The following is a 72,089-nucleotide window of genomic DNA, read 5'->3' as shown; positions in this document are numbered from 1 at the left end:
TTAATAGTCATCTTTATAAACTATTAAATAATGTATAAATTAATACCTTAGTTAACATGAACACCATTAGTAAATTACACATTAGTTAACTGTTAATTAAGGGTTATTTAATGCTTATTAAGCATTAACTAACCCTTAACTTAGTGACCCTTATTGCAAAGTGTTACCCATACAGCTATACAAATTGGTTACCTCCTCAACATAACACACCACGTCCATCTTTATTTGAATAAACTGAACAGAGGAATAAAGAATATTTTACACACAGGTTATGTTTCAAACTTTGCTTCTTGAAGTTGTGTCGGCACAGACACAGCGACACTTGTATTAGCAACTGTTTCACCGAAAGCGACCAATATGATGCATTGCATCATAGGTGCAGTTAGCTATGGTCGTTGTAGTTGTTGTAGCAGAAGATGCTTTCTGCACTTGACAGCATTAAAGGAATAGTTCACCCAAAAATGAAAATTCAGTCATTATCTACTCACCCCCATGCCAGTAGAAAATCCGGTAAAGTTTTTTAGTCGATACAAGCTTCCCTTGGGTTTCCAGATGAAGTAAGTTGCAGAGATCTCCAAAACAACTGACGTTGCTGGCGACCGTTTCAGACTTCCTGATATCAGACAGAACTGTCAACTCGTTCCACTCCATTTCCATCTTCAGTCTGACATTGCCTCCACTCTAACTGATTTCCGTGGGGGAGGGGGATTCGATTTTCCCTAACGAATCACTTGAGACCGACGTATCCGCCTGAATCTAACGTCATTTTAAGTCGACACTGATGCGAAAAACACATCTCCCCTTTGAATAAATGCCTTCAAAGCAGAGTGCTGTTCGGATTTCAAAGTAATTGGTACTTTTAATGTATTTAGAACAGCCTGGATAGCAGCGTCTATCTTGTCTATAGCGGTCGCCATTGTTGTTATGACTCCTCCTTGGTTTCGGCGCACAGCTTGACAACAGCTTGACGACTGCGTTAGTCCCGCCCGTGGCTCTGATTGGCTAATCGTTAGTCCCCCCCGGCGCTCATTGGACCGATCGTTTTTCAACCGAGAAACCGCTGTTTCATGTCACGATGCCAGACCAGAATCAGTCAACTGGTGGAGCGGGCGGATTCAAGTCTGGACCCAGGCAAAGGCTTCAGGTCTTCAGGCTTAAAAAAATAACGGAAAATAACCATAAAATGGCTCCATACCGCCAGTCCAGCATAATGCAAGTCTCCAGAGTGCTGTGATGCACTAAGCTAGTGTTCCAACCTGGCATTTCTCATTGATGTCATTTACAAAACAAAGATTTAAAGGAATAGTTCACCCAAAAATGAGAATTCAGTCATTATCTACTCACCCCCATGCCAGTAGAAAATCCGGTAAAGTTTTTTAGTTTTTTAGCCTCAGGAGAGTCAGCTTGTCCCTTCTCAGACAGAGACCTTTGGGGGCATGCACATCTACTTGCTCATAATGCAAGCTTGTCTTATGATGGATGGGGTACGGATGGTGGTGTGTCACTTCAAGCAGCCTCACTCTTGACCCCATTGGGTCTACCGAATTTGAGGCCAGATCAAAGGTGGTTCAATGCCCAAAGGTTGCCCCTCAAGAAATACGGGCATCATTGATTGATGATGACTGATTACCTCTAGGGATATGGGGTTACTCAGCTTTCCAGCTCAATATGGCCTAACAAAGCAACCCTGATAAGGGAAACTTCAGACTTTAACGTACCCTTGACACCGCATGTTATGTTAGTCATACCCAAATCACTTATGGCCTATGGGGACTTTTTCTAATTCTTAAGGATTAACAGGCTTGTTGAAATGACATTTTAAGCCTTTCTTCAACTAAGCAGATCAAAGAACACAACAGTTGAACAAATAAGTCTTTATTTACTGTGATGACATACCGAACACAAAAGCCAAAGGAGACCAGAAGGCAGTTGGAGCACCAGCTGCTGAGCATCCCCTTCCCTTTCAGTTCTAATGAACTGCACTGAGTCACTTCATAAAGATCAGCAGTTGCTACATTGCTGCTTTGCCTCAGGCTCCAGAACAGCGTGTATGTGTGTGTGTGTGTGTATGCGTGTGTGCGTATGTGTGTGCATATGTGTGTACGTGTGGTTGTGCTGTGTGTGTGTACCCACTCACTACCCACACACATTCACTCACTTTCTTTCTCAGATTCTCATTTGTAAGCCACATTGCCCACAATGGATCCAGGCTATGAAAATGCATGTTTAAATACTCTTTGATTGCCCATAACAGGCACACAGCTCGTCAACATGAGCTGTTGCAGAGATTCATGTTGGAAATCAATACTGCATATTTTTTTAATACTACTGAACAGCAACAGCCTTTACTTTACATTAGAGTTGCACTCTTTTCTTCGGCGTGAGTGTCAGACAGCTACATTGAGTGTGTCCTGCTCAATGCTGCATCTCATACTGGAAAGTATTGTCAAGTGCTGACTAGGCACTGATGTGCTTTAGGAGCACCAAGTGGCATTTCATGTAATGATTAAAGTGGTAATCCTTGAGATCTTTGATTTTTTTTAATTTTGGCAACATCTTTGGTGTTAAGTGGGCAGATTGAAGTTTTAATTCTACAAAAATTTCTCGGAGGAAGAGCTGCTCTGGAGGAAGAAATAATCACATTGGTTGAGTCAAAGATGCCTATACACACAAGATGACGGATTACAAGCTGCGCCAATGGTATGAAATGGTAAACACTTCCTGTCTCCTAAGTGGGCGTGGTTGCTTCCCCCCCCCCATCCCCCCACCTCGTTTGGAAGTGTTGTGAACGTTGTGTGGATGGATGAAAGCAGATTGGGTTGTGCGTCGCATGATGTTATCGGTAGGGGTAAGTGGGTTTACAAGTAAATGTCAGAATTTATATGTATCTAGGTTATATTTGTGTAATGTATTTATATTTTATTTTGCTAACATTAGATATTTACACAGCTAACAGCCATATTTAGCGTTACGAAAATTAGTTAGCTAGGGCATTCATGAACGTTAGTTGACGTTAGCTTAAAATTTAAAACAGTTTAAAATTTTAACACGTCGGCAGCACTGCAGTGAAACCAGACCGACGGGATATATGATGATTGCCAGATCTGGCGAGAGTGTGTTGCTGAGACAGAGACAGCTCTTGAACAAAGTTAATTTTCTCCTGATTTGTCTGTCTGAAAAATGCCATTTTAGTGTCAGAATGTTCAGAAGATATGTGGCTTGTGAAAAATGGGTCCAGTATTTACTTAAGTGACTATGGGGCGAAAGAATCTGTGCTCACGTTCACTTCTCCCATTGGAGTGAATAGACTCAGGACCTGCCGCTAGTCTCCTAAAGGGGCGGGGCAGTGGCGAAACTCACGTGACAAAGATACAGGAAATGACCTGCAGTTGCGCCGTCTCGTTTCTAAACCGTCTCTGGTTGAGTCAAACCTCAGTGGGCAGGGCCACTGCAAGTTAGCTAACTGGCAACTAGCTAGTGAAAAGGCAAGAGGTAAGAGAGGAGGTAGCTAATATTATGAAGCTTAGCGCTCTTGCTACTAACTGAAAAAATACTAACAATACCAACTTATCAGGGCGCCCCAGTGGCTAAACCAGTGCGTACCATTAAGGCTAAGTCCCAATCGCAGTGGCACGGGTTCAAATCTGGCCGCTGAGCCCTTCGCTGCATGTCATCCCCTCTCTCTTTCCTGTCTCTCTCTACTGTACACTGTCCAATCAAGCAAAAATAGCCACCCCCGCCCCCAAAAAACCCCACAATACTGAGTTCTCTAGGTTAGCTAGTTAGTCTTGCTGACCTACCAAAATCAGCCATGCTAGCCTATTTAGTTAAGCTAGTTAGCTAGCCTGCTGACAAGATCATGAATGCCATGGTCATGAATAATTGCAAAAGGAAGTCATTGCCATTTATATTATTATTATTTTCTTTTATATTTAGCTACACTTAAGATGTCACTGCTTAAAATTATTGAATCACTATTGTGTGAAATCAATTTGCAAGCGATTGGAGGTAGCCCAATGTATAATTAAATCCCAATTAAATTAAAGCCAACTATTTTGCTGCCTACTTTAACAATATTGAACAAATGAGTTTTTGTTTTGCACTGTAAGGTTCCCAAGAAGAAGAAATTAAACAAAAGGTTAAAATAGACTCAATAAAGGATTTGTAAAATAAAGCCATCAGCCCTCTTGGCACAACAGAAATTTCAGTGCCAATAAGTGCTCAAAAGATGTTAAATGTTTAAAGTATGAATTTTCTGTTGTGAACAGATAACACAGCTGTATTGGACTACAGTTGGACTAGCATCTCTATGGTGCTGAAATCCCATATCAATATCAGTTTTATTTTACCAATATGATTAATACACATTGATCTTCTAAGAACACAATTCTTTGAGGGACAGATTGGCATATAAGTAGAGTCATTCATTCATTTTCTGCGCCCAATTATTGCTTTTTAGGGTCTTGGGGGCTGAAGCCTATCCCAGCATGCATTGGGTGGAAGGCAGGGAGACACCCCGGACAGGTCATCAGTCCACAGGCCCACAGGGCTAACACAGATAGACATTCACACCTATGGGGAATTTAGAGTGTCCAATCCAGCTGACTGTGGGAGGAAACCAAGACTTCAGACAGAAAGGACCGGGAATCAAACCAGCAACCTTCTGGCTGTGAGGACCAGTGTTGGGGGTAACGTGTTACAAAGTAACGCATTACTGTAATCACATTACATTTGTCTGTAACGCAGTAATGTAACTCGTTACGGGTCCTAAATTGAGTAATCACATTACAGTTACTAATCAAACAATCATGTTGTTACTTGAACAGGTTGTCTGACAAACGATTTGAGAGACTCCTCCTCATGAGGTATAACCACTGCTTTAGTGATAAACACGTCAAATAAACTGGACTAGTCTACTATAAAGCCATGGTTTGGTGAGCGAGCGACTCAAGTGAGTTTTGAATGTGTTTGGCCCGTTAAATGCAGTTTATATGCCATTTAAACGTGTTTTTTTCCTTTTAAGTCTGTCATCATCTAATGGCGCTAGGAAGGCCAGTCTCTTATATTATTTTATTTATTGATATATTATTTTGAGGCAATTAATATTTGTACTAGGCGGTGTTAGGAAGGCCAACCTCTTTTATATTGTTTTATATATTGATATAGTTTTATTCTGAGGCAGTTATAGCCTACTGCCAGTGCTGCCTTGATTCTGCTTGGCATGCAACTGAGTCTTCTTCTCACCACGACATTTTTCTGTGAAGTGCACTTTGGGCTGGTTTTCACCAACTTTGCTGTCGGCTTTGTGGTATTAAAGAGCATAAAAGAAAGATCTTGTGTATGTCCTCCTTATTAGGATAGGGATTTGTGCTGATATGTGGGCATATGTAAGGTTTAACGTTATATTGTTAACTGGCAATTACGTGACAATGCATCTCAGGCGATGTTGCGGAGTAACGCAAAAGTAATGTAACGAGTAGTGTAACAAATTACTTTCTACAGGGAGTAAATAAGTAAAGTAATGCATTACTATTTTTGAGTAACGACCCCAACACTCGTGAGGACACAGTGCTAACCCCTGAGACACCTAACCAGGCTTTATGGGCATATTCCAACTTCGAGCTGTGTGCAGTGCACATCGGTGCTTACAGCTAAACTAAAACTTATGTTTATCATCAAAATCCTCCAGAGTCCTGTTCAAAAACATTCATAAACCTACAGCTTGTGATCACCCAGCTCTTTCTGAGTAATAGCCTACCTTATCAGCCTAAAATTGTGAGGCCTATGCCATTAATTTTATGGGTACATTATTATTATTTAGATTATTATTTAGGTGCGCTGAGTTTGTCATGCTTGCCTTGACGGGAGGTTAGAGTATGAGCACATCACGCATCCAGGTGTAGCTTTGATTTGCTAGGCACTCCAAATGCTCAATGATATTATGTGGGGTTGTTAATTCACTCAAACCATATCTCCAATAATGAGATACAGATGCTAGACCCTCCCTCCTCCATCCCCACCCCTCCTCCATTCTATTAAATCAGATGAGAAGCTAGATAGAGCACAGCATCGCCGTTTCACCGGAGGGGGATGAAGGTGGGAATGACGGATCGTTCTTCTGTTCGGCTCCGACTCGCAGTTAATGATGCGGGGTTGACTTCAGCAGTGGTGGGGTATCTATCCCCTGGTGATGGATGTGCCCCGTGTCTCATCTCCTAACAGCATCCAACCCAGCCGGTATGATTTCAGCTAGGGTTCAACTGATACGGGTGATTTTTAGACTGAAGTCGCCGATAACCGATATTTTAAGCCAATTTTAAATATCTTAAATTAAAAAATTAAATTTGACTACATGTGCACAGAAGGCGGGGTACAACACAATATAAACATGACAAAAGAGGGACAAACATTGGTCTATACATGCATACAGTATGTATATAATGTTAAATATGTGCCACAGGTTTATTCTTTTTCAAGTCTATAGTTTTCCTTCCTTCCTCTCAAGTTATAATTTGATTAAAAATATCACACTAGCACCTGTGTGAAAGTACAACTATTTTATACTATTTTGATTGACATCTTTCTACAATAACAATGACAAAAATAATAATAATAAAAAATAATGTATGTTTACAATAATAATATTAATAAAAGTAATAATTTATTTGTACAGCACTTTTCAAAACTAAGTTGCAAAGTGCTTTAAGGGTGCAAATAATTGAACAATATTTGTAATTGATACCCACACTTAACACTTTACAATAAGGGTCACTAAGTTAAGGGTTAGTTAATGCTTAATAAGGGTTAGTTAATGCGTATTAACTAACCCTTCATTAACAATTAACTAATGTGTAATTTACTAATGGTGTTCAACTAAGGTATTAATTTATACATTATTTAATAGTTTATAAAGATGACTATTAAATAATGTATAAATTAATACCTTAGTTAACATGAACACCATTAGTGAATGATTACCAGACACATTAGTTAACTGTTAATTAAGGGTTAGTTAATGCTTATTAAGCATTAACTAACCAAATTAACTAACTTAATTAATGTACTCTTATTGTAAAGTGTTACCAGTATTTAAAAGAAAAAAAAACAATTACAAAAGAACTAAGAAACTACAATATAGATATCAGTGAAGAAGGCTTGAAGTGATGCAACAAAAAAAGATGGACATAGTGAGTGTAATGTCACACATAGGTTTCTGAAGGGCCGTTTTGAAGCCAAAAGATGGGGTTTAAGATCGCTGCCATGTTGACATTTTTTGGAGCCAGCTTAGCCAGAGCGAGGCTGAGGGTCGTCCGCCTGCTAAATCAGCGATCTGTCAATCACTAGACAACAACCAATCCCGTTAATGACACAATTATTTTGAAATTCGCCTGAAGGACACACATTAGAAGAACTCAAATTAGCTACTGAGACCATAACCTATTGTCGAAAAAATGTATTGACTTTATATTATGAGTGAGAAGTTGGTTTGTGGTCCCATTGACTTGCATGGAGTTGGGCCAGGTTTGGAGTCTTTTTGGAGCCGGCCCCTAACGGGCTGAATGGTTTTCTCACTTAAAACTGTTTGTTCTTTTATATGAATTTTATCTTTTTATCTGTCTTTTATCTGCCTTCTATTGATGTAAAGCACTTTGACCTGCATGTTGTGTATGAAAGGTGCTATAGAAATAAAGGTTATTATTATTATTATTATTATTACTCACTTAGACACACTCAACAACCTTTTTTTATTGCGCCTAGAATATTTAAAGAAATTGGGAGACATGCTTTTAAGTTTAAAGCACCATCAGACTGGAGTAAGATTACTTCTTTCCATAACTTCAAGATTTCTTTGCTTGTTCACCTTAAATCTACTTGTTGTTGTTTTTGATTGTATTTACCTTCATTTTTAGTGTATACTTTAACATAATGTTATTTGGTCTGTTCATTTATTTTATTTCTCGTTCATTCCTTTGTACTGATGACACTTGTAACAGATGTAGCGGGTGTGGTTTGGGATGGTGTGAGAGCCCTTATGTGTATGTGTATATCCTTGTAAATGTTACTGTGTTGATTATTTTGTGTCGTTGGATTGTTTAATTTATTATCATTATTATTATTTATGTATTTTGTTTTGTTTATATGTTGTTAACTTCTATGTTTTGTGCCTGAGGACCCCCTCGAAAACGAGATGGTGCATCTCAAGGGGTTTATCCTCTGATTAAATTTTGAAATAATAAATAAATAAATTATTATTATTAAAACGATGGGCTCCAGGGTTCACTTGGAAGCCCCCCGAGTTTGAGTTTGACTCAACCGCTCCAAACATGGCAGGTGTGAAAGCCCATGTGTCCCATGGCCTGAATGCTGTTTCAGAACATTCTGCTGTAAATTTGAATATCAGCACAAACTACTAACTATCAACAGCTTCAATACAAAAATATCAGTATTGGCCTTATCGTCCCATATGTAGTCTGAGACCAGGCCTCGGCATTTCCACCTCTCGCTTCCCCTGGTTGAGCTGTGAAGACAGAAGTCAGATGTAAAAGTACAATCCTGTTTACTTAGATACAGCTACAGATACTACTGACATGCATTTCGATTTTAGTTAACTGGAGCTCCAGGCTGTCTGTCGGAGTGATTGCTGTGCTAATGAAGCCAGTGGTGATGATTATGGCACGGATATATCACAGTAATATGGACTCTCTTTCCTGCCTGCTGCTTTACCAGAGGAAAGCTCATCAGTCACATCCTGCCACCGAACTGGGAGGAGAACAGGAAAGGCAACTAAATGAGAAATAGAATCAACAAGAATTATTATGATGATGATAATCGTTTTGGGCCGTCACACCCTCGAGCTGCTAGGATCTCCACTCTTTCCCATTCACTGAACCAATGAGGATGACTGTGATCATGAGGAGGGTTATAGCTCTTTGCATCATACACCAAAACCAAACCAAACCTTTTGAGGATTATTTTTCACTTTTGTTTGACAATTTCCAGTAGAGAGAGACTGGAAAGATGGGAGAAGAGATTGTGGTAACCCTTCATTTTACAGGTCCCTAACAACGTATGAACTATTTCTAATTAGACGTTAACAAAAAAAACAAGCTAATAGTAAACATGTTGTCCCCCACCAGTGATGTAGTTCCACCCTTGGGTCACCCTTCACTGTATGACCTGCTTTACCACTGAGTCCCCATTCATTGTCAATGCCGCCCCCTAAGGCATACAGTCAACGTTACAGTGTGACTAACTAACAAACGAACGAACGAACGGCCGGAGACCGATCCATAGTCCCCCCTTTGGTGGGGGACAACTATTACACAGTAACGTTAATAATACAACAACAACATATATATACAACAACATATTTGCGTGCATATGTATTTACATAGTACCGGACCTGTAAAGTGAAGCGTGTCTATTTTACCATAATTCAATAGTAATTCCTATGTATTTACATGGTACCGGATTAGCCACGTTACTGTGTAATAGTTTTTTTTGTTAACGTCTACTTAGAAATAGTTCATATGTTGTTAGGGACCTGTAAAATGAAGGGTTACCGAGATTGTGATGACATCTGACAAGGTCCCATACTGGATATGAACCCAGGACATCAAGGGTACATGAACCTTAGTCAACTGAGTCACCTGTGAATTATTATTTTTGATCTGTGAATTATTCTAATTCACAGATCAATAAGAATGAGAATGAAAGAGACCATGAGGATCTTTCCAGATCTAAACATCGTGCCCTCATTGATTATAATTCTTAACGGCGTGAAAAACTGTAATGTCTGCACTGCACTTTCAAAAAGGAAGAAAAATCCATCTAGAACTCCTCAAGAACTTGTTGATCTGCCTGTCAATCTGTCTATAGAAGCTTCCCGACAAATGGGCCGGACACCTAACCTTATATAGCATTATCGGGGCGTCAATTATGCTAATTCACAATTCTCATGAACGCGTGTTCATTTACTGGAGATCGGGATTTTGACCTTGTTGGAGGTGCAATCCAGAACACAGTTTTTCAATCTGTTGAAACAATGCGGTATGGTCTTAAAGCTTAGTAATTCACATACAGACAATACTGTTCAGTATGGACGATTGTCTTCTTTCCCCCAAAAGCTTCCTTGGCCAAGCACACTTACTGTGCACACTTACTGTGCACAGTTACTGTGGGTGGCGCTCTTTTCTTTGTCTGTTACCCAGTTCTACTATTTCATTTGAAACACACAACAGGATTTTTCCCAGGAAAAACCAACCAGACACCAGCAAAACAGAAATATATTTACATGAAAATATCTCCACAGTTCCTGTCAAGTTAATTAATAAATAAGGCAACAGGAAACATGTCTTCTCCCACCAGTGATGCAGTCTTCTTCTGAGACAATCAGTAACAAATAGGTCACCTTGATTTCATCATTGATTGCATCATTCCCCCAAGTTTCATGAAAATCCAATCAGTGGTGTCTGACATATTATGCATGACACCAGTGGCATGTCCAGGCCATTTTGAGTGGGGTGGCCAAGGTGGGGCACAGACTCAAGCAAGGGTGGCACTGAGTGCGGCATTTAGGAAGGATGTGGGCAGGTCCCAGGTCAGAATTCTGAATTCCAAGTCAGAATTCTGACTTTAAACTCAGAATTCTGACTTTATTCTCAGAAATCTGAGATTAATCTCAGAATTTAAATACATTTTTCACATGTGGCCCTAATCCTCTTCCATACAAGGCCCAGGTTGGAAACAACCAGAATTATAAGGCATCACTGTCAACTGTATGCATGTAAAAAAAAATGTATGCTACTAACATTACTTCTTGGTCTTTATCTTCAGGTGCGTGCTGCATTCTGTTTGGTCAGACAGTTTTTTTCACACTGATCCCTAATTTGGTTTTCTCTTTGCTCCCCTTGGCGTGTTTCTTGGAACTCAAGGAGCGTAGTTTTGGAAAAAGAAATTAACTGGCTTGATGGTCCCGCCTCTAACATGGCCATCAGCCAGTCATAACTCAGGATTTTGGGGTGGCACCTGGGGTGGCCAATCAGATTTCAGGGGTCCCCAGTGCCACCCCTGGCCACCCCCTAGACACGCCCCTGAATGACACATGGACAAATGAACTAACAGTGTAGTGCCCCCCTTGGGCCAAATGCTAGAGCGCAGTGGTGAGATGCATCATTTCCCCAGGTTTCGTTAAATTCGTGCTATCTGAGATATCGCAGGTGACTGAAATGAATGAACGAACGCAGACCAGTCCATATCCTCCCACATCCCTCAGTGCCACTGTGAGGGACAACTAAACTAAACTATGAGGGTCAAATGAAAACACATTCTCTATAGTGAGCATCTGGGTGTGTAGGGCGAGGGCTGTTATCAGCACTGCGGCATAGACAGCAAAGTCATTTGGAAGCCACTCTAAGTGGTTAATTTACCTAGTATGAGTCATCGGCAGCACCCCCAGCGCCAAATCAGTGATCCACAACAACAAGGTTAGAAATGGAAAAATGGTCTCTATGTGCACAATCACATTTACGAGGAAGAGACAGAGAGACGGAAAGGGAAAGAGGCAGCAGAAAATTGGCTCTAACGAACGGAATAAAGCTCTATGGCAGCGACAGAGAGCTGGGAGCACTCATTATTTGTCTGTTGCCCCTTTGACCCATCATAACGTCAAACCTCAACACTGTAAAGTATCACTGCTATCAGCAAAACCACTCTCATTAGATATTCACCATGATTAATCACATAGACGGACAGTCGGACGGACGGACAGAGAGACAGACAGATAGATAGATAGATAAAAAACACCTTTTATAAAAAATACCTTTTATGCTGAGAACCAAATGGAAATTTATGGGACCTGTGTGTGTGTGTGTGTGTGTGTGTGTGTGTGAGAATATGGAAGAAATAGCGGGGATGTTGAGGGGCTGTCAAACTTAAAAGCTGCTGTAGGCAACTTTGGAGAAATGAGCAAAAGTCAAAAAAATCCCCCTTGTCCCTCTCTGCTCCATCCCTTCCTTCTGTAACCGAGGCTCAGGTGTGTGCATGTGCATTCCTGTCAATTGAGAAGGGCGAACTGAAAAAAAAAAAAAAAAACATTTGCCAGCAATATGAGCCATTCAAACAGACATCGTGACAAACATTGGTCAAGCTAGGTTCACTCTACACCGTGGAGAGAGCACCATCTCCTAGCATTGGGCAAACCTGATAATTTTCAAAACTTTTACGCAAAGCACAACTCTGCTAGCTCAATCTAGTAGTAACTAAAACATTTGCTGCCAGAAATAATTTTTGTTAGCATAGATTAACCATTGTGGTTACAAACACACATTGTGACACAAACATTGGTCAAGTGAGGTTCACTCTACATACCGTATTTCCTCTAATAGTGGCCGGTAGTCAATTAAAAGCCGGGTCTCTGATAATGGCCGGGGGCCGTGGTCGACACAAACAGGCCGGGGAAAAAAACAAAGGAAAAAACAACGGTGGATACCGGTAAACTCCTGGTGCCTGTTATATAATGTAACTGTAGTTTGTAGTAACGTACAAGTGCCACAAGATGGCAGTATGCCACAAGACGGCTCGGCCGGCGGAAGTCTCTGGAGCGTGCCGTCGTCGATTACCGTAATTATCGGTAATGCGTCGCAGTAACAAAAAAACGTCTACCTAACGAACCCCAACAGAAGCAGATCAGAAAACAAGGAGGCTTCGTACTAAAATATGAGCAAATATACTTATCAAACAGAGGGAATTAGAAATAAAGGCCTGTCTCTAATAGAAGCCTGCTTCCAATAAAGGCCTGGTACCCTCTGCAGCTGAGGTAAATAAAGGCCCGGGCCAATATTAGAAGAAATACGGTATATATGTTATATGTCACTTGGAGCAGAGCTATTTCAGTTTGTGTGATGTAAACTTATGCGTGGCAGTGTGAACACGGAAACGCGTTCTGGTGGGGCACAGGTCTGGGAGCATGAAAACAATGGCTAGTGTGAAGATTTGCCCTAAATAATTGTGGAAATGCAGGTATTTTGCAGTCACAGTGTGATCATTTGGCTTCAGAGGATTATACTGCACAAGCTCTATGGAGTCATTTTATGGTCATTTTTTGCCCTTTTTGGAACTCTAAAGACCCGGTTCCCAATGACCTCTGTTGTTTTGGAGAAGGCAGAGTTGTGCTAGCAACCGTCCTGTGTGTCATGTGGACAAAGAAACTTCAGAACCCTTTAAGCAGTGATTCTCAACTTGGGGTCCGGGGACCACCAGGGGTCATTGAGGGGGTTCCCCAGCAAATTGATGAATTGTTAAACTTCAGCATTATTTCATTTACAAGAAGTTAACACAATTAGAGAATGTAGAAGAATGACTGTTTTGATTATAGTGTCACTGTTATCTCTCTACCTGCAATACAGATAGACATGGAGTTCTGGACAAAATCATATCTGACAATAAAAATATTCTCAGATTTGGGTTCAAGATTCAAAATCTCATCGAATGGGGGTCCTTGGCCCTAATGTGTGCTAAATTAGGGGTCCTTGATATGAAAAAGGTTGAGAATCACTGCCTTTAAGAATGCGTGAAATGTTCCAAATCATCAGTATTACACCATTGAGTGGGTCTTTTTTCCTATAAAATTTTAACACGTCATTACAGTTATACTGTATATAGAACCCTAGTCTAACCAAAGAACCCTTGAAGAACTCTCTTTTTCCTAGATGTAATGTGCTGTAGAATACACTTTGAAAAGCCCAAAGAGAGAAATTATGTCAAAAAGAGAACAATGTTTAGTGTAGGTATGCTGGTGCCATAAAATAAACTTCACTAGGAATACGGGAAGGAATCCCCTGGTGGGTTTGCATCCACTGGCTGGTTTCTCTCGAGGCCTATTAAAATGGTCCCTGATGCTGTGGGGATCTGTCTATTCACTGGGAGAATGTTCTCTTACTCAGCTCTCTAAGAACAAATCTCTAGGGGACGAAGGGATCGCCCTGACTCCCACCATGGCTTAACAAGCTCAGAGAGATAATGAGAGAGGGAGCAAGACGGTGAGAAAGAGGGGGGGGAGTGAGGAAGAGAGGGAGACAAAGAAAAAGAGAGTGGGAGGGAGAGGAAACCCCCTTGCTTCCCCTGCTGATGTCAAGTCAGCTTACAAGGCTTACTGCAGGGAGTGGGAGGTAGACCGAGACAGGATGGAGGATCCATCTTCCCCAGGGAAGTGTAAATACATACAGTAGCTTTGTTTCCTTTACACTGCGAAATAGATTGATGGAGGGTGGGTTAGAGAGGGGAAGATGGCTGAAGCAGTGGTGGATCAGTGGTGTTACATGTGAGATGGGTGGACGAATGAACAAATACACAAATTTGCAAATTGCTATTTAAAAAGCCCCATTTAAAAGCATTTTAATTACTCGGGTTATAAATAGTTTTACTTATTTCTATTTTAATGAATTACTGATAATCACTGTGCTAGCCTATAATAATTCCTGCAGCACACTCTACTGCAGTGGTTCTCAACGTGGGGTCCGGGGACCACCAGGGGTCCTTGAGGGCATTCAATGGGGTCCCCAGCAAATTGATGAATTGCTAAACTTCATTATTTTGTCATTTTAGAATGACTGTTCTGATCATAGTTTCACTGTTATCTCTCTTCCCTACAATACAGATAGTCATGGAATTCTGGACAAAATCATACCTGACAATAAAAATATTCTCAGATTTGGGTCCGAGAGACAAAATCTCATCAAATGGGGGTCCGTGACCCTAATGTGGACTAAATTAGGGGTCCTTGATATGAAAAAGGTTGAGAACCACTGCTCTACTGCCTACTTTTATTGTCCTTGAAGATTTGGGACTTTTTAATGATCAAGTAGACCAAAGAAATATGAAGTCTAGATGGGATGCCCCAGTACCTGGGAGGTGAGAGAGAGGGGATCACATGCATCCAAGGGCCTTAATGGTACACACCCATTTGAGCCACAGGGGCACCTGTTTAAATAATTTTATAACTGGACCCAAACCCATCGTACTTACTTTTCTTCTGTCTTGTTAGTGGTGCGTTGACCTAGTGTAATCACATATCAAGACTAGAAAAGGTCTGCACTCTCAAATACAAATAAAAAGATGTTTTGCCCATCAAGGCATCATCAGTGGCAGTGATGACATATTTCGTGACCTTGGTATTATAAGGTTCTGTCTGACCTTTTTGTCAAAACTGAGTTAGTCGCATGAACCTATATGAGTGCCTGTTGACATATGTGTGGTGTTATTTTTTGAAAATAATGATTTTTGAGTAATTTCTAAAACAAAAAGACCCATCTCCATTTAACTCAATGGATGCTGAAAACTTTGAAGCTCAATATCTCAGAACTATCCTGAAGGCAGATAGAACCTTATAATTCTAAACTCACGATTTGACGTCTGTCAAATAAACCAGACTTTTTTATCTGCATTTGAGAGTGCAGGCCTTCTCTTCATATTCCTTAATATTTTAAACTGTTATGAAATAAAAAGGATTTGGGCACGACATTGGCTACGTTAATATGTGCATAATAATGCAACAATACTCTGGATAAGATGATTGTTTGATTAAGCGTGACTCTATAAAGTGACACCTCCCCTAATCTGGTTTACATGGGACATGTGATTATTGCGGATATTCAAATGGAAATCATGAAAAACTGACAGAACAAGATGAGCTTTGTGCATACATGTTCTGACTGGTCTGTTCTAATGCCAGTAAAATCACACTTCTTGTTCACGATTCTTGTTTTTCTCGATTTCGGCACCACCTTTGATGATGAGGTCATTGTGTTTTGCACTGCATTTCCCAGTGATCACTTGTCATCAGTGTCACCAGAACATTGACATGACTGGACTGACAGCAGCTCCCACACCCCCAGACAAACAAGCATGGACAACAAATAACAGAACGACAGAATTTCAGCCAGAGACAGTAATATCTACACTGTAGAAATATATCAAACATGTTTTCTAAAACAACACTTTATAATAAGGGTCACTAAGTTAAGGGTTAGATAATGCTTAAAAAGCATAAACTAACCCTTACTTAACAGTTAACTAATGTGTCTGGTAATCATTTACTAATGGTGTTCATGTTAACTAAGGTATTAATTTATACATTAATTAATAGTCATCTTTATAAACTATTAAATAATGTATAAATTAATACCTTAGTTAACATGAACACCATTAGTAAATTACACATTAGTTAACTGTTAATTAAGGGTTAGTTAATGCTTATTAAGCTTGAACTAACCCTTAACTTAGTGACCCTTATTGTAAAGTGTTACCACAATGGGATAACTGTTTAGTTACATTACTGCATATCTGTTATAGTCAGTAGCTATAAGCAAATACTCAACCGATAATAACGTTATATGATATCAACAAAAGACAGCAACTGCTTACAGCAACGTTAGCAATAGACCTATGCTAGCTAACTGAGCTATCACTAAACTGAGTTTGCCATTACTCAAATTAGCTGTGAAACATTTGCCCCATGTTTGACTATTCAAAACATTGCCAGTTGTCTTTGAAAAGTTGGTTAACTTGAAACTCAATGTAGGCCCAACATAATAATAAAGATACTCAATGTAGACTGAGTCATTCCTATGTTCCCAGGGTCCTATGTTCCCAAGGTCCTATGTTCCCAGGGTCCTATGTTCCCAAGGTCCTATGTTCCCAGGGTCCTATGTTCTCAGGGTCCTATGTTCCCAAGGTCCTATGTTCTCAGGGTCCTATGTTCCCAAGGTCCTATGTTCCCAGGGTCCTATGTTCTCAGGGTCCTATGTTCCCAGGGTCCTATGTTCCCAAAGTCCTATGTTCCCAGGGTCCTATGTTCTCAGGGTCCTATGTTCCCAAGGTCCTATGTTACCAGGGTCCTATGTTCTCAGGGTCCTATGTTCCCAGGGTCCTATGTTCCCAAGGTCCTATGTTCCCAGGGTCCTATGTTCCCAGGGTCCTATGTTCCCAAAGTCCTATGTTCCCAGGGTCCTATGTTCCCAAGGTCCTATGTTACCAGGGTCCTATGTTCCCAGGGTCCTATGTTCTCAGGGTCCTATGTTCCCAAGGTCCTATGTTACCAGGGTCCTATGTTCCCAAGGTCCTATGTTACCAGGGTCCTATGTTCCCAAGGTCCTATGTTCCCAAGGTCCTATGTTCCCAGGGTCCTATGTTCCCAAGGTCCTATGTTACCAGGGTCCTATGTTCCCAGGGTCCTATGTTCCCAAAGTCCTATGTTCCCAGGGTCCTATGTTCCCAAGGTCCTATGTTACCAGGGTCCTATGTTCCCAGGGTCCTATGTTCTCAGGGTCCTATGTTCCCAAGGTCCTATGTTACCAGGGTCCTATGTTCCCAAGGTCCTATGTTACCAGGGTCCTATGTTCCCAAGGTCCTATGTTCCCAGGGTCCTATGTTCTCAAGGTCCTATGTTCCCAAGGTCCTATGTTCCCAGGGTCCTATGTTCCCAAGGTCCTATGTTACCAGGGTCCTATGTTCCCAGGGTCCTATGTTCCCAAGGTCCTATGTTACCAGGGTCCTATGTTACCAGGGTCCTATGTTCCCAAGGTCCTATGTTCTCAGGGTCCTATGTTCCCCAGCTCTATATAGCACATAATGGGAACCTGAAAAAGATGTTCCCCAGCTCTGTATCCGCTTAATATGGTTAGTTAGGGTTAGGGTTAGAGTTAAAGATAGGGCCATGTAGACTGCAGCTGATAAAGGATAGGGAAACTTACTGTGCTTTTCATCCATGAATGGCATGAACGGCAATGGCTATGTTCGCTCTTTTCATTCTGTTTCGTTTTCCTTGCATTTTTTTGTTGAGGAAGTTGAGTTTCTGTTTTCTCTTTGCTTGTTCAGCCATAGTGGCTCATGCTAACTACCCAGTTCTTCTTACATTTATTCCAAACAAACCAGCTGCTGCTTCCGTAAAACAGCAAAAGCTTTCATGGACTGGCTATAGGTTGAATCACTATTGTATTGTATGATTTGGCAATAGAGAGTAGCAAAATTAGTATTTATTTATATTTGTTAATACCAGTAAAATCATACTTAAAGAAATTGGATGAATGTGTATACATGTTCTGGCTGGTCTCTACCAGTAAAATCACACTTAAAGAAATGTAATGAAGGTGTATACATGTTATGAACTGTTTATATTAATGGAACTACAATCAGATTATTCCACATTTGTTAATGACATAATGACTAACAGCATAATAGCTTGATCATCATCATTACCATCACATGTTTTGTATACATGTAAATGTGGTCACTGATAAAGACAACAGGAAAACATGTGTTTGTCTCAAATACCTTGCAAGTGAGAGAACAAAGAGGGATGCAAGATTCAGAAAAACTAAGGAGGAGGGAGCCAAGAAAGAAAGAGAAAAAGAGAGAGAAAGAAAGATTGAGGGTTTGGGCAGGAAGGAGAAAACGTAGACTAAAGGAACGAAAAGAGAGTGAATGAGAAGGAGTGAATAATGATAACAGAAAGAGGAGGGAGGGAGAGAGGAAGGGAGGGAGGGAAGGGAGGAGTGATTGAAGGAGGCAAAGGAGAAAACAGACCGAGGGAGGGATGGAGGCTCCCGGGGGCTGGATGACTCACTGCTGCAGCCGGCTTGTGCGTCACAGGCGCTGGAGGAGGACACACACACACACACACACACATGCACACACACACACACACACACACACACACACACACACACACACACACACACGCACGCCCACACACACGCACACACACACACACACACACACACACACACACACACGCACACACACACACACACACACACACACACACACACACATGCACACACACACACACACACACACACACACACGCACACACACACACACTGGGCTGGAGGAGGAGATAGCGAAGAGGGCTGTATGCAGTTAATTACAGCTTGCCAATTCACATACACACACTGAAAAGTGCACACACACATTCACATGCACATGCTCTCTCTGTGTCACACACACTTTCTGACACTCATATCAAATAGCTCCTGGTTGGCAGCAGCTGCTGGTTCATATGGGATGAAAACACACAGTGTGGATGGCAGCAATCTAACACTTTGATAATACTACTGTTCACACTTAGAGTGGCGATGCACACTGAAACAGACACACACACACACACATACACACACACACACACACACACACACACACACACACACACACACACACTAACACACACACAGAAAGTATCTGCACGCAAATGTTGCATGCACAACATGCTTGCACACACACACACACACACACACACACAATCATCTATATATGCATACATGTGCACACACAAAAAAGCAAGTATGTGAATGTAATAGGTAAAAGCACACCCATGCATGCATATGCTACATATACATAAATACACAGCTATACATACACACACTCACACACACACACACACACACTGAGTACTCACAACCTACACAGTTAAGGGCTGTCAGAAGTGATAAGCCATCTCTCTCTTACTCAATGGCAGTAGTTTTATGGGTGTGAGTTCTAACTGACACCCATAAAACAAAGACACACACACACACACAGAAGCAGCAATAGTTATGCCTCCAAAGGACAATTTAACTTTATGACGTGATAGTAGTGTGATAGTGTGTGTGTGTGTGTATTAGGTGAAATTCAAATGCATGGTTTTGTTGATGTCATTGCCATACAAACAAACACATATAATGCAACAAGATAGTGCAACAAGTGAAGACTTGCATTATGCTTGTCAGCTGTGGGCATCTTGGCATGTAATATTCTAATTATAAGTATATTCTATGATTGCCACAGATACCAACAACATCTCTAATTGCTGTCAAACAATTACAATTATCACTTACAGATCGCAATAGACTAACTGCAATTAGGCCCACAATATAAAAGGATTACAACTAGCGACAAACTAGCAAATATTTATTTACAATATTTGCAAAAATCTTTTAAAGCTAAAACTGTCATTTGTCACATTTAATTTATTTTTATCTAATAGTTCTATTGAAACTCAATGTATATGTCACTATATTGTTATGCTCGCAGTTACTTTAATTTGATTTTTTTTTTATACATGTAGCCTGGGTTAAGGGTGGGAAACCTTATGTGAGGGGAGGAAAAAAAAAAATGAGAGACGAAACATCTGTAACTACATCTGTCCATTCATGTTGGTCTCTAATAAAACTAATTATAAAAAAAAAGAAGCTAAAACTGTCATTAAGACCCTTAGGAATCATAGTATTCAATGTAATGTATATATCCAAAATATTTCTCTGCATGACAGTAGTTTTGTTTTGTGCTACCATGAATAGATGAGACTTGTTCAAGACCAATACAGAATCAGATTCAGAATACAAAAAAATAATTAAAACAGTGATTGGTTTATGGCAGAGCACATTAGACTTTTCCTTGTGAACATCTCTGTTTTATTTGAGATATCAAAAGGTTTGGAGTAGAGAGATGTTACAGTCTTATGAATCTAACCAAATACCAGTAAGGTGTTTCCTCTACAGAAAGAGAAGTGTATAAAGCTTGCAAATTTTGAAACATTATTGCATTATGGGGTGCTATCTCACCTATGGTCTAAGCCACCATTTGCAGCCAGTATGGGTAACCACCCCACGTTCAAGCTCATGAGAGATGAAGTAATCAACATCGCCATCAGCTGGCCCCTAAAGATTACTACCACAATAAATTCAGACATGCAAGTTGAATGGTGACTTAAAAGTCCCACAGTCACTAAGCCAACAACTGCCAGCACTGCATAAAAATAACCAGGCAGCAATAAACATGTCACCCCACACCAATAATGCAGTCCCCCTCTAGGCCAATCAATAACAAATATGTCACCATGACTCCCTAACTCTGCCCCCCTCCAACCAATTTCATTATGAGGGACAACAACCATGAATTACCTCAATGTTTATGGCAAAATATTCTAATAAATATAAAGGCGCTATATGCAGCATTTTGTGTTTCTCAAAATTAAAACAACTTTTCCCATAAACCCTGTTGCTTCCTGTTACAAAGAGGATGTTGCTACTTGCGCCTTTCCCCGTCCCAGGTGTTGTTTGTTTTGAAGAGGAAGAAGGATAAGACCTGATAACAGTCAATATGCTTTCAGATCAGGTAAAACCTTGTCAAAGTGACCCTTTTTTTTTCCTCCTTTCCTCCTTTTTTTTTTTTACCTTGTGCTCTATTGTATCTTGCTGTACTCGGTTTACCTTCTTTTTACCTTACTGTTTCAATCTCTTACTTTCACAAAAGCCCTTCTAGGGATGGGTGTTGCAAATTAGCATCTGCTATACTTGCATCGGATAGCTGTTCTCAGTTTGTCTATGTATATTGTGTCTGTCCCTATCAAATCAACCATAAATAAATAAATACATAAATAAGTTCAAACTATGCAGTTAAAATAGTGGAGATACATCAAAGGTGTGTATTACTTACAAAGTAAAAAGTAAGTAAATCTTTATTTATATAGCACCTTTCAAAATCGTAGTTACAAAGTGCTGTACAAGAGAGAAAGCATAGAATAAAAGCTAAATAAAAGAGTAAAATATACACAAATAACTATAAGTATACATGCGCATTTACAAAGGTATATAGATATACATACATCCTACATACATGCACACAGATATACATACACGCATATAAACATATACATGCATACATACCCATACACAAACAAGGGTTCCTGTTTTGTGACATAAAACAATCTCCCTTTGTGCCGTAAAGCAATCCAACAGATTTCCAGCCAAATCCGACCCGGTGACCCGGTGAATGTAAAATGAGAGTGTAGAGGCTGCCCATCTTCTCAGTTATGATCTTGTTTGTTTATGGTAATTATACTAATGTCACCAAATTAATGTGGTAATGATTTATTGTTGTTAAAATGATACACAGAGAACCTTTAGTCTGAAATGAAAAATTACTTTTTTGCGTTTTTAGCTCGTTCTATCATATCTTACACCTATTTTACAATTTATGCCCAAATGTATCAACATCTCAAACAGTTTATTCTCTCCCCCAATCTTGTTTGTTGTGTAACAGGTTTTGAATGTGTTAAGTTTACCCAATGCTAAAGAAACGGCGGTCTCTCACCTCGTATTGAGTGATGCTGATTTATCAGATTTATTCCTGTAGTGAGTTTTCAAAGCGAAAAACAGATTCAGGTAATAATATCCTCACATGGCATGCCAGCCTCAGCCAAGTTCAATGCAGACTGAATAATATAATAAAATAAACAAAATAGTACATCGATAAAATAAAAAATAAACATTAAAAATAAATTATTCTGATGTACCTTTCCAATTAAAACAGTATTCCACTATAGTATTTACTATTCAAATTGAATACCACTGCAATTTAGATTAATACTGTAGATTCATGGTCATTTAAAGTTTCATCTAATCTAATGTGATGAGGAGAAGTCCCAGTATTCTGTCCTGTTCTTGGCACAAAGCATCAACCATACTGAACCTGATTTAAACTTACCTACCCTTCTTATTGTCTCTCAGTCACTCTTTCATTTTCCCATGCACTCTCTCCATAGCTCTCTGCCACTTTAGAATATACCTCTTCCTGTCTTTTCTCATTATTTCCCTCTTTCTCTCCTCTTCCTCCTCCTGTTCCAGTGCCGCCTCCTGCCATCCATCCATTATCCAACAGTGGCTGCAAGCCATATTATCCTTGTCAGTAGTTATTAGAGCTATGACTCATATCAATTGTCAGCAGGGAAAAAGAAAAAGGTGTTCGGAATTGAACAGACTTGGACTTGAAGGTATAATGCCTCCACAGTGGCATTTTTTTTTTTTAACAGTTTTCTTTGACATAAAAAATGAGTCAAAATGTCCTTGGTTGTAGGCTACCATAAACTTTTAAATGGCTTTTTGTTTATCTGCTTGGATTGTATTTATTATTGTTTTACTGCCATTCTGTTTGTGCTTATTATTGCCAGTGTGTCAAGAAAAAATATATTTAGCACACCTAAAGGTCTTAGATAACAGGTGCGTAGGATCACAACCAAAAAGGTAGATGCTGAGAAAGGAATAGAATCTCGCACACTGTCTATACTTGCAAGATAATTTAACATGACATTTCGGTCATCGGACCTTCATCAGGCAAACATGAAGCAACCACATGACATCATAGGATAAATAGGGCAGAGTCAGAGGTTACAGACCAATGGGGAGAGGTTATTCCCAAGAGGACACCTGTAGGCCATCCTCAATCGGCACACCTAAGACTACATTCATAACAATAATCTACAAACAGAGGGAAAAATCAGTGTAAAGAAAAAAGCATAAAGATTAGACTAGGCTACTATCATGAATCCAAAGGGTACAATAAGCATACAAATACTATAGCTTACAATATAAGGCATGAGAAGAGTGAGAGCCATATTGTAATTATAATTTTTTTTTAAAGCAGTAAGAGGTCATAATGCAAAATTGTAACCAAATAAATATACATTAATGTCTAAAAAAATGTTAAGGAGCAAGTTTAGTAGAACCTCACAAAAATACAAAAGTACATAAATACATACATACATACATAAGAGCCAAAAAATCTTAACCAGATAAATATAGCTACATTTGAGTCAATCAAGGAGTAGAACCTCACAAAAGTACACAGGCATACATCATGAGAGCTAGTGTGGGACATAGTAGGAGCTGATACAGGATCCCCCGGCAGTCCACAACCATATAGGACAGCAGGGTAAAAGGAAACGATAAAGGACCGCCAAAAGGTCCTACAGCAGGGCAAACTGGAGTCTGCAGTCATAACCTACAAATCACAAAATCATTTAGAAAGTAAATTTATAAAGTCATCATTTACAGCATAACACTGAGAGATAGTTCATCATTAAATATTAAAAAAAATATATATATTTTATCATATGAAATACATTAAAGTGCCATAAGTCACATTCCTTGTCTTTTTCTTTATTCCTTCTCTATTTTAATCTTTATCCACAGAAAGTCAACAGAGCTCTATGTTCTTTCCCAGCAACACCCTACTTCACATTCATACAGTTACATACATTCACAGTACAACCACAGTCTTCTACTGTTGGAGAGCCCAGTGCTACCACAGACTTCTATTTGTGGTCACTAGGAGCTGCCCAGTGTGATGACAAATACAAAATACAAATACAAAAAATACAAATACTTCTTCAAATACAAATACCCCTTCTGTTTATGGGTTAATTATAGTTCTTTTACAATAAAAATATTAATTGGCATTTTGGAACTCCCCTTCCCCCTCCCCTTCTTTGTTTCAACCTAGAGCCAGGGTGTAACCAGTCTTCTATCGATGACCACTGGGAGCTGCCCAGTACAAATGCAGTCTTCTACCGTTGGCCACTGGGAGCTACACCCACAGTCTCTTGTGGCTACTGAGCAGCTCCACTGGAGCAGTTGGGGCTTCAGTGCCTTGCTGAAGGGCACCCCGGCAGTAGTTGCAGAGGGAGCGGACAGTGTTACTCATTCACTTTCCCCACCCACAGCTGGTTTAGGGATTTGAACCGGCAAACGAGGGGCGTCATTTCCACGCTTTCCATTCATTTTCTATGCAAGCAGCCGTGCATTGCGTTCTGGTAGCGGCACACTGAGTTTCCGGAGGTGGCACATCACCTTGGCCTCTCCACATTTGCATAGAGGTTAAGTGTACTTTATGCAAATCAGGGGCATCCAATACGACTCCCCACCTCTGAAACTCCTGAATCTCTTGAACAAACTTTTAAACTAGCTGTTGTAGATCTAAAATTAATCAAGATTCAGCAACTGCATGGCCTATTCCTCGCCTCTGATATTTTCAGAAACATATTTCAGTGGACTTTTTAGGTGAAATAAGACAATGTTTCTGAACAAGCCACCATGATTTTCCAGTTTGGAAACTCTGGACAGAAACCAAGGACAGCTCAATGAGTGGTACGTTCGTCCAATCAGGTGCAATACTCTTTGTCCAAAGTTTGAAATAAACCCAGGAAGACATTCCATTGGGTTTATGTTTCAGGGAAGTAGGTCAATCATCTACACTGCCTATGTTATTTCAGTGACAAACCTATCAAGTGGCCAATATTGGGAAGCAACACAAGGCCATCCAATGACTCCCTGAATCTGTTGACATGATTCAAAAAAGAATAAATAAAATAAGATCGTAAAAAGAGCTAGGACTACCAAATTTTCATGAAACTCCCGTGCTGAAAATGACTCCCACTCTGGCCATGGCTGTAAATGATGTGGTTGTTTAATCCGAAGTCAGTTGAGGCTAATTATGTTAACTGTTTACTGCTAAGTTAACTGTTAACTTATTACTTAACTGTTCACTGTTCAGGGGCGTAAGTGAGTAGCAGATTTTACAGGAGAGCCAAAACAAATTTTGATCAAACTTGGATCAGCTGCTGTTACCACATACTAAGCACAATATTTTAACTTTTTGTGATCAGATTGAGCATTACTATAAAAACAATAGTGCTACAGTTTAAGTTGAATTATATTTGTTAACTTTTTTAAAAATGGCAAAAGAGTGAAATACGCCTTTTTGGCACAAACATTGCCCAAATACAGCCATGCAGAATATGGGCGTATGTAAGTAAACAATTGTAAAACACATTAATTTTAATACAAACCAACAATTACACTTCAATCATCACTGAAATATAAAACAAGATCAGAATGAATATCTTTATCTTGAAGTAATGCTCAGCAACTTTCACCAAGGCCTTTAAAATTGTAGGCATGATCATGCTGCCATGCTTGCATTACTTACGTCAGCATGCATTTTGAGTTGACCTAAGTGCTGTTAGAATCCTCTACCCACAATGCTTGTTCAGTGTCAAAAGTGGGGTTTTGCTTGGTGTTAAAAGGGCGTTACGCCCTTTTGGCAGCAAACAAAACCCTACTTTTACTGTTACGGCTTTCAGTTTTTGTTTAATTAAAACTTATGGGTCATGATTTCAGTTGTGTCCTTCTGGCACTGAAAAGATCTCACTGAGACCTTTCAATTGATATATAATACTCATATTCGCCCAAAATCGCACTTACGCCCCTTTGGCTCCGAGCCCTAGCAATGTCCTATATAGGCTGCATAGGAAATGAGATTCAATGAAAGAGAGAGAAACAGAGCAAAAGAAAGAGGGAAAAGAGGTTTATATACTGTAATTGATAGGATTCCCGTTTGTCGCCTTCCTTTCTGTTCTTTATTGGCAGAAAATCCATCTATACTCTAGGCCTCTATTCAGACTCAGAGAGCTTGTTTAAAAAGACAAAATTCAGCTTTCCTCCTGCTACATTGTCAGATTCCCACAACTGTGCTGGAATAAATTACAACCAAGAATTCGATTAAAAAAATGTATTTATTCTTTGTCTCATCTGTTCACTGATTAGTGTCTGATTGTGATATTGATCATATTCCTTGACCATTCATTCATCATGTTGATTCTAGTCATTCCTTTAATATATCAAAAATAATACAATACCATTGTAAAGATCATGCTGGTACCATACACTTATGTTTTAATGATTGTCACTGGCAATATTGATGGGGCAACAAGAAGTCCAAGTATGGAGATACATTTCTGACTAAACAAATCATATGTGAACTGGACATTTTTAAATGTCTCAAATGACTAAATCAATGGGCCTCATTCACAAAACATACTTTTGTACTTGAGAAAAGTGCCTAAGAAAAAACTAAGAAAAAAAAGATTCATGAAACATCTGCAACCCACTGATTTGTGCATACCCTCAGGTGCATCTGATGTTGAATGCCACTTATAGGTAGACGTCCTGGCAACCCCATAAAAGGCATGCTGACTTAAGGACTGTGTGCAAATAAACATCGAACAAAAAGTTCGGAAATTTGTATTTGGTAGATTATTTCTCTGTTGTAACAATGCTTCTTGGCAATACATTTTATACCGTTGGAAAGCCTGTTTATTTCCCTTTTAAATGGTGCCCCATTTGTAAGGAACATGCATTTGTGGGATGAGCAGCACAGCTGAGTATGTGGGTTGCGCTCATGAAAAATTTGCCAAATCTTCTCTGCCAATGCCAAACAGCTTATTCTGCTGTTGCTATTGACTCTTGTTTTGAGCTTCCAGTACCCCCAGGTGCTGACAGTCAGGTACCTGATTGGCAGCACCTGTGAGCATGGGCCCTGCTACAGTGGTCAATTGGTGTCTGCTCCAAGAATCGGCATGCCACGTTTGTCTGAGCTCAATAAAGCCTGTGCGATAGGGCGACTTCAAGCTGGTGTTCCACAAAAGCAAGTTGCAGCATTATTTGGAGTGAGCCATAGTACCATCTCCAAACTGAAGGCCAAGTTCCATGAAACAGGGGATGTCAGAGACAGACCGCGAAGTGGGCGTCCCAAGAAGACGACACCCCAAGAAGACCGGTTCCTCACCCTTTCAGCACTTAGGAACCGTAGGCTGTCTTCTACAGATTTGCAGTCAAGGTTTGCAGGACGATATGGCACACGGCTCTCGGCCCAGACGATCCGGAACAGACTGCACGCAGCCAATCTCTGGGCTCATGGGGCTGCCAGGAGGCCTGCCATGACTGCCCTTCACCGTCAGGCCCGTTTGCGCTGGTGTCGGCAACACCTGCACTGGAACCTGAACATGTGGAGGAACGTTATGTTCAGCGATGAGTCCAGATTCTGCCTACGGAAGTTGGATCGTAGGGTCAAAGTGTGGAGAAGACGGGGAGAACGCTATGCTGATTGCTGCACCGATAGAGTAACACCTTTTGGTGGAGGCAGTGTGATGGTGTGGGGCGGCATCTCCATCACTGGAAAAACGGGGCTTAACGCAGTAATGTAACGCATTACGGTTCCTAAATTCAGTAATCACATTACAGTTACTAATCAAACAATTATGTCGTTACTTGTGTTACATAAGTTCTTCAATTATCTGCAGGATCTGGAATCTGGAATCTGCAGGATTATCTGGGCGGATAGAAGAAAATCATCAAACTAGAGACAGTTCGTGTGGGAGATAGGACAAAAATGGCAGAGTGGTCTACAACTTTTGAGGGGTGGAGATACGCACATTACTTCCAATTTGTTGCGCGAAAGGACAAGAATGTGACGGTAAAGTGCAAACTGTGCCCAGGCCAGAAACAACTATCCACTGCTGTGCTGATATGTGGGCATATGTAAGGTTTAACGTTATATTGTTAACTGGCAATTACGTGACAATGCATCTCAGGCGATGTTGTGGAGTAACGCAAAAGTAGTGTAACGAATTACTTTCTACAGGGAGTAAATAAGTAAAGTAACGAGTAATGTGTAATACATTACTTTTTTTGAGTAACAACCCAACACTGGTCATCAGTCATATGGTCAGGGCATAACCAGCAGCACCCTGGTCAAGATCACAGCCACACTGCTGTTCTGCAGCACCAACGACTTGTGGGTCCGTCGTGTCCCATGTCGGAAACCACTTTTAAGATGTTTAGAATTGCATGTTTATGGAGTGTTACTGTTTGCGATTTAAATAAGAAAAGACTTTTGGAGACGGTGCTTTGATGCACATGTGCATTCTATTGCTCTGATGGCGTTTGGCAGACCAGCAATAGCATGGAAATCTCATTATTTGAGTCCGTTCTATTGCAGAATAAAGAAATTTAAGATATTATGGTACCAGCTTAATGACACCATCCACCACATTTGGGAGTATGTGGCTGACGGATGGCTGTGATATGCCGGGACGGTCACCTGTGTCCCTCTGGAACGCCTTGGTGGCCAGGAAGACGAGAGCAGCACCTGGACATGTGGAGGGACAGACTGGCACTTGACTACAATCCCATTTCTGCAGTTCCATAACTTAGTTTGGGTTTGCAAATCATGATTATACGATTGAGACATTGCAAAGTGTTCAGTTGTACTATTTTTTTTTTTGACGGAATTGTGTCCCTCTATTCTCTATATTAATGATTCTCAACCTTTTACCTATCAAGGACCCCTAATTTAGTCCACATTAGGACCACGGACCCACATTTGATGAGATTTTGTCTCTCGGACCCAAATCTGAGAATATTTTTATTGTTAGGTATGATTTGTCCAGAATTCCATGACTATCTGTATTGTAGGTAGAGAGATAACAGTCAAACTATGATCAAAACAGTCTTTTCTTCTACATTCTCTAGTTGTGTTAACTTCTTGTAAATGAAATAATGGTGAAGTTTAACAATTCATCCATTTGCTGGGGACCCCCTGGAACCCCCTCAAGGACCCCTGGTGGTCCCCGGACCCCATGTTGAGAACCGCTGCTCTATATCTCTCTCTCTAGAAACAGTTGTTTCCAGGGTTCTCTACACCTCATCACCCCTTGGTGCCCCTCACAGAAAGCTTGTAGTGTCTCCCGCAATGACTGGTCCATGTACACAAAAACCTTTACACTTCCCTTCAGCTCCCCCTTCGCCAAGACAGCCTCAATTAGACCAACAAGTGCACACTGGGCAAACACTGGGTCTGTACCAAACATGTCAATGTTGAAACGAAGCGACCCTCCGTTGTATGGGATTGGATAAGGAGGGGAGTAGAAGCTGAGAAAGACAGGTGCTTCCTGACTGTCAGCTAACCAGGTGAGGCCCCGCCTCCTCAAGATCGCCAGGTTTCCTTCCATTGGCCGTAGTGGCTGCCAGTCCTGGATGATGGCGCCACCAGGGAGTTGGACCCTGGAGGGCAGTTTGTGGTCAAGGAGAACTCTCTTCAACTGGGTTTCATCCAGAGGAACCAGACCTGAGAGAACTCCTGGGGATTGTAGTTTGTTCTTCAGGAATGAGATGAAGCCATCAAAGCTCTCTGCTTCACCACATAAAGGCAGAACAGCCTGGAAGGGGGGAGAGAGAGAGAGAGAGAGATGGTGATATACTCATACAAAAGTCAAACCTGTCTGAAATAGAAGCACAGTCAAACATTTGTGTATGCTCGCTCCTGCTTCATATTGTTCATTTATTTACATGTCAGGGCAGTGTGCATGAATGAAGATTAAAGAGGTTACCGGAACAGAAACTGGAAATAGTGACGACAGAAACAACAACAATGGCTATGGTGAAAGAGCAACAAAGGCAGCTGACGGTATCTGAGGATTTAGAAGCCATTTCATCAGTCATAAAGGTGCAGATTTCCTCTAACAAGCTTGGCAAACTGAACCTCCAAACCATTCATGTTGAAAAGTTGGCCACAAAGGCAATGAACCAGAAAACGAAACAGAGACGCTTTTCCTCAAGGCAACACAATAAATGATGTGATATTTTAGACCAATTGCAGACGGTCATGCAGTGGAAGCTGGTGTGTGAAGAATTTGAGTATTTCAGCCAGCGAGCCTCTTCACACTGCAGAGTCTGAAGCCAATGTGGCCCTTTTTTTTTTTACACAAATGTGCCCTTTTGTACGTATGACGTCTACCGTGGCTTTAAGGTTACAAGGTACAAGGTTCCAAAAGAAAACAATGTAAGTATCAACTTAAAGGAATAGTTCACCCAAAGCCGGCCCGAGGCATAAGCGAACTAGACGCCTGCTTAGGCCCCCCAAGAGTGCTTGAAATGTTGTTGTTTTTTCGTGATATATTATATTATGTCAGTGGTAATCATACAAAAACACAATATTATGTTAACGGGCTGGCTAGCTTGCTGCCTCTGTCGGAGCCGGTGTCACGTTCATGCACAATGCGCACTTTTGATGCAAGCACAGTCAGTCAGACTAACGTTAGGTTCCAGTCTTCTCCTCTGCGTCGACGCAGCAAAAAAGTAATGTCGCAAAAAAGGACATATCCTTCTGGAGCGGAGAAAAGAAAGAAGAAGAAAACAGAAGATGAGAAAAAAAGAGAAAGATAAAAAGGTATGTTTGCATTACAGATGGGCGTCTGGGCGATATGGCAAAAATATCATATCACAATTTTTTTCAGGCAGAATCACGTTGTCTTGTTACAGGTTCCTCTGTTCATTTTATGTCATTATTTAAGTATTTATTTAATTTATTTAATATTGTCTGTTTTTTTACATTTGCATTTATTTTTTAGGAAACTTTACTGAAGGAGGTACTGTTTATCTAAGTTATTTGATTTAAATGTAGTTGATTGTTGTTCTGCACTTTTGCACGTTGCACATTTTTTAAACCAAAAGCAATTAAAGTGGTTAACTTGTTTATAGTAAATGCATTGTCTGCTGGTTTATTCTGTAACTTTTCAGTACACCACGTTCAGTATGCCACTTAGTACTGTATCACTTAAGTGCAAATTAACACCAGAGTTAGCTACCTTTTCATTCACATGACCGTGCCAAGTCTGGGTGCGGGCACGTGCAACCGTTTTTTGAAAACAAAGGCTGTGAAAGTGAAAGATTTGCACTAAATAATGGTGTAAATATCGGTCTTTTCCACTCACTGTACGATCATTGGCTTCAGGAGACTTGGATTATGCTGCACGAGCTATATGGAGTAATTTTATGGACATGTTTTGTTCTTTTTTGCTCTTTTGTAAGATCGGTCCCCAAAGACCTTCAAGACTTCAGTTGTTTTGGAGAACGCCGCTACGGAGTTGCGCTGTCAAGCTCCAGGTGTGTTTTATGGAAACTTCACCTGTGTTTCAAATGGCATGAGGGTGAGTAGATGACTGAAATGTCATTTTTGGGTGGACTTTTCCTTTAAGTGCCACACAGTGGGCTTTTCCATTCGAGTAACAGACAACATTCAATAAACATTCAGCTGGTGCGTGATGCATTGCAGACATGGCAAAAACAAGTGTTTTGGTAAAGTTTCCAGCATCTATGATGACATTTTGCAATGCTCTAGTTTTGCTACCAAGATGAAACGGGCCTTGGAGATGGAGCCTTGTCAGTTTGTAAGCACTGGTGTGACCACTAATGTAGTGCTGGGTTATTTTGGCTGGCTATTTTACCATGCTTCAAGCCTATCAAGCCTCAAACAAAACACCACACAAATACTGTATGTGTGCACATACATCCACATGCATACATACATCTTACAAACAATAGTTGTAAGGAATAAAAAGAATACTGTGTTTTTTTATATGAATAACACACTCTGTTCTTTTGTTCTTTGTTCTTAGAGTAGAGTGTCTTTTTTTTTCTACATACCATGCTGAGGTAATCAGTGCATGTATGCGTGCATGTGTGCTATATTTGGTTATGAGTGGTTTTGAGTGTTCTTATAGGTGGACAATAATTTATGCTATCCATACGTGTTTCCATATTAGGTTAAGTTGGTTGGCTTTGTCTCAAGAAATCTGAACCTGTGGGTTTGGCTCTGTGTCAAGATTTATGATTTTGTTAAATCTATATAAGTGAATCCCCTCCACTCTTTTCTTTGTCACTTCTTTGATGCTTGTCTGGAACACTGAAGTGAACCATGCATGTCTGAATAAAGAATCATTTTGACCCACAAGGGTGAAGCTTATAGTATCTAGTATAAGTAAATCTTGCATGCTGGTACACTCACTCACACACACACACACACACACACACACCCGTCGTGCCAGGAGGATGAACTTGGCCAGCTTCTCAGGCCCAGGATCGTCTCCTCTGGTCATTCTCTTCATCTTGATGGTTGGATGCTGCTGCTGGATGTAGCTGTCTGCAAACCTTCAGACAAACTGTTCACTTCAGGCTAGTTTATTCAGTAGGTCAACATTCAGTAACATACAATAGCATATAACACCAAGCAATCTATGAACTAAAACAAGATAAAACTCTATCATATAATAAAATTTGAATATATTCTTGATACAATAGCCTCAAAAGTCTCAATAAGAATTACCTGGCAGTAATAACTGAAATACAACCAAATTGGCTGTGGCTTTACATGTGGGCAAATATCTAAATGTCTTTTAGATTGGTGGTAAAATCTGTATATATATACGGTATATAGAGTATATATATATATATGTAGGTGTTTTTGTAGTATAACTTATTCTATACTGAACATATTTCTTTTTTTTTGGTACATATTTTTAATTTGTATTTTCTTTGTCTCAATACGTCTTACTACTACTGCTGCTGCTTTTTATACACCCTGTTAATGCTGTATTCCAGACCTCATACTTTCATTCATACATTTCTACTTAATATGTGTTGGAAGTTGTGTATGTTTATATAACCATGTCTGCTCTATTCTTATTCTCTCTTCTTATATCCTATTTTTTTGCTGTATCTTATTACTATTTGCTGCTGCAACGACCCGATTTCCACACAGGGTTCAATAGGGTTCAGGGTTCTTATTTATCTTATACCAACCTCTGTATGACCCCAGCGACACCACGACCCCTCTCAGAGGAACACACCCTCAGTCCCTCCAGCACCAGTGTAGCCCCCTCATCAACCACCAGGCCTGACTCTAACGCCACCTAGTGGAGAGAGTGAAAAAAGAGACTGAGAAAAAGAGAAAGAAAGAAACAGACAGACAATGCATGTTCTGTGTATATTTCCAGGATATGGAAATTAGAAACTTTCAATTTGGTCATGTCATTATAGATTGAAATTTAAGGGTCAACTGAAATGCTTAAATAGGGCAGCTAAATCATGTCATTTTACCATAATTTGGTGTTATGGAGTATGCATATTACTGCGTGTGCATGTGTGTTTGTGATTCTATCTACATCTATTTCCAACAGTCACATCTACCTATATATCAGTTCCCCCTCTCTGTGTGCTAGTATAGCTATCTTTCCCAATTAAAGAGTAACTAAACCCCACCCAAATCTGTGGTGAAGCCTGACACCTAATGGTGAAAAGTAGGGTACTGAACTGGTCATCTGCTATTGGCTGGTCTCTGTGCCCTGTGATGTCACCCTCTATAGAGTAGAACAGGTGGTGACATCACCTGGCACAAAGACCAGCCAATAGCAGATGGCCAGTTCAGTACCCTACTTTTCACCATTAGGTGTCAGGCTTCACCAAAGATTTGGATCTGTGGTAAAGCCTGACACCTAATGGTGAAATGTAGGGCACTGAACTGGTTATCTGCTATTGGCTTCTTTGGTACCAGGTGATGTCACCTTCCATAGAGTACAACAGGTGGTGACATCACCTGGCACCGAAGACCAGCCAGGAGCAGATGGTTAGTTCAGTACCCTAATTTTTACAATTAGGTGTAAGGCTTCAACACTGATTTGGGTTTGGGGTCTATTTACTCTTCAAGCAATTTCTCATAGTAGTGGTGTTTGTGTGTATCGTCACCAGTTTGCCCTCTCTTCGTGCCAGTATAACCGTCCTCTCTGGCTCCTCCATCCACTCATGGTAGCGGTGCGGCAGATAATCATTGCCCCCGTAAATGTCTTCAGAAATGGACATGACATCCTCATAGTCATCAGGCTGCGCCAGCCAGAAGGTCAGCCCTTCACTCTTACCGAGGCACTTCCTCTCCATGGCAAACCCTGGGGTTGTAAACACAAAAGTTGTACTATTATCAATCTCGAACAGTAACACTGTGGTTGATCTGGACAGCACCCATGGATGGGTGTGCTGCATTTGCATCAGAGGTTTGATTCTCTGCCCAAACCGAGACCGGCCCGGCCCGGCCCGTGGGTCGTGGCTGGGTCGGGTAGGAATTTCCCATCCAGTCCTTGGGCCCGGGCCGGGCCGGTCTCGTGGTCAGACATAACGTCTTATTTTTTGTTAATAATTGGGGTGGGGAGTAAGCTATTTGGTGTGATAATCAGAATGTTATATGTAGGCCCCGGATATACGTATATATATATATAGGCATGCGCAAAGGCTGCTCGGGTTTGTTGAACCAACTGAAACAAGTTTTGCTTCCGTGTCGCGCTATTCATTAAGATCCCGTGCGTAATTCTGAACAGATTTCTGTCATTCAAATTTCTCTGTAATCCACAAAGTCTGATCGTTAATTCCTTGTGTCAATTATGTTTTTATCACCAGTCAATCAAAGGTTATGATTTGAAATGTAAGTGTCGGGTTTTCGCTGCCTACGGCACCACTCGCTTTGCAAGTCCTTTGCGAGAGCAATAAGGCTATTCAGTAAGATCCAGCACGTAATTTTGAACAGATTTTTGTCATTCAAACAACTCGGAATTAGTTTACTTATAAACAGCCAAATCAATCGGAATCAACATATTGACCATAGTTACAGAAATAGTAAGATAGTAGTAATCTGGTTCTTATTTAGCGATTCTTTTTGACTTTTTAAAGGAATAGTTCACCCAAAAATGAAAATCCTGTCATCATCTACTCCCCCTCATGCCAAATGAAACACAGGTGAAATTTGTTAGTCCATATAACACACAGGGAGGCTGCAGCACAACTTGGTAGCAGCCTTCTCCAAAACAACTGAAGTCAATGGGGACCTGTTCTTTAGAGCTCCAAAACAAAAACAGCCAAACAATCACACTGTGAATAGAAAGACCTATACACCATTATTTGTTGCAAATCAGTCAGCTGTAGTTAAGATTTGCACTAAATGATGGTGTAAATATACTGTAGGTCTTTTTGGAACTCTGAAGAACTGGTCCCCACTGACTTCAGTTGTTTTGGAGAAGGCTGCTATGGAGTTGTGCTGCAGCCTCCCTGTGTGTTATATGGACAAACTTCACCTGTGTTTCAACTGGCATGAGGGGGAGGAGATGATGACAGAATTTTCATTTTTGGGTGAACTATTCCTTTAATGTCTAAAAGTCCAGAGATCTGTGTGAGCTGTAATGGTAAGATTCTTCCAGAGGGTGGCAGCAAATACTCAAAGCACAATTTGCATCTAGGGGTACTTGTACAGCACTGCCCCCCTGTTGTAGCATCATATTTTAGCCGCCAGGTGTCAGAAAGACACATGTTTACTGCAGGCTTGCTGTTCAATGATGTACCCCATGAACACCTGTCATGTCCGCTGGCCATATAGAGTGTTAGATATGATTTTGTTCAGAATCCCATGACTATCTGTATCTTAGGTAGAGAGATAACAAAGAAACTATGATGTTGGTCTTTGATAGGGGCAGGTTTGGTTATTAGCAATTAATAATTAATAATTATGGAATTATTAATGGAATCAGGGACCAATAACCGTACCTTTAAGTCAGTCTCAAAATGGCTGTTCACCCCAAATTACAGTGTTTAAGTACCACTGTACATTTATGAGTGAACAGTGAAGGGTGAATTCGTACACAGGCCCTCACAACCAGCAGTTACCACAACACATATGCATAAGAAATCACAGACAACTTCTCTTTAAAGGTATAACAGCGTTTATTTACTTTAGCAATATTAATTAATAATCAATAATACTTCAGTCAATCAACTACTATTACACAACTACAACTATGGATCTAAACTAGCAAGCATAAAAGACATAAACAGTATAATGGCATGTAGGGAGTTGTATGTATGTGTGTGTGAAAGGGAGAAGAGAGAGAGAGAGAGAAAGATGGCGGACGTGACCACGTGGGTGGGACGTCTCGCGAGAGTTCAAGATGGCGGCCGTGACCGCACAGTTTGAACAAAGAGGAGTTTTGGAATCAAGATGGGGTTGGAATTAGGCGGCTAAAACCAACACCCTCTACTCCTCAGGTGTGTGTGTGTGTTAGTAAGAGAGAGAGAGAAAGAGCAAGAATAGAGGGGAGCACTCGCCGTCTAAAGCACCAATAATAGCCTTTTACCGCACAGAAACTCGGGGTACAACTGGGAAGTAGTACACCGGGTTACTGGTCTTTGAGCTAGTAAAATGCAGTATATTGGCTCTCTACGTGGCGATAAACACAATTGCAAGTCCAGTGACATGCAATGGCACACATTCAGCTTCAAACGTTACAATCAAATCAAGCAGCAAGCTTAATGATAGGTTTCACAGCATAATATGGACACGGCGGTCCAATGCGCTTCCCAATACGCACAACAGTAGCTTCTGATCAGTAAAGCTTAAATAACACACCTGTACTAGTCTCTGCCCAGAACCAAAGCCTCTTACTTGGGAAAATCACTCTCGAGTGATTTAGTGTGTGTTTTCGTCGGGTCGAGCCGGTGGGGTTCTCCAGGCGGGTCGGCGCGGCGAGACCGTTATTTCTCCTCGCACGGAGGAACGGTCAGCTGGCTTTCCTCGTAGGCAGCGAAGGATTTCAGCCAGGAGTCGACTTGGTGGATTAACGTATCCTTACGTTATCTTCTTGGAGGGAAGGAGTGTCCTCAGCTGTAGTCTCTTCCAGTCCACTTCTGCAGGTCGGCTGCGCGCACTGGTTACTCATACAGATGCGCGCAAGGAGTTAGATTGCCGGATACACAAACAGCTAATCTAATCCTTCTGGATCCAAATAGTGTTATGGCGAACACTGAACAGTCTGGGCTCGTCCAGCGAGTTGAAGACTGTGCCTTGGCTTAAACAAAAAGAACAGTTCGAACGTTAAAATGTACCACCTTGTATAGCAACGGAGTCGCAAGAAGGGGCGATGTGGAAAGGTAGCTCCTGGAATTTATATCCTCCGTGACGTCATGGGGGATCCCGGGGGGTCGCCCGAGTCTCGTCCAATGAGAGACCAGAGTTTGAATTCCAGCCAGTTCACACCTAGGTGTGAACTTCAGGGCCAGTTAAGTTGGAATTTTTGGCGCTGCTTTTCCTTTGTCTGAGATCCAGCCCAGCGGGTGGGCTAGAGTTAAGGCTTTTGGTTTTCTTGTTAGGCCACAGATGTTGGCCCTATTGTTTTAATTAGTTTTCTTTTGTTTCACCTTATGGCGTGGCCCAACATCCCCCCTTTGGTCTGAAGAGTGGGGTGCTGGCCGCAGTCTTTAGAGCAACTCAAGGGCCGGACAGTTCATATAGGTGAGGTAATCCTGAGGGTTACGCAGTCCATATGTTCCTGATGATGGGAAAGAATGGGAACAGTCCATACAGTTCATAGAGTTCACAAGTTTACAGAGGGCTCTGGTGTCTGGGCAGACAGTGAGGCAACGTCTGGGCAGAGTTTCTATTTTCTTAAACTACAATAAACAAAACACATCAAGCACAGGCATCCATTTTGGGTAAGCAATGTATTAACCCCAACACAATCTTTTGCTGCTTTTGATCCCTATTAAAGAATTTCAAGAAAGGGGAGGAAAAGGAAAAGGGAAAGGTGGTTAATAGTTAGTAGGCCTACTCCTTGGATTGGAGCTGGCCAGTGTGATGTTCAGACTGGTGTGTGAATCGTGGTGACACGAATATGAGGGAGTCCAATCCTATCTCTAAGTTCCTAAGGTCTACGAAAATAGGAATTGCACTGCCAAGGCTATATGCCAGATGTACCTGTAAGGGCTGCACAGCAGTGATAGTAGCTGATTTTAGGATTTGTTCAGCAAGGTCTAGGGACAGTTCGAACGTTAAAATGTACCACCTTGTATAGCAACGGAGTCGCAAGAAGGGGCGATGTGGAAAGGTAGCTCCTGGAATTTATATCCTCCGTGACGTCATGGGGGATCCCGGGGGGTCGCCCGAGTCTCGAACAATGAGAGACCAGAGTTTGAATTCCAGCCAGTTCACACCTAGGTGTGAACTTCAGGGCCAGTTGGAATTTTTGGCGCTGCTTTTCCTTTGTCTGAAATCAAGCCCAGCGGGTGGGCTAGAGTTAAGGCTTTTGGTTTTCTTGTTAGGCCACAGATGTTGGCCCTATTGTTTTAATTAGTTTTCTTTTGTTTCACCTTATGGCGTGGCCCAACAATGATCAAAATAGTCATTCCTCTACAGTCTCTAATTGTGTTAACTTCTTGTGAATTAAATAACGGTGAAGTTTAATAATTATAATTATTATAATTAATAATTATTATTGTTTAATAATAATTAAACAATTTGCTGGGGACCCCCTGGAATCCCCTCTAGGACCCCTGGTGGTCCCCGGACCCCACGTTGAGAACCACTGGGCTAAAACATGTTCGCCTGAATGGTGAGAAATCAAAGATTCCAAGGGCATAATAAATTAGTAATTAATAAAGGCTTAAACAAATTATTGTGAACAAGACAAACGGTAATTATTCAGGTAATTCAAAACATCACATTTGTAAGTTAGGCCTTTGGTTGCATAGCTGTCTCCCTCCCGCAGTAGACCAGCACAGACACTACTGGGCACTGAGCAGTACAGATCCACTGTACTGTACCTATTATGGATCCACAGATCCATATTAGGTGGGCAACTTGGGCGGTAGGTAGCCCCGAGGTTAGAGAAGCAGACTAATAGTCCGAAGGTTGCCGGTTCAAATCCCTGGCCAGATGGCACAAAAATCTGGGAAAATGACAGCTGGCAACCGGAGGGTTGTCAGAGTCAAGATCGGATGTAAGCTCCTGCCATTGTGCCCTCAGGCCTCTCCAGCTTATAGCTGTGTGTTTGTGTATGGGGTGTTTGGATGGGTTAAATGCAGAAGATTAATTTCCCCATGGGGATTAATAAAGTAGTATTCTATTTTATTCTATTCTAATTTATAAAGAACAATTTGAAGCAGGGAAATTGGGAGGTAGTGAAGCAGCATTTCTAAGTTTGCTGCTACCCTATGATTTGAGTCAGTGGATGGCAGACTGATTTACCCTAAAATAAAAAATAAAAAATCCTTCATCCAGACTTTAACATAATCAACTCCATAACATTTATTTTCATTGGATGAGCTTAGTTCTCAAATAAAATTAAAACCTAATCCTGTGAGACTTCTCACCATAACCAATATTTACAAAAATAGAAGGCAGTCTTATTCAAACTCAAACTGAAAAGTGACTGAAAAAGAAAACAACTAAATCAGCTAACTCAAGCCTATACTCAAACTTCAATATAGATATATATATTTTATTCTATTAACTCATATTGTTATTCACATAATTTTTTGTTAATTTAATTCCTTAACATTGTCTTTCATAATCGTAATTGTGCTTTGACAACACATGTCAAATGTCATGCCAATAAAGCCTATTGAATTGAATTGAGAGAGAGAGAGAGAGCAGCAGTGGTCGAGCGAGCTAGAGAGTGAATGAAGAGAGGGAGCGGTGGTCAAAATCGGTTAGGTAACCTGAAATCTGAGTCCAGCTTTAGTCAAAGACGCCCTCTAGAGGCCATCTCACGAAGCGACATCTCACTATGCGTTACCTGACTGACTGACTGCCTGACTGCCTGACCCGAATTGACTGCTGTGATTCAATTGTCAAGTCGATTTGCCATCTAGTGGAAAAATGTTTATTACATGGTGAACAGTGATGGATGAGGGGACGGGAGTGTATCTATGTTCCCAGGGTCCTATTTTCCAGGGTCCTAAGTTCCCAAAGTCCTATGTTCCCAGGGTCCTATGTTCCCCAGTTCAATATTCTGTTAACACACATTAACCCTCCTATTGTGTTCGGGTCAAATTTGACCCGTTTCAAGTTAAAATATTTCATAAATATTATCCAGTTTTTTTATTGGAACAAGGCTTCAAAACAGCTATACAAACACAACAAAACCAGTGGTTATCATTTTATTTGATTTTGAAGGTCTCAAACCCTTCTTCTCGCTAAGTTCTCTTCTCCCCTTGGTGGTAATAAAATAAATAACACTCGTCTTGGCCATAGGAGTTGAACACCCAGCCCAGGGTATTCCTCTTGTACATTTCTTCTCCCCTTCAAAACTCTATTTAGCTCCAAATTTGAAAAATAAAAAAAACACATGAGTTGAATGCACAGTCCAAGGAGTTCCTCCCGTTAAGTTCTCCTCACCCCATATTGGGGTAATGATACTTTCTACTACAAAGTCAGAGGGAGCAGAAGTGCAATCAAATTACGGTGGATGGCCTGTGCCTAACCTGGATAGCTCTGATAAAAAGCCCTTCTGTTGTTTGAAACAGTTGTGGTCAGGGCTCTGGGTAAATATCTACAAGCTACCAACCTAACCCTAACCCTAACCCTAAACCCTAACCCTAACCCTAAAACTGGGGAACATAGGACCCTGGGAACATAGGACCCTTTGTCATGTTCCCATTATGTGCCATATAAATCTTACCTTGCGAGGCAGCTGGATTCGCGAGATCACGCGAGAATCCATCTTGCCAGGCTTCAAGTTATGCGTTTGTGGCCGAACCACAGTGGTGCGGACCAATCAGCGTCCTATGAGGGCAGCTGGGGGCGTGGCTTACGTGTGGCGACAGCGAGAACCGACCGAACCGACTGTTCGTTCACAACAATGGCGGCTCCTAAAGAGGTTAGCGTAGATGCTGCTATAACAGCAGTTATTTCTGAACTGGAGAGTATTTCTTCATTGAAAGAACGGCACTGAAGGCTTTTCTGGATGGAAAAGATGTTTTCGCTCTTCTCCCGACCGGCTTCGGCAAGAGTTAGTGTCACACACGTTTAACCTGCTCTGCACATATTGCATTAAAGAGTAACTAAACCCCAAATCCTACCCTAAACCCTAAATATGTGGTGAAGCCTGACACCTAATGGTGAAAAGTAGGGTACTGCACTGGTCATCTGCTATTGGCTGGTCTCTGTGCCCTGTGATGTCACCCTCTATAGAGTACAACAGGTGGTGACATCACCTGGTACAAAGACCAGCCAATAGGAGAAGGCCAGTGCAGTACCCTAGTTTTCACCATTAGGTGTCAGGCTTCACCAAAGATTTGGGTTTGGGGTTTAGTTACTCTTTTTCCCCTCGGGGATCAATAAAGTATTTCTGATTCTGATTCTGATTCTGATACTCTTTAACGTGATTGTAATACGACCTCTTGTGGTTAAAAGTCAATATTAACAGGTTTGATGGATAACGGACGGGTTTTTTCTCACACCTGCCCAAGCCTAAGGCCCTAGCACAATGTAAGTAGCCTACAGCCTGTTTCCATAGTGTATTTCTCCTCCAGTAGTGCAGGAGAGCTGCTGCCTGGCGCGGAGAAATATGCTTCTGGTGTGAATGCTCGCTTGCTCACGAAATCGAGAAGATTTTTAGGCTTAAGTCAGGAGTTTGCACCAAAACATTGCTTTATATTGTGTAACTTGTACTAAACACATCTGATCAGATTTCTTGGGATGGTATTATAGGAATACTAATTTGGAATTTACTTTGAGGCTTTGGGTGGGGAGTTTTTGTTTCAAATCAAAGTAGGTTGAGTCATTGCTATTCATCAACAACCCTATCAACCCCCTGCAGATAAATTATGATAATTTTGTGTACCTTTAACACCTGTTTTGTCCCAATTCTCAAGAACCAGTGAATTACAATATTTACAACAGTATGTGAAAGCATTGCTATTGCTAAAGTAACTATTTGATAAACATAGCAAGTGTAAAGTGTTGTATCACATCAGTGGGTTGCCAGTAAGCTTAGAAAAGTTATATTCAATAAAGCTGAAACCATCCATTGTCTGACTCTTTTCATAGTCAATCCTGTGAACAATGGAACACCACAGTAGCCTGTATATATCTTAAATCATGAGGGTCAGTTAGGTTTGGCAAGGTGTGTCACTCTCTAGCTCAGCGTCCAGAGTCCAAATTTCATGTTACAGTTATAAACTTTATGATGGAGAGTAAAGATCAAGCAAAAACCATGAGAAATCTATTTGGAAGCCATATAAAAAAAAAATTAAAAAAAAAATCATCCAGGACCCTTCTAAGTTCATAGTTCCTTCGACTAATAACTTGTCACATTGACCAAATAATATCTTGTCAGTCATCAATGAGCACTATGAAACCAAACCCCTTAATTTTATCCCCGAAATGTCCTTCATTTCTCATTACATAAACATTAATTATCCATTAAAAATAACATGCCTTTAAAAAAGTAAGGTTAGTATCATGGGTTTTTAAGGGATTTATTCATGGGTTGGTTCGTGGAGACACTAGTAATTGTGTAATAGTGTGCAGCATGGTTTATAGCAGTGGTTCTCAACGTGGGGTCCGGGGACCACCAGGGGTCCTTGAGGGCATCCCAGGGGGTCCCCAGCAAATTGATGAATCATTAAACTTCAGTATTTAATTTACAAGAACAATTATAGAATGTAGGAGAATGACTATTTTGATCATAGTTTCTCTGTTATCTCTCTCCCTACAATACAGACAGTCATGGAGTTCTGGACAAAATCATATCTAACAATAAAAATATTCTCAGATTTGGGTCCGAGGGACAAAATCGCATCAAATGGGGGTCTGTGGCCCTAACGTGGACTAAATTAGGGGTCCTTGATATGAAAAAGGTTGAGAACCACTGGTTTACAGGGTTATTAAGGAGTTATTAATGGAAAGTTCCTGTCTCCCTGAATTCTACATTAAATTAGAAAGTAATCAGACAACGGATGTTTAAGGTGGTTTTGATGGGGTCTCCTCCATTAATAACTCCCTGAACTCATTTTAAGTGGATTTTGCATGAATTAAGGGGCGAATTCATGTAAATGTAAGGTTATTTTAAGGGATTAGTGGTTCGTAGAGCATTGCACCACCTTTGCCACAATCTCCCCAGAGATTTAGCGAGATTTCAACAGATTTCTAAACTTTGGTGGTAAATGATAATAGACACAGACAGGGGACTTTACCATGGTTGAGGGTTTACTGCACAAGTTCAAAGAGAATGCTACAGTACAACAGTACAGTACACTACAGTACACTACAGTAGATCAATGACTGTAGTTAATCATTAGTGAAGTCTAGCCTGTGCAAACTGGTGGCTGCAAAAAGTCAATAGCCACTTCCATTAAGTGTATACAAAGTGTCAGAAAGTAATCATTTCCAATATGCAAAAACGTGTATCTGTACCATACACTGCATGGCCATCTATTATAGTATTACAATAACTTACTTGCTCTTAGAGAATATGGAGAATAAGGCAGCAGCTAGGTCACTGAATGTCGAAGTGTCCTCTGTGATTGTCTGCTTTCTAACTGTACAATAGAGATGACAGTCTTCCTTATCCCGTGACTCACAGCTTTCCTGACTCAGCAAATCCTTACTTCCATGCCCACTACATATCAAGCCATAAATACAACAAAACTAGGACATCCGCTCACACCCTTCAAAATAAATTGCAACTGCTGTTTTTTCCAGCTAAATGTTGTTTTCACACTGTATATTAATAACCATATAGGCCTATGGAATAGGCCTACTGTAGGCCTATACAGGGCTGCTAAATACATAGAGATTACGCTAATACTTATTTCCCCATAATTTCAACACATTTTATACTTTTATTTTGAAAGCATAATCGCCTAACTTCCATTTGTAGTCTAGCGAACTAGCTGGCTTGACACAGCTATTTCAACTGCATTATGAATCTGAACGTTTCTTTGAAGCCATTTAATTGGAAAAAGATCACAAAATGCACTCCTATTTCTATATTCCTGTCTTTTAATACCTTGTTTATAGGTCTACAGAAGACTGTGCTCTTTTGTAATAGCAGTAATTTCATTGTGATACATAGTGGAGTCCAAGTATTTGGACAGTACAGTACTTACAGACACGGTGTGGGTCTGAGAAAGAGCAAATAGGGCCACATTTACATCACCTTACCCCCTGCAGTATTGGCAATAGTCACATTATTGTGTGCATGTAAGTAGTCTGATTAAGCCGTTTACATGATTGCATAAACTGACTCCCCATAATAATCCCGTTTGCATGACTGGAGCACTTAGTTCGATTATACAGAGAGAATTGTGGAAATGGGATATATACATAAAAAAAATAGCCTAACTTGTTTCCTGTCCTGCTACTTTCAAATTTAATCAAAACAACCACAGTCATAATGTTAGTCACAGCCATATATCTCTATTACAATTACAAAATGCCAGGTCCGAGTCCATTTTCTGGGTTAATAATAGATCTTTTCCATATTGATGGAATAGAATGAGTGTCTACTGAGAGTTGGAATAGGGGGCACCAAGCCGGACTCAGCTCATCAGCAAAAGGTTCACTAGCACTGAAAGGCAGAGATTTCATCAGTTCCTGCTACATAACTTTTTAAAGACCTTTGCCACGGCACTTATCTCAATCTCAATTCTATCCCGTGATTTATTGCAGATAACAGTATTCAGCATTTCTTTGCATTCATCAATACAACAGTTGGCATTGGTATCAAAACGTAAATAAAAGCTATTGAGTTCATTTGATTTGTCCCGCTCGTTCAGTGCAAATAGCACTTTATTAGCTGGCCGCATGTTAGTTATTTCCTTAACAGATTTCCACAGTTTTTTTGAGTCCATGGCTGTGAAATTCTGTTGGACACGCAGTCTGTGTTGCTCTCGCGCTTCCATTAGTTTCCCTTTTATTTCTCTCTGCGCCTCTCTCAGCCCCTGTTCATCCTTATTGTAGAATGCCTGCTTTTTCCTCCAAATGCAATGCTTTATTTCAGGTGTGATGTACTTTTTTTTTGTTTGGATACATTTTAATGGTCCTTTTTGTGACTACAGAATCAATGCAAAACTGTATATATCCAGTTATTATCCCTGCGATATTGTCCATGTCATTGTCCTGGTAAAACACGTCCCAGTCCGTGGAGAGAAAGCATCCCCGCAGCTCCTCTGTTATCCTTCGTCCACACAGGATCTGTTTTCACCACAGGTTTGCTTCTTTTAAGAGCAGACCTATATGCCGGGACAAGTTGGATAGTACTGTGATCCGAGTTTGGAGGAGGATTAATCTTAGCAAGATATGCATCCTTAATATTACCATAACATTTGTCCAGAATTTTACTGCGACGTGTGCTGCTCTTGACGTACTGCTGGAATCCAGGTAATACTTTTTCCAATTGGCAGTGATTGAAATCACCCAATATGAATATAGGAGCATCAGGCTTGCGGTGATTTCAAACAGTGTTTTTGGACTTACGATGTAGGTATTTTCTTAAAGCTGCGATAGGCGACTTTCCGACCACTAGAGGGTGACAGAAACCGCAACACATTTGTAAATAAAGCACAGCAAATCTATTGCACTACAGAGGCCCCTATGGACAAATCTAGCAAAGCACTGTGCATAAAGGCTAATAGCTAAAGCTAAACGTACCTGCGGAGAAGTGCCAGTTACCAGTCTCGCTTTGCCTGATCTTTCTCACGCTGAAGGTTACATGTCCCACAATGACAAGTGCAGAAGTTGGTTGCAAGTTTACTAGTTAAACACGCTTCATAGATTCCGCCATTATGAGAATTGTTTTTTCAGGAATGGGAGGGGGTGAGGGCCGCTTTTAAACAGCGAGGAGGAGACAAGCTAGTTTTACAAAAATGAAAAGCTATTGAAAGTCCCGGGAGGAGCTTCATCCGGAGCGAAATTTGATTTAGAAAAGAGGTGAAAACTGCAACACAGCTGGCCCGCGTGTGTGGATATTGGTTTATATCATGTAATCTCCACACAGCACACATTAGTTTCAGGACTGGTTATAAGGTCTGATATCGCAGAGGACTGCCTTTTCTAATGGCCATCTATGGACAAAATGCTTTTTTTATGGCAAAGTCACATCTGCAAGCAATTCACTAAGTGGCTGATTTGCCTCCATTTATTTTCTATGAGAAGCGATTGATCACTGTGTGCTGAATGTTGGGAAAGCTTGAAATGCAAACTGAGCTCGCGAGGCGGTGAAAAAGTTGAGCTCGAGTCAATAAAATGCAAATGAATGCGATAGTCACAGCATGACAACCAATGACATTTGGAGAAACAAGGCAGAAGTAGGATATATACAGCCAGGAAGGAAATAACTAGATTGTCACTGAATCATGGTGGAAGAGAAAAAACAGGCAGCCGCATAGACAGGGCGACAGCAACATGCCATGCAGAGTCATTGCTTGTTAATGTGGCTCTGCCATTAGAATAAACCCTAACCTTATCCAATGTTGGCCACCATGTCAAATTGGTAGCAAAGCTTCGACCCAACCCATGGGGGCTGGGTGGCACACAATGTAAAATGCAGTGTGGAGGCCAGTAGAGGCTAGTGTTAACAGGGGAGCGTATCTCTGTTCCCAGGGTCCTATGTTCCCAGGGTCCTATGTTCCCAGGGTCCTATGTTCCCAAGGTCCTATGTTCCCAGGGTCCTATGTTCCCAAGGTCCTATGTTCCCAAGATCCTATGTTCCCAGGGTCCTATGTTCTGTTAACACACATTAACCCTCCTATTGTGGTCTGGTCAAATTTGACCAGTTTAAAGTAAAAATATTTCATAAATATTATCCAGTTTTTTTATTGGAACAAGCCTTCAAAACAGCTACATAAACACAACAAAACCAATGGTTATCATTTTATTTGATTTTGAAGGTCTCTACCCATAACCCTAAACCCTAACCCTAGAACTGGGGAACATAGGACCCTTTGTCATGTTCCCATTATGTGCCATATATATCTGAGGAACATAGGATCCTGGGAACATAGGACCCGGGGAACATAGGAATGACTCCTGTTAACAGTAATTATACTAACATCTCCAAATGAATGTGTTAATGATTTATTGATGGTAAAATGATACACATAGTACCTTAAAGCAAAGGTGTCCTGTAAAATATACCACAGTTTTCATATACTCTCATATTTTTACATACATTTTTTTCATACATTTCGACTTAGCATGTTCTAGTGAAATTGTCAGTTGTGTATATTTACATATCATAACCCTCATTTTACTATGTTTCTATTTATATTTCCCCACAGGGATCAATATATTATGTCTTCCCAGCAAACATTTGATGGTGCAGGGGGTGGCCAAGTTTGATGTCAACCCAAATGGGCACAACATTTTCACAATATAACACAATGGCACAGTAAAAAATTCACATTAAAACAGCTTTGGAAAACTCTTGAACTGATATCAAGAAGGTACTTATGTCCTGATATCACAAAACTATGGATGTTGTCTCAGCTTTCATTTTGTCGTTATATTTACACAGATTTTCAATGTTGGTGTAGGTGTCATAACATCTATTCAATGTCTAAATGTTTGCTGGGTTATAATAATGTACAACAAAATATATATTTTGCATTATTTACAGGTACAGAAAAAAATGTTGTTTGTTGTCAAGCTTTGGGGGCTGAATGTCAGTTCAGTAGAGGTCTAAAAGGAGGGGACTCAAGCTGTGGTATTGCTGCCTTTACGTTTTCTCTGCTTGGTCCGACTCTGATTTGGAGTCAGGGAGGGTCACAACAGGTTCAGACAGATGGGTGGTTCAGGGACTCCGGCTGCGATAGAGCTGGGTTGGGCTCAGGGTTGTGATCAGGGTTAGGGGAGGACTGAACGTGGTTGGAAAGGTGTTGTGGGAGGTCAGAATCATGGACAAACTGTGTGGCAGGATCAGGCTGGGGTGTCTCTGGGCCGGACTCTGCAGGCACCTCCCTCACCTGGGTAGGACCAAGGAGAGAGTACACCTGGTCAGGATGACAAGGATAATGATGTTTATCAGAGAAAAACGTTTTCTGTTTTGATATTCCTGTAAAAATCATGAAAGATTCCAAGTATATTATTTTAAAGGTGCTTCATGAAGCATTTTTATCCATAAATACAAAAGTGCAAAAAAAATCTCCAAATCTCAACATTTTTTTACCTATAATTTCTTATAATTTCATATAATTTCTTGAGGCTGATATGATGGATGTGGAGCAATATTTTGGTCAAATGTTGCACATTTGTTAATACAGCTGACACCAGGTCCTTTCCATTGACTTCAGAGTGGTGCAGGATGGATACTACCGCAGAATACTCAAACATTGTGTTGAATATGTGTGAGTTGAATATGTGTGTGTTTAATATATACGTGTTGAATGCTCCAAGACGAAATCTGGACATATGTTAAAAAATTTTTTGAGAAAATGAAAAAATGTTTTCCTCTGAAGTAGTCCCTTTTGAAACAAGGGGGAACAAGGAATACTTTTGTAACTCACATTTTATGTTTATCAAAGTTATCAGATTTGTAGAATTGTCATTCAAATGTGATGGAATAGAAGACTCTGGATATATCTTAAATAAATAAAAAAAATCTGAATAAATGCAATTTGAAATCTTTTTGTGGTACTGGAAAATGTACAAAAAAAATCAAAACCGAGAGTCATACCTAGCAACAGGGTCAACCACATCTCCTTCTTGTCCATTCCTTGTTCAGAGTTGCTCTGAGAACTGTCCTAAATCACTCTTAAGCTAGGACTCCTTGCACTACTCGTTACTGAAAAAAGTAATCACATACCGCCCATCACTGCCCACGGATTAGTAAACCATGCCAGTGGATTGGTAAACCGTGTCCATTGATTGGTAAACCATGCCCATGAATTAGTAAACCGCACGCACAGATTTGTATTATGTACATTGTACCGCTTGGCATAGGGCTGGGCGATAATTCAATATTATCGTTTATCGTCTTTCAGTGGAATCATATCGTGATGATATGAAGATATTTGAATATCGTGACACACATTTCTGCTGTCTGAATTGATGATGACAAGCAAATTTTACTTAAAAACTCTGATAAAATGAGATATGGTAGGAATATTATTTGAATATTTCTGTTTTGTTTGACATCACACCTAACATCACCATTCGGTTCAATGAGATGAACATTAATTTGATTATTTAACGTGATTTTGCATACATGAACCATATCATGATATACTGTATACTGATATCGAGAAAAATCCTTATGATTATCGTGATATTGATTTCAACCATATCGCCCAGCCCTAGCTTGGCATACATAAATTGAGCCATAATAACCATTACACACCACTTGGCGTACATATAGTGAGCTATAATAGTCATTAGGCACCTAGGCCTATATATTGTGAACCATAATTGCCCCATTGATTGATTACATGAGTAGGTCTAATTTATGATCCGATGCGCATTCTCCTTATTGGCAAATTACTGTATGATTTGGTGTCAGTGTGAAATCTATTTACTCGCTACAAATCATGCTTGTAGAAAAAGCATGTTAATTAAGACATGTTACATCTATAAATGTCATATGCAACTCTATGGCCACTGCAGTGTGCTGAAAAGATTAAGGCTCCAAATAAGTTGCCCAAAGTTCAATGCCCCAACCTATAATGTACAAATTACTAATCCATGTGCATGGATTCCTAATCCGCGGGAAGTACACATGCCTTCATTAAAATTATTGCAGATGTTGTTTAGCGAATGCATCTGAATTCTATTGAGATCAGTTTTGGGATTGGGTTTGAGGGGTAGTTATACTGGAATGGAAGGGAAAACCTTCGGGTAGTCTTCTGTGTTGCTTGAGAATGCTTTTTGGTACTGGTGTAATGTCATGCCGATGAGTGCTAGGCAGCTATTAATTTCTTGACAGCATTCAGGATAAACAGAGAACATGACGTTGCGTTAAACACCGAAAGCAACTATGAACTCACTATAGACAAGTTTCTGGCCAAATGGAGACTGGCGATTTGAGCACAGCAGCGATGTCTTGGGAACTTGTAATCTTCTTACTACACTCCAGGGATGGCAGAATAATACTACGTAACTATATTAAGATCCCTTACCTGGAGAATTTGAGATTTCAATCTGGGGGAGAATGTTAGCTTACCTTGCGAGGCAGCTGGATTCGCGAGATCACGATCACACGAGAATCCATCTTGCCAGGCTTCAAGTTATGCGTTTGTGGCCGAACCACAGTGGTTCGGACCAATCAGCGTCCTATGAGGGCAGCTGGGGGCGTGGCTTAGGTGTGGCGACAGCGAGAAATGACTGTTCATTCTCAACAATGGCGGCTCCTAAAGAGGCTAGCATAGATGCTGCTATAACATTAGTTATTTCTGAACTGGAGAGTATTTCTTCATTGAAAGAAGAGCAAAGAACGGCACTGATTGGTCCGAACCACTGTGGTTCGGCCACAAATGCATAACTTGAAGCCTGGCAAGATGGATTCTCGCGTGATCGTGATCTCGCGAATCCAGCTGCCTCGCAAGGTTAGTAAGAGTGCCCTTTTCCTTACAAAGACGGCAAGAATCATCTACCGACATGCTAACTACATAGTTTGTTGTTGTCTTTCCTCTTCGGCGCTGTCCTACTACGTCATATGGTTCGTTGATCTGATTGGTTGAAGTTAGCCCGTGATAGACAGTGATAGACAGATGGTTCATCCAATCACCTGCCAAGTATTTTTTGAAAGTGCCTGCCCTTTTCCAAACAGTTTCCAAGGACGACTTCCCAGATGGTTCTGTGTAACAAACCATCTGGCGCGTCAGATTAAATGTTAGCAGCCAGGGGAATGGAAGGCCTACTGAGCGCAGGAGTTGGAACGACTAAAGCCAGGGAATTCTGCAGGGAGGGCTGATCTGAGATCTGAGTTGGGATCTGAGCTGCATCGGACTATATTTCATCAGCCAAACGGTCCACGATATGGGCACTCCTGCCAGTAGAGACTGCTTCCACTGTAGCCTCTACTTGCAAATTTGATCCCTCTAAGGGGAGATTATCCTCGGATTCGGACACATTCGGACACGGAAAATGAGACAGCATGAATGGAACTACTGAGATATGGGCAGTATTAGGTAGTCCTGATTGAGCTCACACATGAGCTTCATTAGAGGGTGAAAAGTTCAAGTTCATTCGACAGACAAACCAACACACACACACAAACGGCTTCATTGAAACAGTACCTTCGGTGGGATTTCCTGTTGCAGCGTTGCAGGAGCCCTGGCCCTGGCGGTGCCTTGGTAGGCCTTCCATATCCTGCCATAGAGTAGGTCCAGCTTGATCTTAGCATACAGCCTGGAGGGGTCAAAGCCCATCTGCTGAGGCTGAGGCTGAGGCTGAGGCTGGGGTAGATGGACAGCAGGGGGGTGTTGATTCTGAGAAGGGGTATTTGTGCTTTCCTGAAGGGACAGAGGGAAGTGACATCTGTGATATTAGCTTGATATACAGTATGTGTAACAACAGCCCTTAAAGGAAAAATCCACCTTCAGCTGTAAGTTGTAAGTAATTTAGCCTACTTTTTTGGTATACTCACTTTCCTTCAACCAGGGACTGCCCATTGTTCTGACGGCCCACTATCCCGAAACCCCAATAGTCCAAAAAATGTCCACCCATTGGACCGAAAGCCCATTTGTCCAACAGCCCGTTATCCCGGAGGTGGCTGGGTTGAGGCATGGGGTCACTGAGGTTAGGGTTAGAGCAAGCTTACGGTCAAGGCTGTCAGAAGCCACAGTTGTGGATGGAGGGTTAGGGTTTAGGGTTAGAGTTTTCGGACTATTGGGGTTTCGGAATAACGGGCCGTCGGAACAATGGCATGGCACCCTTCAACCTGCCTCATCTACTTCTCATTCAGTTAGTGATTTCCTACATTTCCCAGAATAACTTTAGTCCCTTAGTCAAAACGCAACATGTCTTGTGGCTGCATTGCATTCTGGTCTACTGTCGGTGGTGAACTTGGTATCGCCGCCTCTTGTACGATGGATTTCTCCTTGTATGATTGTTGAACGTCGATGCAAAATGGTGGCTCCAGGAAAATGCCCTTGCTCTTTGTTCCTGACACCTGACATTTACTGTTGATGTTTTAGATAGCTGAAACATTTTGTTCTGCGGTCAAACTCAATTGTACCTGCTGGAAGTATCTCAACATGTTGTCTATGTTTGGCCAATTATCCACAGGAATGAGAAAAACGCACCATCAAAAAAGAAAATGGAAACAGAAATGCATGTTACATTGCAGGGCTGGGCGATGTATGGTAGGAATATTATTTGAAAATTTCAGTTTTGTTTGACACCACACCTAACATCACCATTTGGTTCAATAAGATGAACATTCATTTGATTATTTAATGTGATTTTGCATATGTGAGCCATATTGTGATATATATTGATATCGAGAAAAATCCATATGATTATCATGATATTGATTTCAACCATATCGCCCAGCCCTAGTACATTGCCAATAGCTGTTTTTGTTATTCAAATATTTTTGTTAAGTTTTACAGCTGTTATTCAACACTTAAACACAAGTAACGATCAATTAACATTAGACAGTTTGCTCACATAAACACCCTTGTACCTATACCCATCCCCAAAAGCTGTTTTTAACAGTGTAAGGGGATGATCACACAAAGACGTGTCACTATAAATGCAACAACTGCAAAACCATTGTTTTCCTATGGTATGGTGCGCCTGGTGTGCGCTCCTCACTTTCCGTTTTTCTGGTGGTTTTCAGGCATGCATAAAAGTTACAATATTTTTTACGTTTTGGGTAACTTGGGCCTTGTAACACCGCATTATGTAATAACAACGCATTATGTAATAACACCGCATTATGTAATAACTCGACAAAATGTAATACATTTTCACTTCATTATGTGGCCTAATAACACCCACATTTTGTAATAATCTGCTGCATTTTGTAATACACAGCCTGAACGCAATATGTAATAAATTTCCCCGCATTTTGTAATAAATTATTACATATTGCGGTGGTTATTACAAAATACGGGAGTTGCACTTTTTTTTTGATGAAAATGTAATAATATGGTGCATTATGTAATAACCAACCAAAATGGATGTCTTCATTCATAAAAATTGTTATAACATTATAACAACAATGTTTATTTTATGCTTTCTAGCATGAATCATACTGACTCAAAATTAATTTTAAAAAGATACTGTTAGTTCAGTAGATTAGTATATTTCATTGGTCAAAACTACATTAAGTGTCACTGTATTCCTTAGCTTAATAGAAACTGTACTTGAGCGTTCATAGAGACATAGAAACTGCACGACACTGAGTGTTATATTGACACAAACATCTAAGTACAGGTACACACAAATGTCAGGAGACACACACACACACACACACACACACACACACACACCACAATATGTAATAATTTTTTACAAAATGTGGGGAAATTTATTACATATTGCGTTCAAGCTATGTATTACAAAATGCGGCAGATTATTACAAAATGCGGGTGTTATTACTTAATGAAGTGAAAATGTATTACATTTTGTCGTGTTATTACATAATGCGTTGTTACAGGCATACATAAAAGTTACAGTATTTTTAACGTTTTGGGTAACTTGGGCCAGGCAGCCAGTCACATCAAGCAAAAGGTGCGATGTACTAGTTTACCATTTCCTTCCTGTTTTGATGACGTTTGATGTGGTAGGAACAGTAGAACAATGGATGAAAAGCTCATGCTGTCTTTGAATACGATGAACTATATAACTCAAAGTCCAGAACATGCAAACTCCACGCAGAAAGGACCGGGGCACAGACTCAAACTCTTCTTGCTGTGAAGCGACACCACTAACCGCCACACCGTGCTGCTGCCTGGTGTGTGAGGAAATGAGGAATTCATAGCTCATGTTTGGTATAGGCTGCTGAGTGTGTTTGAGAGAGAAAGAGAAGGCGAGAGAAAAGGGGAGAGCGTTTTTCTTTTTATTTATCACATTCGGCCGCCAGCCCCACTCCCCGGGTGCTCCGAGCCGTTTTGCCCAACGTGGTCTGTAGGCATTTTTGAAGTGGCCGCACCTATAGCAACAGTTCTCTGTGTGATCGCCTGCTATAAGGGTGGATTTTTTTTCTAATTTTACATATTTCCCTAAAATCAACAACAAGGGGAATGTTTCCAAAAAAGTGTGCCAATACAAAGGATTTCATCCCTTCTCACACCTTCATTTGCTTTATTTGGAATAAATTCACAAGCCCACCGCTGCTCAGCCCAAAACAGAACTACTGCTATTACTATTGGTGTATGGTGTATGTGTATTGGTGTATTGTGGTATGTGTATTGTGGTATGTGTATTTTATTGTATTTCCATATCTGTAGTGTACTGTGGTTTTATGATACTGAAAGCTGTATATTTTAATTACAATGTACACATGTAAAAGCCCAACTAGGGATCGTCCCTATCAAATAAAATTCAAAATAAAATAAATAAAAAATAAAATAAAACACACCAGTGAGCCACAGCACCACTATTGATCTTTACATTTCTGTATAGGTTGTTGTAAGTCATAGCCGATTCCTGCTGTCTTTGCCTTTAACTATGTGAGAGAAAGTGTGGTGATAGCTTACAGTAAATGCCAAACCACAATACAAATCCTGTGTAAGATTTCAGTTCAGCTAAAAAGTAAAAGCTGCTGAGACAAGCTGAGACTCATGTTGAATGTAGATCTTATCGGCCATTTCTGCCTGTCCTTGCTTAGTGATATTACAAGCAATTAAAAGGGCCTGTAACAGCGCGTAATAACTATAATGTAATAACTCGACAAAATGTAATAAATTTTCACTTCATTATAACACCTGCATTTTGTAATAATCTGACGGATTTTGTAATACACACCTTGAACGCAATATGTAATAAATTTCCCCGCATTTTGTAAAAACTTTTTACATATTGCGGTGTGTGTGTGTGTGTGTGTGTGTGTGTGTGTGTCTCCTGACATTTGTGTGTACCTGTACTTAGATGTTTGTGTCAGTATAACACTCAGTGTCGTGCAGTTTCTATGTCTCTATGAACCCTCAAGTACAGTTTCTATTATTAAGCTAAGGAATACAGTGACACTTAATGTAGTTTTGACCAATGAAAGATACTAATCTACTGAACTAACAGTATCTTTTTAAAATGAATTTTGAGTCAGTATGATTCATGCTAGAATGCATAAAATAAACATTGTTGTTATAATGTTATGACGATTTTTATGAATGAAGACATCCATTTTGATGATTACATAATGCACCATATTATTCAATTTTCATCATAAAAAGTGCAACTCCCGTATATGTGAAAAGCACTCACTCTCTCTCTCTCTAAAATGTGTGTACAATGTGTGACCATCAGAGCTGAAAACCTTAGATTGGTGTCAAAACCTGTACCTGTAATTGTTTTCCCACCATGTCAGTGTGAGAAAATGCAGAGGGCTAAAGCCTGTAAACCACAGCTCAGCTACAGGAAACCACGCTGCTGAGAGGCTGACTGACAGAGCAGCCCGGTGAGACGAGGCCATTCAGCCAACACACATAAATGGTAAATGGCATTAAAGGAAATAAAAACAAACTTGAAAAGACTGGTATCAGATTCACCACCACTGTGTACTGTATGTTTAAAGGACAGGACACGCTTTGCATTGTCTCAAAAGCTGTTATTCTATCTTGTTGCAAAATAACTTGATGAAAGAGCTTATGTGTCAAAAAAAAAAAATCATTGTAAAAAAAAATCAGTGTTGACAAATCAGATGCATGCATTTGGACAAGGGGCCCTATTTCAATAAGTGTGCTATGTAAAGTGTTTTTTCACTGTGTTTCATTTGATAACACGAGGCTTGACAACAGCACTGACTTGCAATCCAATTGTGCACATCTGTATTTTAACACTAGAAAAGCCAATGGATTTTGGGGTCTAAGAGAAGGACAATAAGCTGTCTACCAAAGGGGGAAAATAGATTCTATTTCCATGCGTGATTTTGAATATCTACAACATCTACAATTTGTCTTTTCCAATGAGACAGGATGTGAATCTGATCGCTCAGTCCGTTATTTCTGTTGTCTTTCACCAAGATATGGTTGATGTGTTAACACGTTTGCTTCATGATGACACAAAATCTGTTCACACTAGATCAGTGGTTCTCAACGTGGGGTCCGGGGACCACCAGGGATCCTGGGGGGGTTCCAGGGGGTCCCCAGCAAATTGATGAATTGTTAAACTTCACCATTATTTCATTTACAAGAATTGAACACAATTAGAGAATGTAGAATAATGACTGTTTTGATCATAGTTTCTCTGTTATCTCTCTACCTACAGTATAGATAGTCATGGAATTCTGGACAAAATCATATCTGACAATAAAAATATTCTCAGATTTGAGTCCGAGAGACAAAATCTCATCAAATGGGGGTCCGTTGCTCTAATATGTACTACATTTGGGGTCCTTGATATAAAAAAGGTTGAGAATCACTGCACTGTATGGGAGGGGGTCTCTGTGTTACCTCTATTTACCTTAACAGAGGAATTCAAACCTATGAAGTGAGACTGAAGTTGATTCCAAGACACAGCATTAAAGGAATAGTTCACCCAAAAATGAAAATTCTGTCATCATCTACTCACCCTCACGCCAGTTGAAACTAGGCATGGGACGGTTTCCGGTTTCAAGGTATACCGCGGTTTGAAAAAGTCACGGTTAAAATGACTATTCTCAAAGAGAGAAAGTGCAGGGAATCCCCCAGGTGGGGTGCAGACTGCAGAGGAACACGCCCCTCCCCCCTCAGCACTCAGCAGGCAGTCAGCTGTGTTTACAACCCGTGTGTAACGTATAATGGCCGAGGGAGGTGAATCCCCGAACTTTTCCCCCCGTCGAAAAAGACTAAGTCGGCTGTATGGGAATATTTCGGTTATCGAAAAAACACAGACGGCCACGGCTTAGAGGAGGAAGGTCACCCAACATGCTGCCACCCATCGCTCTTTGCCAAATTCAAGGTAACGTTGTCTTGAAATTAACTTCAGCGTGCATCGGACAGAAACCATTTTCCACCGGCATGTTCGAGGAGTCGTTCATGGTCATGGGACTAGGGAGTTCCCGTGCCTAGCTAGCTAGCTCACATTAGTGAAATAAATACTCTAGGCTAGCTACCGAGGCAGATAACATGGCTAATTAGCTAGCTAACATCAGCTAGTTTTTTTCCCCCCCTAACGTTACTTCACTGAGCGAACGTCTTGCTCAGGGCAAACCATTGAATTTTGTCGGAATTAATTCAAAGCAAAATGCCACAGAGCCAGCAGGTCGTTTAACAAAACGTATTGCGCTGAAGACATGAACATAATGACCATGAAAGACTCCTCCAACCTGCTGGTGGAAAATGAGCCACAAACTGTGGCTATGTGGAGACAGAGAGAGAGAGAGAGTGTGTGTGTGTGTTATACAGAGAGAGAGAGCGTGTGTGTGTGTGTGTGTGTGTGAGAGAGAGAGAGAGAGAGAGAGAGAGAGAGCGCATCAACATTGAAACAATCAATATTATGTGTCCACCCCATTTTACAAAAGATAAGCAATTATTTGTGATTTTTTTTTTTACCCAGAGATTTTACAATAACACATTTTAGAGGTGCGCAATACCGCGATACTGTGAAACCGTGGTATTTTTGCCTAAGGTTATCATACCGTCAAAATATCATACCGGCCCATGCCTAGTTGAGACAGGTGAAGTTTGTCCATATAACACACAGGGAGGCTGCAGCACAACTCCATAGCAGCCTTCTCCAAAACAACTGAAGTCAGTGGGGACCAGTTCTTCAGAGTTCCAAAAAGACCTACAGTATATTTACACCATCATTTAGTGCAAATCTGAACTACAGCTGATTGATTTGCAACAAATAATGGTGTATAGGTCTTTCTATTCACAGTGTGATTGATTGGCTGTTTTTGTTTTGGAGCTCTAAAGAACAGGTCCCCATTGACTTCAGTTGTTTTGGAGAAGGCTGCTACCAAGTTGTGCTGCAGCCTCCCTGTGTGTTATATGGACTAACAAATTTCACCTGTGATTCATTTGGCATGAGGGGGAGGAGATGATGACAGAATTTTCATTTTCGGGTGAACTATTCCTTTAAGAAATGCAACGCCTACTCTACCATCTGGGTGGAAATGGACCCTAAAGAATCAGTTCAGCAAAACCAAAGGGCAAGGGCAACAGGTTGGTGGTCTGGTCCCTCGGTCTTGATCGGGCTGGGCTTATAGCATTAGGACTGCTGACAGGCTGATGCATGCTCAAGCTGCAGTAAAATTAAAGGTCACACTGACCTTTAAAGGTGGGCTTATTGAAGTCTAATGCATTTTTGCCTTAAATTTAATACAGCAATCCTGTTTTTTCTCAAAGCAGCTGCTAGTATACTCAGCAATGCGGTGAGCTAGGTTTCTATATCGGTGTTCAACCAACAGGTCTCTGATGTCACAATTTCTCTGATCTGTGGCAAGACTCAGTGAACAGTGTTATTTTCCATTGCCATAGATCTAAAAGCAATGTAAGCAGAAACCATAAAATAGAGGTGCACCGAAAGTATTTGCTGTATGGGAATTGTGGTCGAGTTTGGCCCATTGTTCACCTTACACAATATTTGACAAGAGGATTGATATATGTGGTATACATGAATATTGGTATTGATGTATTGATTGATTTATTCATGCAGCGTATGTTGGGCCCCCTCCCGCCTGGTGATTATATAAGTAACTTATAAATCCACTACATTATCATACTGATGTGCCTCCATCTTCATCACTGCTTTCTAAGATTGCCCAAGACTTCTTCTATTGTATGCTTTCTTTTTTTTTTAGTTTTTGCACATTTAAATGTAAATGTGTAATAATTTTTTTACTGTTCTATCCTTTTATGGGTCGTGTATCTCTGTTTTCTCTCTGGTCGCTCTCTCTGTTGCACTTGTAGAGCACCTAGAGACTCTTCATCGGAGCATGTGTCTGCCTGTGGATGACTGACATGCAATGTTCAAGTACTGCCGGAAAGTCTGAAATCCCAGCTTTCGATTGCAAACAAGCACAGTTCCTGCATTAGAGATCGAGTTAGATCCATTTATATTTACTGACCAACTTTTGATTTGATATTGTGCCTCTGTATGGGAAACACTGCATCTCACAGTCAAATACGCCCTCTAGAGGCCATCTGACGAAGTGCATCATCTCACTAAGCGTTACATGACTGACTGACTGACTGACTGACTGCCTGACTGACTGACTGACTGACTGACTGACTGACCTGAATTTGCCTCGTGATGCACTCAGCCGCGGCGTGGGAAAAAATTTGATTTGTGTTATCATAAACTCGAATTCATTATAAATTCAAATTTTACTAAAAAAGCATGGCCTGTTGATAATAAAGGGGTGACTCTAATTAGCTACAGAAATTGTGTTGGTCCATCTTAACATCATGGGTGCAAACTTTCACTCTTAAGTTAAAAACTTTAATGTTTTCTAGACTATACTGCTAAGCTATATCGCAACATTAACACTGTGCAGAATTACTCTGTATCAAGTTCTGTATTAATGCACTTTTACAGGCGGCACTGTCTACAATGGAAGTGCACCGATAGTATATACATTCTCTTATTATTCATTAATTTCTACTGAATTAAATTACAATGAAATAAAACTATTTATAATTTTTTTGGGGACCCCATGGAACCCCCTCAAGTACCCCTGGAGCCCACTTTGAGAACCACTGTTCTAGCCTTTGTTCTGTAGTCTATTTTCTATCTTATCATTATTTGTCATTATCATATTTTATCTGAGGGTTGTTATACAGTGGTCAGTGCATAATGTAACCAAATTAAAAAAATAAATACAATTGCAATTGTTCCCGTAATTGTCTTATAAAAGGTCAATACTGTAAATGGCTGTAAATTGAGTAGCACTGTCATCAGTACTTGTATCAGGTGATATATTTAATGGAGTTCTTGGTACTTGTATCAGTTCTTAAAATTTAGTATGTGTTGAGGACCCATGACCCTTGCTGCCAATAAGAAAATAAGCATTCTATTTTTCATTCCTGAAAAGAATACTCTTTACAGCACATGGTTTCCAGCCAACAACAGTGACATGATCCATGCAGTAACACAACATACATCTCAAACACCTTCTAGATGTGCTGTGCCAGAGGGGAATGTAGATGGATATGGTTTTGTGCTGATGGACATCCTTACCTCAGAGTCAGTGCCACAGTCAGACAGGTAGGTCTGCACCTCATACACCCGCTTCCTGGAAACAGATACAAAGAAGTTAAAGTTAAAGGGATAGTTCAGTTTTGGGGGAATTTTTCTATATTTCCAACTTATCCAGAGTCAGACAAACTTGTGAACTGGAGGTATGGGAATGGTTAGCTTAGCTCAATTCCTGGAAGACTAGGGGATCAAGTAGCAGCTCCTCTCAAAAGTAGTGAAATAGACCTTTAAACTTCTCCAAAGTTGGATGGCTGCTCTAACAAAGCTATACACTGTAACTTACAACTTATAACTAAGTTACTTATAAAGTTGTTAATTTCGACTAATAATAAAGAAATGAGATTATATGAACTTCTTATCAACTTTCTAATTTCCAGATCCTTCCTACTTCCAAATAGTCGAAAAGTAGGAAATTCGAAGTGGGAGGGTCCCAGTTGTTTTGAATGTATGGGTAACACATTACAATAAGGGTACATTAATTAAGGGTTAGTTAATGCTTATTAAGCATTAACTAACCCTTAATTAACAGTTAACTAAAGTGTAATTTACTAATGGTGTTCATGTTAACTAAGGTATTAATTTATACATTATTTAATAGTTTATAAAGATGACTATTAAATAATGTATAAATTAATACCTTAGTTAACATGAACACCATTAGTAAATGATTACCAGACATATTAGTTAACTGTTAATTAAGGGTTAGTTAATGCTTATTAAGCATTAATGTACCCTTATTGTAAAGTGTTACCAATGTACGATTACATTCTGCCTCCAATATCTTTTCACAAGAGTGCAAGCTCAAAACTTTTAGGAGCTATCTCACTAGCCGCATAGCCATCTGTCTTTGCTATCAAAAATAAGTATAGGCTAATCATGTCAGACTTCGAGAAAGGCCAGTATGTTTCAGAGCCATATCTATTTGAGTCGTTGTGTCGGTACCATCTGGGCTCAGCTACCATCTAGGCCTGGGGTCCTGCATGTTATTATAAGCCCACTTGGGTTTCAAACCTCTTTTTTTGTTTTATATTGTCTTTATTGTTTTTCTTTCATGGTGCGAATAAATAAAACCTAAAACCTAAACCATGTGGGCTTGAGTGATTTAGTCCACATTAGGGCCACAGACCCCCATTTGATCATTCTTCTACATTCTCTATTGTGTTAACTTCTTGTAAATGAAATAATGCTGAAGTTTAACAATTCATCCGTTTGCTGGGGACCCTCTCGGACCTACTCAAGGACCCCTGGTGGTCCCCGGACCCCACGTTGAGAACCACTGCACTACACCACAGGCACAAACTGGCCAACTGTTTGCCTGATCAAAATATGATGATAACCGCGTCCCCTGCTTGTCAACACTTTGGTTTTATAAGGCCCGTACGCTATGTTTTCTCAGAATCAGGACACAGAAAGTACAACCACAAGCACAATCTTCCTTGCCATATCTGGGTGGTTGTTCTTTTTTTTTTAAATGTATTTGTAGTTCACACTGCTTTTGTGCATGAAACATTTTCAGTGAAAGCCTATTGTGCAATCAAGAGACTGATGATGATTCATTTCTTCTCATCAAAATAGTAGGATTAGATCTGATAAGCTAGGCTACGCATTCTACTTAAATGTCAGCGAGAAATAACATTCATGATCTGATATTACTCATCTGTTAGTGGTGTAGTGTAGTCCCAGGGAAGAGGCGGGTATGCAGTTTTTTTTTTTATTTATTTTTTTTATTTTTTATTTTTTATTTTTACTTATCCCGCATTAGGAGATTTACTTATATATTATATATTATATACGTATACGCCAAAGCGCCCACACCCTCATTACATTATTTTTTTATTATTTTGTGTCTTTGCTTGTTTTATCCTGCCTACTTTATGTTTGCTTTTTGATCTTATCGTTGCTTATTTGATTATTTTTGTTGGATTACATGACTTTTGTATTTGCTTATAATGCCTATTGAGGTGAGATTCCTTCTATAAGCCTCTAGGGGTTTTCTAAATCTCGCCTGCACAATTTGCTTCTTCTCTTTTGTTGTTGTGTTTTTGCTGCTTTGTTTTATTGTGCAAAATAAATAAATACAAATACTTTTTTAATGTGGCTAATAGTTTGATTACTAACCTTCAAATGCGTCAGCAATCAGAAGGTGACTTCCTACTTTTGAGAGGAGCTGCTACTTGGTCCCATAGACTTCCAGCAATTGAGCTAAGCTAACCGTTCCCATGCCTTCAAACTGCATGCAGAGACATGAAAATGGCATCCACCACTCCGATTAAGTAGGAAAAATATCTAAATCCCCCCAAAACCAAACTATCCCTTTGATCAAATCATTCCCAGTTGTATTATTCAGCTCTCAAGACTGCATTGATACATGCTTCCATTTCATGTGTCCATATTCTTATTTTTCAATCAAGCCAGCTAACACATGAACTAAGACTGTATGGACTATATTACAGGTTAAGAGACACAGAACTCTTTCAGGGCAAAGATAGATATTGAAACTTTGACATGCAAATGCTGGTGCGGAGACAACCCCACAGAGCTCTCTGCTGCAAAGACGAAATGTTTTGCCAGCGCAGCACTCTTGAGGCGACATGACAAATAAAGTGAGTGCAAACTCAAAGGGGTAGGTAGTCTAGCCCAGTGGTTCTCAACGTGGGGTCCGGGGACCACCAGGGGTCCTCAAGGGGCTTCCGGGGGGTCATAGTTGTAATACATTATAATTTCTTTCACTTTACTTAAAGCAAACAATGACCACTTATAGTGACTTATAACCAGCTTGTAATGTATTATATCTGCCTATACCTCAGGAATTTCATTACTTTACTTAAAGCACCCAATGACCACTTAGAGTAACTTATAATCACATTATAATGCATTATAACAGTGATTATAATGCATTATAAAATGATTATAATGTATTACAACTATGAGAATTATAATACACTATGATCCTTGCGAAAAAAATGTCAATGAGTGACCAGCAATTATGAAGTATTATGATACTTGACCTTATAAGTCATTAAAAAATGCTTTATAATGTGTTATGATTATTGTTATAAAGCATTATGAATATTTATGAGTGCTTATAACTATAATTATACAGTGCTATAAGCAGATTATAACGCATTATAAGTATGTTTATAATGCATTATAGACATGGGCGTCATAGAAAGTGTTACCCAATACTGCATTACCTCCAGCAGCAGAACCTGCAGCAGCACCTCCAGCAGTAGTAGAGACAGATGATAATGGAGGTGAGACAGACCAAGCAGCCTCCCACCAGTAAACACCACTGGGCCACAGTCCTCCTTCCCTGTCCCACATCCTGTTCTTCAGTACGGGCACCTGCCTCCTGGGCCTCTGCTGAGGTCACACACACACACGCACACACACACACGCACACACACACACACGCACACGCAATATATTATTTATGAGTACCTTCTACATTCATTCCCTAACCCAAAACCATGAACTTTACCCTCACCAGTACTTTAATAATCAATCATGCAACTTTTTCACATAAATAAATGTCTGTTTTGTAAAGCCACAGTCTACATTAAGTGTCTTTATCATTCCAGTATGTTGGGCCAGTACCTACATTGAGTGCAATACACCAAGGTATCCAAAATCAAGATTAATCAATTAATTTATTCTTAACCCTTAACCCAAATCCTAATCCTAAACTAACTTTAAAGTTACAATCCGCAAATGATGGAATTGCATTTCTTTTCTTTTTTTTTCTTTTTTTTACGAATCACAAACGGTAAAGTTACATGAATTCACAGAGGGTGTGGGAGTTCGCTGAAAACCAAAACAGGTTATTTGCTATTTATCTATTACCTATTACTCCCATGCACTCTGTAAAAACCACAAACAGAACGGGACTGAAATCACTAAATCACTCCAGTTGAAACTTCATTAAAAGACCTCCACTAGTAATCCTAAAAACAATCTGTTTACATTTTGAGGCATATATTTTGTAATTCCTGGTGCACATGAGCACAAATTGAACACAAATCACAGATTGTAGTTTTAACCATACTTATTAAATTATTTTAGGGTGAGCAGCTTTGTTGTTGAATCTGTTCACAAATGTGTTAAATGTACGTTTTCAGGCTATTTTCGTGGCCTCATTCAAATGAATGGGAAGTAAAAATCCGAACGCTACAAACCCGTCTCAGCTGGGGAGTAGTTTATATTCTGGTTTTCACAGTGGTGCCAAATTACCCCCATGTTAAAACTAAATGGAATGTAGCTTTAAGGCAGGGAAACCTGTGGGATATTAAAATAAAATGTCATGTCTGATTTTCCAGACGGTTTCCCTCTGGCTGTCGTCAGGGGAACCTCCATCATATCAGAGATGGGCAACACTTACTGAACAATATCCGATATTTAATAAAAGACCAATATTGGCCCCATATACAGGTCTAACTTCATTCTGCAGGATGCCAGAATACTCTGTCAGACTGGACTATTTGATCAGATGAAGAATAGGTAACACTTTACAATAAGGGTTCATTAATTAAGGGTTAGTTAATGCTTAATAAGCATTAACTAACCCTTAATTAGCAGTTAAATAATGTGTCTGGTAATCATTTACTAATGGTGTTTATGTTAACTAAGGTATTAATTTATACATTATTTAATAGTCATCTTTATAAACTATTGAATAATGTATAAATTAATACCTTAGTTAACATGAACACCATTAGTAAATTACACATTAGTTAACTGTTAATTAAGCATTAACTAACCCTTAACTTAGTGTACCCTTATTGTAAAGTGTTACCGAAGAATAGTATCAAGCATAAGTTCTTAAACTATGGACAAGGAGCATCTATAGCTATGGGTATGAATGGGTTCTGGTACCTGTGGTTTCGGCAACAGTGCACTTCTCCAGCACTCCAGAGGGAAACACGTGGAAGATGCAGCACACTTCCCTGCCCCTCGTCTCCACGTCGCCCCCCTTCAGGTGGATCCGGGAACTGTGCTCCGTGGCGCTACCCTCGATGACCACACTGCCGTTGGAATGTGGATCGATATGGACTCCGAACTGGGGATGGTAGGTGCCCAGTTTGGTGCTGTTGGCTCCTCTGGTCATCACCCAGTTGACCTGGGTGATGCTGTCTTCCCCCGCTAGACAACAGGAGACTGTTAAACTGCCGGCTGATTGCTGGACAGACACTGAAATCTCACTGTCTGCCTTGCCTGTAAACAATAAGGGGAGAAAGTTTGTATATAAGTGTCATGGTAGAACTCTGCCCATGAATATATTGTTTTTCTGTTGAGACTAGAGTGATTTACACACTGGCCTATATATTGTTTACATTTTAAAAGCTACAAAGCAAATTTGGCACAAACGTCCACTTGGACTCAAGGATGAACTGATTAGAATTTGGTGGTCAAAGGTCAAAGGTCACTGTGACCTCACAAAAGACGTTTTTGGCCATAACTCAAGAATTCATACGCTAATTATGACAAAATTTCGCACAAATGTCTAATAGGATCAAATGATGAAGTGATGACATTTTATATCCAAAAGTTCAAAGGTCAACGTCACTGTGACATCATAATGTTTTGCTTACCACTGTAGCTGAGAAAACGATCTTGGGTCATTCTACAAAAACGGTGGAAGTGCTGTCACTTACTTTTGCAGACACCAAAATCCTTTAAGTTGACCTAATAATCACATTAATTATATATGTTCAATAAATAAAGACTGTCCTTGCAATGATAAAACAAAGTTTATTGAAGGAGGCATACAACCGCGAGGCGGTTATTTCGAGTTTATTAGGCAACTTCTTAGTTATATGGAAAGAGGTTATTTCTCTTGATGGATTTATTGATCCATCAAATAAACACATAATTTAAGATTTTCTCCTTTCAACTTGTTTTTAAAGGCCACAAAATAAAACCTCTCTTTCTAAATGGAGATTTTTGACCAGTGACTCCTCGAAAATGATTTTTCTTTTCTGTGGAAAACTGCAAAAGCTAATAAGGAGCAGAATTTGTAAACCCAAAAGAGAGAGGCCTAGGGGAATTTTTTAGATTTTATAAATAGAAACTGTTAGTTTCAGTGAAGAACAGTACAACTGAAGAACAAGAGAATTAGCACACCAGTCATTTCTGGCTAAACTGAACTGTTTTGCACAAATGGTTTCCCTTAGTCAATAAATAATAAACTGCTAATGGATTGGCCCTCTGAAGTCTGCCAATTAAAACAAAAATGATGCAGAAATCTTATTAACAACCCCTCTCCTTTGAATGATAAGAGTTACAGGAATAAATTTGCCCTTTTACTGAGAATAGCAAAACAGAAATACTTCACTAACAAGTTCGGTGAAGCTTCTAACAACAGCAAAACAACATGGAAAGTCATCAGTCAGATGAAGAGATGAAAAGAGCTTCCTAAGCTCTGCCTAAGAAATTGCTGATGACAGAAGTACAGTTATGTAATGCTAAAAAGGAGGGTTATTATTATTACTATGATGTGTACTATGAATTTATATCCTAAATATTTGTCAGACTAAAAATTTGGGTAAACTCTCTTCTGCAGATAAAAAGTAGCTGACCGATGATATTATTAATCTTGTCAATTCAATGACATATAATAAGTATTTTACAAATCTCTATGAAGAATAAGATTCAATTTCAAGCAGTATAAAACACATAAAGACTAGAACTTGTAGGCCCATAAAGAACGTACGCCTAGAGATTTTCAGATGTATAAATAGACTTATATGTGTAGTGTGGAAAATATGACACATCAGCATGATAACAAGATGTCAGGAGAAGGTAAAACCCACCGGTGTGTTTTAGTATGAGGAGCAGGAGATGATAGATGAGCTGCTGTCTCCTCATCTCTGCTGATGACCAGCTACTGTCCAGTCAAATCAACTATTTTCTGCCCCTGATTTTCTTTTTATTTCTTGCCGTATAGTCTCAGATCAGGCTGCCAGGGCTTCTTCCTGCCTCCACTGACATTTCACCATCGCAGAACTGATCTTTCGTCAGTTCGTGTGCGCTGGCGCTCACTTCCCCCACAACAGGAAGCTGAAGGTGAAACGCAGAGCTCACCAAAAATCTCTCATCTTTCTTTTCATCTGAAACGGGCTGGTTCTTGTACTGAAAAGCCACACACACACACACTCTTGTGATGCTGCATGACTTTCACAGACATTAGGTTTTGTGTGAAACTTTGTGTAATAAATACCAGGAAGGAGCCTGAGATTGAAACAACAAGGCTTTGGATGTTTGTTTATTTTATTTATTTATTTATTTATTTATTGTGAGGGTGGGGGGTGGGAGAGTGGGAGGCACTTATTGTCCTTCATGTCACACTTTGCAATATGAATCAAATAGAAATATACTGAACATGAAAGACAGAGAGAGAGAGAGAGAGAGAGAGAGAGAGAGAGAGAGTGTGTATTTCAAAGGTTCCTCCACTAGAGGTCACTGCAGTACCACTCCCAATTGCTGGCAATGCACATGCTGTATCTCTAGGTATGGAAGAGCAATACATAGAGATGGATAACATCAAATTAGAGTCAACTTTACTTTTTTTTGCCCTTTGAGGAAAAAAAAACCTCTCTGGCTCTAGTACGAATGCTACTTGGAGGCTTAGCTGATGAAGACTGGATATACGGTCGGTTTGACTACTGCTGACAAAATGTATTTATTGTAAGTTGCTTTGGACAAAAGCATCTGCTAAATCAGTGATTCTCAACCTTTTTCATATCAAGGACCCTAATTTAGTCCACATTAGGGCCACGGACCCCCATTTGATGAGATTTTGTCTCTCTGACCCAAATCTAAGAATATTTTTTATTATTAGTCAGATATGATTTTGTATAGAATTCCATGACTATCCTACTGTAGGTAGAGAGATAACAATGAAAGTATGATCAAAATAGCCATTCTAAAATGACAAAATAATGAAGTTTATCAATTCATTAATTTGCTGGGGACCCCCTGGAATGCCCTCTGATCTAATTAATAATGTGGCTTTGAAAGACTTTATTGTTCTGTTTATTACTTCTATTGGAGGGGGACACCAATTTGCACAACTTCTGTAGAATGGCCCTTATAGGCTACATTTTGTTCATGTTGCTCTGCTCCCTTCTGTTGGGAAAGGGAATGATCAAGTCCCAGATGGGTTGTGCATACACATTAGTCTAACAACTTTATTTAGCATTCTGTAATGCTTCTACTGTGTAGGCCTACTCCATCTGCCATCCTATTATTTCTGTTGCAGAGGCAAGGCTATCAAACACTGACTTGAAATAGGCTTCTTAAATCTGGGTGTAACCATCTAAATCTTAAGAGCCATATCAATCAACTCACAAGATCAGCCTTCTACCATCTAAAAAACATTTCAAAACTAAGAGGCTTTCTATGAAAATCAGACTCTGAGAAATTAATTCATGCATTCATAACAAGTAGACTAGACTACTGTAATGGTCTTTTCACCGGCCTCCCAAAATCAGCTGTGTGGCGACTACAGTTAATTCAAAATGCGGCTGCAGGCGTTCTCACCGGAACTAAAAAGTCTGAACACATCACACCTGTTCTTAGATCCCTGCATTGGCTCCCCGTCAGAACTAGAATCGATTTTAAAATTCTGCTACTTGTTTACAAAGCTCTAAATGGCCTTGTACCTCAGTATATAATAGACATGCTAATTAGATACAAACCAGCAAGAACTCTCAGGTCCACAGGCAGCGGCCTTTTAACCGTCCCTCATACTAACTCCAAAGCAGGGGATGCTGCCTTTTGTACTGAACACTTTTAAAAGCAGGTTAAAAACCTTACTTTTCACAACAGTCTATGGCTAAGTTCTTAGTGTGTGTGTGTGTGTGTGTGTGTGTGTGTTTTGTATATTTTCACATTTGCATATTCTGCACTGATTCCTGTATAACTGCACTAACACCTGTTGATGCATATTTATCTTCTGCACTTGCACTTCTATGATTGTGTTGCAATTGTATTGTCTTTTTATGTAAAGCACATTGTGCTTTATTTGAAATGTGCTGTATAAATAAAATTTGACTTGACTTGACTTGACTCTTATAGACTATGTTTACATTATACTGCCATGCCCTCTGCTGTTGGATAACGTTTTCTTCCCCTCTTCTCCCTCTCTTTTACAACTGTCTCTGTGCTACTCGTTGTCCCAAGAAGGGACACAACTGTTCCAGCCTGTCTGTTCTATCTGCAAGGTTGATAAGAGCAGACCACTGACCATCCATGGACAGTGGTGTGATTTTGGGTGTGTGGGTGTCACTTTGGGTGTGTGGGTGTGTGCGGTGGCGTGTGAATATATGTACTTTGTACTTTGTATTTCTCTTCTCCTTTTGTGCAACTTCTGTGCTTTTTGTTCCTGGTTTCTCTCTCTACCCATGTCAGTACTGCCTGATCCTTTTTTGATAATATATGGATAAGCTCACCGTATATTATTGAACACCCGGGGATTCAATCCCCCTGTTAAATGACCTTCCTGATAGAAAGAAAGCAGACTTAGCATTTGTTCAGGAATCTCATTTAGTAAACGTTGATGTTAATAGGGTACAAAACAAAAAGTTCCATGTAATTGTTTCTTCCTGTTTCACCAAAAAGGACCTAAGAGTCTGATAATTGCCAGGCGTAATTTAAATTTCAAGAATGAGGGTACAGGAGGAAGTGAGGCTGGGAGAATTGCTTTTTGTAAGGTACTCTTTAAAGTCCACAAAAAAGCTCTGATTTCCACATATAACCCTGACACATATGACCAGCTTTTTTTTTGCCTCCTTAAACACTTGGCAGATTATCATGGTAGGTGGCAACTTTAATGCTGCTTGGTCACATTGTCTGCACAGAACAAGGATAATGGAAACTGAATTGATTGAATGTATAGATATAAATAGCATATCCATGGTTGATCCCTTGGTGGTGTGCGAGGTAATTAAAGGCTGTATCTGAAATAAAACCATTTCCTTTGCCTCCAATTTGAATAAAACTATACAAAACCGCATTCAAAACTTGGAGCGGCGAATCTCACAAAGAGAATAGAAGATGCACACCAAGGTAACGCCAGAGGATCTGCTGGAAAAAAAAACACTTATGGAAAATGAACACAATGGCCTGCTAAGACAAATTTATCATCCATCGAACAAGATAGAGTTATTATATTGATGGTGCTAAACCTAGCCGCCTCTTCGCATACAAACTAAGGACAAATGAGGAATTGGCAAACATAGCTGTAATAAAGAATAAAGGGAGAAGTCAAACATCAAACCCTAAAGAAATCAATGATGTTTTTAGGTGCTTCTGTTAAAATCTCTACATATCAGATGTGGGGCACAACATTATTGTTTGCAATCAGTTCCTAGATCCATTACAATTACCTGATTTACCTCCCGAGACCAGTGACTCTCTGGAGGCCCCCGTTACTTTAGAAGAACAAGAAAGAGCCCTTAAATCAATGAACAAAGGCAGATCCCCTGGCTAGGATGGCATTCCACCTGAGTTCTTCTTGTCATTCTGGTCCCTCCTGGGCCCTCCATTGTTTGACATGTTCATTTTTTGTGTTAACAAAAGGACTTTTCCCATTAGCTCTAACATTGGAGTTATATCAGTTCTGTTGAAGAAAGACAAACCTTCGGATGAATGCTCAGCTATAGGCCCTTAAAGTCCCTTAAAAGTACTGGCAACTTGACTGGAACAATATGTCCCTCATTTAGATATTTCTCTAGACCCTGACACACATATCTGTAAAAATGGAAATTTTTTTAATTATATAAATACAAGAGGTGTGTCCTTTTTCCTTATTGTGTTTTTTTCCCCCCTTTTTTTCCTTATTGTGATTTTTTCCTTATTGTGATTTGATCTAGCTGACTTTTTATAGAAGGGTGTTTAGACCCAATTTCTTATATGAATTTAAGATTTCTTCTTTTCCTCTAACTTAATACAATATTTTTGAACGTAGGTGATGTAGATTTTGATATATGGGATGTTGTATCTGATATTATGTTTATGCTTATATATAAGATATACATGTATGTTTGATATTTTTGAAGTATGGCTTTTGTACTACTGTTTTTTTCTCTATGTATCTGTTTTCTCTGTACTTTATTGAATTGTTAATTATTTTTGGATGTTTATCACCCTGGGCGGTTTGGATGGTGAACCACACCTGCCACCATAGAGCCTGTCAGCCTATGGGTGTGCATGATGTATAAATATGGGTGTGGTTTCCATTTTCCAAACATTTTGACCTGACGAAGATCCAAGTAGGATCGAAACGTTGTCACTATGAAACTTTTGTGGCATGGAGCAAGAGTGCAGGCGTTACTCCTTCTTTCATTTACAAAGGGACTTTTCCCATTAGCTCTAACAGTGCAGTTATATCAGTTCTGTTGAAGAAAGACAAACCTTCGGATGAATACTCAAGCTATAGGCCCTTAAGTCTTTTGAACTGTGAAATTAATTCAATTGCAAAAGTACTGGCAACTTGCCTGGAACAA

At 40.1% G+C, this 72,089-nt stretch overlaps 2 protein-coding genes across 3 annotated transcripts; both read right to left on the bottom strand.

Annotated features, from left to right (window-relative positions):
• Nucleotides 1-29,308: 29,308 nt before the first annotated feature.
• On the bottom strand, nucleotides 29,309-43,816 carry nat16l (N-acetyltransferase 16, like). Its single transcript, XM_071517255.1, has 5 exons — nucleotides 43,760-43,816; nucleotides 34,233-34,429; nucleotides 33,291-33,400; nucleotides 32,525-32,639; nucleotides 29,309-29,869 (listed from the first exon to the last, which is right to left on the bottom strand). Exons 2-5 carry the CDS (start codon nucleotides 34,419-34,421, stop codon nucleotides 29,309-29,311), a joined length of 975 nt encoding a protein of 324 aa, XP_071373356.1. The 5' UTR covers nucleotides 34,422-34,429; nucleotides 43,760-43,816.
• A 3,556-nt stretch (nucleotides 43,817-47,372) lies between these two features.
• Nucleotides 47,373-67,571, bottom strand: LOC139642432 (uncharacterized). Of its 2 annotated transcripts, none has more exons than XM_071517252.1 (6): nucleotides 67,395-67,571; nucleotides 65,458-65,796; nucleotides 63,780-63,948; nucleotides 60,568-60,622; nucleotides 51,534-51,749; nucleotides 47,373-48,293 (listed from the first exon to the last, which is right to left on the bottom strand). In XM_071517252.1, the coding sequence occupies exons 1-6, from the start codon at nucleotides 67,447-67,449 to the stop codon at nucleotides 48,078-48,080; spliced, it is 1,050 nt and encodes a 349-aa protein (XP_071373353.1). In that variant the 5' UTR covers nucleotides 67,450-67,571; the 3' UTR covers nucleotides 47,373-48,077. The 2 variants fall into 2 exon arrangements, with proteins under 2 accessions (XP_071373353.1, XP_071373354.1); XM_071517253.1 differs by having other exon boundaries at nucleotides 47,373-48,266.
• Between the last annotated feature and the right edge of the window lie 4,518 nt (nucleotides 67,572-72,089).

The sequence above is a fragment of the Centroberyx affinis genome, unplaced genomic scaffold, assembly GCF_046629955.1.
Source record: "Centroberyx affinis isolate AG114_WGS23_722 - 3 ecotype Tasmania unplaced genomic scaffold, CSIRO-AGI_Caff_v1 ptg000481l_1, whole genome shotgun sequence".
Taxonomy (NCBI): domain Eukaryota; kingdom Metazoa; phylum Chordata; class Actinopteri; order Beryciformes; family Berycidae; genus Centroberyx; species Centroberyx affinis.
This window is presented reverse-complemented; position numbering and strand designations above follow the sequence as displayed.

Coding starts and splice junctions, on each gene's coding strand:
- LOC139642432 (XM_071517252.1), bottom strand. CDS start 67,449: ATGAGGAGACAGCAGCTCATCTATCATCTCCTGCTCCTCATACTAAAA. Junction 63,949..65,457: donor CACTGTTGCCGAAACCACAG/GTACCAGAACCC, acceptor GTGTGACCTCAG/CAGAGGCCCAGGAGGCAGGT. Junction 51,750..60,567: donor ACTGTGGCACTGACTCTGAG/GTAAGGATGTCC, acceptor CTGTCCCTTCAG/GAAAGCACAAATACCCCTTC.
- nat16l (XM_071517255.1), bottom strand. CDS start 34,421: ATGGAGAGGAAGTGCCTCGGTAAGAGTGAAGGGCTGACCTTCTGGCTG. Junction 33,401..34,232: donor CACGAAGAGAGGGCAAACTG/GTGACGATACAC, acceptor TCTCTCCACTAG/GTGGCGTTAGAGTCAGGCCT. Junction 29,870..32,524: donor TCATCCTCCTGGCACGACGG/GTGTGTGTGTGT, acceptor CCCCCCTTCCAG/GCTGTTCTGCCTTTATGTGG.